At 46.6% G+C, this 72,089-nt stretch overlaps 1 protein-coding gene across 1 annotated transcript; it reads right to left on the bottom strand.

Moving 5' to 3' along the window:
* Window positions 1-24,441: 24,441 nt before the first annotated feature.
* On the bottom strand, window positions 24,442-45,234 carry LOC142568359 (uncharacterized). Its single transcript, XM_075678359.1, has 4 exons — window positions 45,024-45,234; window positions 37,254-37,465; window positions 34,769-34,985; window positions 24,442-24,739 (listed from the first exon to the last, which is right to left on the bottom strand). The coding sequence occupies exons 1-4, from the start codon at window positions 45,232-45,234 to the stop codon at window positions 24,447-24,449; spliced, it is 933 nt and encodes a 310-aa protein (XP_075534474.1). The 3' UTR covers window positions 24,442-24,446.
* Between the last annotated feature and the right edge of the window lie 26,855 nt (window positions 45,235-72,089).

Below are 72,089 nucleotides of genomic sequence, written 5' to 3'. Positions count from 1 at the left end.
AGCAGCATAGCCTCCCACTGGTCAGCAGCGGTAACGGTGAGTGTAGGGTGGGCGCCATGTTTCTGAGTGCGCGTGACCTGTGAGCAAGCCCACAGAACCTTTTAGCGTGTCCGCTATTCCGGCAAACGGGGGTGGTTTGGGCGTATTGCGAGATAGTCGGGGGACGTAAACGTGAGCGGCCGGAGCGGTGTAGCCGCCTGATGGCGTAGATCCCAACCAGACAAACACAGAGCTAAAATTGCAGTAACGTACTATATTCTGCTTCGCTGCTGGTGCACATTTTCGGCAGCGGCGTCATAATGAACGCGATTACGCCGCTGTCGAAAATTTACACCAGCAGCTAAGAAGAATATAGTAATTGGTTCTGTGTTTATGTGGTTGAACTTTGCACCACCAGCTGGCGCCACCAATCTGGACGCTCAAGTTTAGGCCCCTGCTCATCCGGCAAACCGCCCGCGATTGCCAGAATGCCGGACGCACTAATATTTTCTAAGTTGTCTCGTTTTTGTTAATTGGGAAGTTTTCCGGGTGAGGTGCTCCGGCAGCGCCGGTTCGCTTCTCTCTTCGCAGCGGCGATCACGCAGGCGCTTTCCACAAACACTTGCTACAAACGCTATGCTAGAAGGTCAACGAAATTGTTTAAAATATGAAAATATTTGAATAAGCCGCGTTGATTACCTAAAGTATTTTTTTTTACATAGGCGCACAGTACCGTTATTGAATTTCACTAATTTGTTTTCCCTAACGTTTATTTATTTGTTCATTATACGGCCCTCGACACCACCACAAGTCGCCAATCCGGCCGAGAAGTTCCGATACCCCCGGTCTGGACAGAGCGTCTTCATGGAGGATACTGTTGTGCCCGGACGAGCGTCTGCTTTGTTAAGGCACTGTAGCGCCATCGTTGCGTTCTCCTAGACGGGTGATGGAGTTCGCACTAAATCTTCAGTAACTTACGCTGTTTCTGCAGCAAGATTTGGGCTTAGTCAATTTTACACGAAATAGTGCTGACGGAGACAACTCAGTAAAGTATGAGGAAGAGCAGGCTTTGTTTCGCGGTACTCGACTATGATGAGTGGCATCGAGAATTTATTTCGTCATAGAGTATGGGGCACCAGCGCCATGGTCAGGAGATGCAACGACAGTTTTAGTGTGCAATTGACATATGCTGACACCGTCCAGTAGGGAGTCTACGAAGAAGGCACAACATATTTAACGATAACAGACGCGCGCCTGTATATAAACGTTTGCAAAGCCCGATGCGCCCAGCCATGCCATGCGCGTCGCCTTGAGCGCATGCGCGGCTACGTCCTAGCTCGTCGGTTCCCTGACATGGGAGGAGCCGCGAGAAGTGTATCTCGAGATGATCGCCGAATTTGCTGACACGAAATCACAGTATGGGCTACTGAAAATTGTGTCCACCGCTCGCTAGGCTGTGTTACGGCGATACTGATGACAGGTGAAGCTTCAGCGCTGGTTGCCTATAGATGGCGATGCTTTTTGTTTGTGAGATAGCCTGTGCAAAATAAAGCGAGCGTGGATTGTCGTCAAACGCCAGAAAAGTTGCATTCGTCCTAGATCAAGTCGTACCCCTTTAAAAGTCAAACGATATCCACCGAGTTTTGCTCCGTGTCGGAGCCACATACTCTTGCGCATGTCCTTAGGTAACATGAAGATCTTAAGCTTATTTCCCTTACCCCCTTTCCCCAGCACAGGTTGGCCAGGCGGTCAGAGTACTAACCTCCCTGCAGTTTTTCCGTGTATTCCTATTAACTTGGACGAAGTGGTTTTGATACAGCGCTGTTCTTGCTAGCTTCGGTTTATTTCTGTGCACATCTAAGTTCATCCGCTGATCCTCGCTCCCTGCTCGGTCGTGATGGAAGTGGACGACCCCGCACGTCTGCCGGCGACGGCGGCGTCAGCGGCGGCCGCCTCCAGGAAGCGGATCGGTCAGCAGAGCGACAGCGACAGCGAAGACACCCATGTTTACTCTCTCAGCAGTGAGGACACTTCCGATGACGATTTCCAGCTTGTGCAGAGCCGCAGAGCGAAGAGAAGGAACACCAGGACGTCCTCATCGTCACGCACGCAAACAGTAAGACACACGCAGAGGCCGGATGCCAATACCATCATATTTGTGCCCGTGCTTCCCACCGTCAACATGGAGCTACTTAACAGGCAATCTGTGTCGTTGTCACTGGAAGCCCTGGTGCCAAACGAAGTATCGGACATTCGAGTGAACCCCCGAAAAAATCTACTGGCGGTTGATGTCCAGCATGCGGCTGCTATAACCACTCTACGCAGCATAACGGACCTCGATGGCATTCAGGTGCGCTCTTACATACCTCTGGGATCTGACGTAGTCACCGGCGTTATCTGCGACGTAGACGTCGCCATCCTTAATAACGATTGCCACGGCGGCCGCATTTCGATGGGGGCGAAATGCGAAAACACCCGTGTGCTTAGATTTAGGTGCACGTTAAAGAACCCCAGGTGGTCAAAATTTCCGGAGTCCTCCACTACAGCGTGCCTCATAATCAGAAAGTGGTTTTGGCACGTAAAACCCCAAGTATTATTATTATTAATAACGATTTGCCGATTCTTATCAAGCCAGCAAATGATGAGGTCATCGTTGATGTTAAGCGGCTAGGCAAGTGACGCGGCGTAAAAATTGCATTCGAGAGTAAATATATACCCTCGCATGTTAAGGTGGGACACTTCATACATGCAGTGCGGCCTTTCATTGCGAAGCCTCTTCAGTGCCGCAAATGCATGAAACTGGGACACGTGAGCAGCGTCTGCGAAAATCGGGCATCATGCCCCCGCTGCGCCGAGCCCCACGCTGCAGATAAATGTGGCGCGACTGTAATGAAATGTTCAAACTGCGGAGGGTCAGATGAAGCTTCATCGAAGAAATGTCCACATATCAAGAAGGAAATGGCCATCTTGAAAGAGATGGCGAGAAATCATTCATCGCATCGTGAAGCCACCGATAAAATCAGGAAGCGACGTTCCCGTCGCCAGCGCTCCTCAAGGAAGGCTGCTGCCTCTGCGACGCACATGCCACTTCCTACAACACCACCTCCTCCTCTACCACCCAGGCCAGACACTGTGGAAAGGACCGCGAAGAACAAGGTCACTGAGAAGACCACATCTGCAGAATCTTGGCCGGCTCTACCGAAACGCAGCATCCACCGACTGACTCACAGCAAACTTTTGCTGGACAACCCCCGCCGTCTACTGTCGGTGATTTGTGCGACCATGACAGGCAGGTGGCTGATATGCTGCAATCGCTAATTAATACAATGCACATCATACTGAACAAGCTGGAAACACCAGCAGCACGAAGTGCTCTGCAAATACTGGATGCACTAAATCCAGTGCTTGCTAGCATCTTTTAAGCATCATGGTTCGACCAATATATTGGTCTATAGTCCCCTTCCGCACTGAAGTTAAAGGTGCGTCGATCTTTCAGTGGAATGCCAGGGCTCTCCGGACCCGTATAGTAGACTTTCGTCAATTCACTTTTGCAAATCGCTTCCCCATACTGGTCATTTGCGAACCAAATACATCAACTCCACTAAGGCTGTCCGGTTACGAATCTTTCGTCTCGTCCACATGCGGTGCGAGCACGAAAGTAATCATCTACATCCGCAGGGACTTTACATACGTCACTAACGCGGTAGAGCCTCATGACGACAACCAATATGTCTGCCTGAATGTCCAAAAGAAGGATGTGTCATTTACTCTAATTGGAGCATACATATCCCCAGCGGGTCACTTCGACGGCGAACGACTTAAGAAAATATTACTAATGAACAATGGTCCCTGGATTATCACAGGTGACTTCAAAACGCATCACCAGCTATGGGGAAGGACTAAAATTGACCCCAAAGGCAGGAGACTTGCCTCCTTTGCTGCCGACCATGATTTGTGCTGTGTGAATGACGGCAGCCCTACATTTCTGCGAGGCACGACCTACAGTAGCGGCTTGAAGTTAACTGTGGTGTCACGGTGCTTTGCCTCGAGCGTCTAGTGGTTTACGGACATAGAAACACATGGAAGCGACCATATTCCAACATATATAAAGATTAGAGGAGTTGGGCGACGCTGTTCTACTGTCTTGCGTACAGTTGATTGGTCAAAGTTTAGAAAGGATATGGATGACGCTTGTCGGGAAAGCCTCTCACACACTATTGCAGATGCAATCGCAGAAGCATTGAAAACATCCATCTGCTCGCTTACAAAATCAGCAAGGCGAACATACTTGGACATGGAACTGGAGAGGCTGCGTGCGGCACGCCTACAGGCGGAGAGGAGGTATCGGCGCACGAAGTCCGTCTTGGATATGAGGGCTTCACGACGCACACAAAAGAAAGTCCAGCGTCGTATGGACAAATTGGAAGACAAGCGATGGAAAACTTTCTGTCAGTCGCTTTATCCCAGAAAATCGCTCTCGCACATATGGAGAACGGTTAGGGGTCTTCGCTCATTTCCGCATCAAAGGAAGCCCTTTGCTGCTCTGGCCCTCTACCAACTCCGCTCGGAACTTCAAGTGGCTGAAGAGTTCTGTGCACGGGTTGCTGGGTCCGTGGCCGTCACTACCGGCGCAGCACTGAATGACATCCCTGAGGCACGTGTACCAGAAATGAACGTGCTATTCTCACTCGAAGAGCTCGATGCTGCGTTGGTAACCTGCAGGCGTTCTTCGTCACCAGGACCTGATGGCATCACGTATGCTGCCCTATGCCACCTTGAACAAGACGCACGTGAAGAGCTGCTCAACTACTACAAAGAGTCTTGGAAGAACGGCGCCGTTCCTAAACAATAGAAATCGAGTCGCTTGATCCCCATTCTGAAACCTGGAAAATCTCCACTTGAGCTCTCATCACATCGTCCGATTGCGCTTTCGAGCTGCGTCGGCAAAGTGATGGAAAGAATGATTCTTGCCCGCTTGGAATGGTACCTAGAGCAATTCAACATCTACCCGGACGCCATGACGGGCTTTCGTCGAGGTCGCTCGTCTATCGACAACGTCATTGACATCGTAACCTGGTCCAAAAACAAAAAAGCCTCAAGCGCCTATCAGTGGCACTTTTTCTAGATATAAAAGGAGCATACGACAACGTCGCCCATGAGGCCATACTGAACTCACTTGAGACTGTTGGAGTTGGTGGCCGGATGTACCATTGGCTTCGGGACTATTTGACAGAGAGGTGTTTTTTCCTACAGAACGAAGACGGCCCAACTTCAGAACATCACATCTGCGGTGGTGCGCCGCAGGGCGGAGTGTTGATCCCTATTTTGTTCACCCTCGTCCTGGTAGGACTAGCGGAGTACATACCGCAGACAGTTCATGTCTCAATATACGCAGACGATATTTGCATCTGGGCCTCTGCAGTGACTCGCCCTCAGGTACGAGCCAGACTTCAGCGGGCGGCGACCATGACGGCGTCCAATCTCCGAGAACAAGGCCTCAGTTTGTCTCCTGAAAAGTGCGCATTGGTGGGCATTACGCGCATACAAATGTCATTGTATCCTGTTTCAATCAATGGTCAAGCTGTATCCTATGTTAAGACGCATCGCTTTCTTGGTGTAATCATTGACCGCAACCTCTCGTGGAGCCCTCACTGCGTATATCTGAAGAAGTTAGCTGCCATTGCACAGGTCTTCAAATTTCTCTGCGGGAAAAACTGGGGTATACCAGTCCATTCTATGATGCAGCTGTACAGGGTACTGTTTCTCGTTCTCCTACGTTACAGTCTACCAGAGTTGTCAAATACATGCAAGACGAACTTTCGCGCTTTGGAGAGCATACAAGGTCAAGCCCTACGCACGTGTTTAGGGCTGCCTCGGTGCACCTCAACAGCAGCAACAACTGCCATCGCGGGAGACCATATGATCTAGACACATGTAGCTGTCGACTCTCTCAGAGCGCACATTCGCAATCTGTCAAGGATCCCCGACCATCACTTGGCCTCCCTACCAGCCGAGAGACCTCAAGCGACCTTTTCAAGGGTGATTAACGCTCATCAAGAGTGCATACCGTCATCTTTTACACCGGCGGCGAAGCCTTCATCTCCACGGTGGTTCCCGTGACTGCCTCAAGTGAATTTTACTATTCCTGGAATCACAAAAAAGTCCAAACATCCATCGCCGGCTCTGAAGCAACCTACGCTCCTATTACTGCACCAGACGTATCATGACCGCATACATATATATACCGATGGTTCGACCTCACCTACCAGCTCAACTGCCGCATTCGTCGTTCCAGCTAAGCAGCTTACAGTTAGATTCAAATTGTCACACACGACTACATCTACGTCGGCAGAACTTGCAGCTCTCCATGCCACTATGATGTATGTCACCGAAGAGCCAACAGAGAAATGGGTTGTATTTTGTGATTCTAAGGCAGCTCTTCACAGTATAAAGTCTGCATTACACCACAGAACTTACGAGCAGATGATATCTGACATCACGGAAGTGCACCATCATGCTCTGGAAAGAGGGCACTACATCATATTTCAGTGGATTCCTGCTCACTGTGGCATCGTCAGCAACAACCTGGCTGATAAGGCTGCCCGATCTGCCCACGAAGATACCCAGACGCGTCCAACACCTTTGGCGAGGTCGGACCCTGCCAGAAAACTTTGCTTAGTTGCATGCAAAAAATCACAAGATCTCTTGATTTCAAGTGCCTTCAATTTCCGATTACGTAAACTGGACCCCACGCTACGGCTACAACTGCCATCTAGCCTTTCCCGCGGCGAAACAACCTTGCTGTGCCGTTTGTGGCTGGGAGTGGCGTTCACGAACGCTTACTCCTATAGTTTGGGAATGGCCGAGAGCCCGATGTGCGACTCCTGCGGGGGCGAGGAAACCATCGAGCACCTATTGTGCAGCTGCCCTCGCTACGATGTACAACGCCTCTCTCTGCGGGCGACTTTGCACCGACTGGACTCAAGACCGTTCACTGAGTCAAAGATAGTCGGACCGTGGCCACACCCGTCACTGGCACGAAAACCGATTCGTGCACTAGTGCAATACTTGATGTGCATCTGCTTAACAGACCGTTTATAGTGTCCCTCTGTATAGTGTCCCTCCCACACGCATTCAGTGCTTACTCTCTCCCTTTTTCCTCTTTCTATTCCCATTTACCCCACCCCCAGTGTAGGGTAGCAAACCGGGTGCTCTTCTGCTTGACCTCCCTGCCTTTCCTGTCCTTGCTTTCTCTCTCTCTCTATTAACTTATTTCTTACACAAATTAATTCCATATGTTGCAATTTTGTGACCGCGACGTAAATTATATTTAAAATATTATGTGCATTTTGTCGAGTGCCTGAACTAGGTTATTAATTTATCCCATACAAATATTTATAATCATCTTAATATCTTTATTTCCATCGTGATATGATCGGCGAGGCAAGAAGAAAAAGCTAGAGATCAAGCTTGACTAGCCCATGGCTCCTCGAATAGAAAATACATCTTTCTTAGAAATATATATCAGCTTTAATTCATCGATTCATCAAGGTGATGGAGAGAATGTTTTTAAAATTGTGTTAGTTACGACTACTCACTGTTGCAAAATTATATTGCGTGTTCTCTTACAATTTCGTGCCTTTATTTTATATGAATAATGGATATGTAATAGATGGGCAGATGAGCGTTATATGAGGTGTATTACATCACTTTCTACAGGCCAATATGGACAACGAGCGCGAGAAACATTAGTCGAGTATTGACAGAATTTTGTTCTATTAGATAGGTATCCATCCTCATTAGATGGCTATCGACCCCGCAACCACTGTAAGGTGCCAAAATGTCTCGTACAGCAAGAAACCACTAACTGTATCCCCTTTTTATGTGACCTGTTCAAAGCTCGCAATACATTAAGCCTGGCTTCTTGGAATGTACGCTTTGTTCACCAAAGCTCTTTATACGTCACGGAAGTCACAGGTAGTGGTCACGTGGCATCGAAAACCGCTGACGCATACGGGTCGGTCAGACTGCTGTAATGGTTGTAATATACACAATTAGTGTATCGTCCCGCCTTCGGCAAGGCACTCTGCGCTTCTCTCATTCGACATGAGATATTAAGCTTGGTCCTCTGCAGCACTTTATTTTAAAACGCTCAGAGCCGTTCTCTGCTTGCCTTCCCTATTATCACCTCGTCTAAAGCTTTCAGTTCGACTTTGCCCACTCCACCGACGGCTATTGCATCAGTGACACCATGAGTGACCTACCGCCCCCCCCCCCCCTAATTTTCATGACGTGCAGGAAAACCCTTGCCAACAAACCCTAGACCGAGAAGCCGTGCTTCATTTGGCGCACCTTTTAATTTATTACGTTAAATGATGGTATAATTCACGATTGCCTGCATGTTCGAGGAATTGAGGTCCCATGCCTTCATTACAGGGACGGCAGCTATTAACAAAGCATAAAAAGCAGGATAATTGTTTCTGTTAGTACTACTTTAAAGGGAAACCAAAGATAGAGTTTATTTGGGCTGTAATATCACCAGAAACCGGAACAAAGGCAAATGTCTATTTCTTCCCATGCGCTAGCACCGCATACTTTTGGTGCATGAGCTCAATAGATCGGTTTAGAAATCTTTTAGCACTCATTTTATAGTGCCTATTAATGCCAATTTCTGCCTTTTGTGCCTGGATAAGCCTATTATCGCTTTTAGCACATGGATTTACTTTTTGGGTCGCTCTTTCTGTTTCAAAAGCACATTCGGTCATCGTTTTTCTATAAGAGATGGCAGTACTGGCAGACGCTGTTGTGACCCAGCAAATAATCACTGGCGTTGTCAACGTTAGTACAGCTTTTGATGGCTTAGCTCCTATCATTTGCCCGACTTCGGTTAGGAATTCCAGAGGACAAGATAATCGAAACTCCATGTTACACTGGAGGTGGGGATTTCAAGGTAAACTGCAGCGTGTTGCTTACGCTACTAGCTGGGGCATCCCTGCAGTCCTCATCGGAGCCTCAGGGTGGTCCACATCGCAGCCCACCACACCGACTTTTTAATGCACGCGTGATGACGACGTTAACGCATTATAGCGACATCATTTTATTAATATGCAACGGAATGCTTTAGAACAAGACTATCTGCATTAAAGAAATATTTTATGACAAAAATTTTACTACATTGGATCGGGCAAAGCACATTGATTGCGAAGACATTTCTCGTGCGAAATTTCGGTTTGGATCACAACGTTCACTATCTTCTTGAAAAATTTAGCCAGGCAACAGGAGCAGCAAGGGGCAATAGCTATTCTCAGATCTGCAATAATGGTTTCTTACAGTTTGTTGTTTACCTCGAACATTCACGAGGCCAACGCGGTATCTAAGCTACTGCATGCGTTCAGCTGAGAGGCCACAATTTCTTTCGATAGGCTACTTGCCCTTTTCTTGAACTTTTCAAAAAACGCGCAGCTTTTTTTTCTTACTCTTACACATCAGGAAATTGAAAGGACAGCAAAAGAATAAGCGAAACTCATATAATGATGTTGATGATGATGATGTATGTTGGCACACACTTTGAAACGGGGCGGCGACAAATAGTCGCCTATCCTGCTTGACCTAATCAGGCGTTACATCTATCGCAATCAAGCATTTTGCCTATCGCTCCTTGACCACTTCTCTTATATTAACACTTTTATCCGTATATCGTGCAGTTACCTATGCTCGTAACTGCTCTCGTTCTATCAATCTCTTCCCTGGATGGATCGATGGACGCTTGGATGGATCCTATGAGCGTCTCCTTTGGAACGGAGCAGTGGGATGCGCCACGAAGCCCTTGTTATTATATTGCCTAATTTCCTAGCGTTGTTTTAAAAAAAGAAAAGGGGGGAAAAAGCCCCACGAATTCCCGTCACTTAAGCTAGAGGGCGGTTGCACCATCTAGTGGTGGACAACATTGCCCTCGCACCAACAACCTATGGTGTTGGGCTGCTGAGCACGAGGCCGCGGGATCGAATCCCGGCCACGGCCGCCGCATTTCGATGGGGGCGAAATGCGAAAACACCCGTGTGCTTAGATTTAGGTGCATGTTAAAGAACCCCAGGTGGTCAAAATTTACGGAGTCCTCCACTACGACGTGCCTCATAATCAGAAAGTGGTTTTGGCACGTAAAACCCCAAATATTATTATCGCACCAACAATTCAGCCTCCGAGATCCCTAGCGCGACGGAGGTTCTCCATGAAATTTGCATTTCTCAGATGATCTCGAGCATACAAACCGTTTTATTAGAGCGTACTAGAACTATTGAGTGGCGCGGCCGAAGCGGGCGCGCCTTGCATACCAGCAAGGCCTCTTTCAAAGAAACTAGCGGTGGCGCTGGTGTCGCACACTCTTGCGATACTTCCGCTACTTCCGATGCGAGACCGGGCGTCGTCTGCGCGTGCGAGCTCTGCCGCACAGTATAACGCGACAGCGTTAAGGAGCTCGTGTCGCAGAAAAGCCGGTGTCGTCGGCGTCGGTATCGGCGGCGTTGGCCATGAGCGGTAAACCCAGGGAGGCACTTCATAAATAAAAAAAAAAAAAAACGACTTCCAAGATCGGCTGGGTGGGAATCGAACCAGGGTCTCCGGAGTGTGAGGCGGAGACGCTACAACTCAGCCACGAGTTCTCTTTTTTTTTTTGGTCGTTATTACATGGAAAAGAAAACTGAAGGTGTATTAGAAAGTGGACACAACTACACACTTAAAACTCAGGCAAACACACACATGCATCCAACAAGTGCATCCAGTCTGGCGGAGGTTCCTGCGCAACGTAGACACTTCTTACATAAGCAACACTTTCGCGAAAGAAGGACTTTGTAGATCGCGGGCTTTCGGCATGGCGGTCACACAGTCTACTTCTCCACAGGCTATGTAAACCAAGTACTATGAAGTCATAGGGAGGACAACCCGTAACCTTAAACGGTAGAAACCTAATTGTATATGGAGTCATGTCAATGTCCTTTTTAAGCGTCCGTTGGAGAATGTCCCAAAAGAATACAGCGTCCCTACAGTCTATGAAGCAGTGATCTATGGTTTCGGCACGTGGACAGAGCCAACAGTTTGTTTCTTTTTTTTCTTTCTTTCATGGTATTTATTACAGTAACATCAAGCCGACGTTCACCAGTTGTGCATACTCAGCTAATGGAGAGCACAATGAAAGTCACACAGAGAAAAGTCACGGTTCATACTGTCGGTAGAAATGTTGGTTTCACTTTAGAAGGGTGGTAAGGATAGGCACCTCACCAAAATGGGGTACCGGTCCGGCTGTGTATCGAGTCCATCATAAACCTGCTTTAGGTGTAGTGTTATTTGGATGAAATTTGCCCTTGTAGGTACAACCGTTACGGCGTTTCGGTCCATCATTCGCGTTTTCCACAAACTGTGCATTCCAATGAGGTAATGAAGTAAAAGCCTTAGCTTATGCAGATGATTTAGCGTTCTTCTGCACGGATAAGTCCAGTGTTGAAAAGGTAGTATCAACAATAGAGGATTTTGGCAGCGTATCAGGAGTACGAATGAACTCCGCAAAGAGCTTAGACTTGTGGTTTGGCTCATGGTGCTATACACCAGAACAGTTTTCAGGCGTCAAGTGGACCGGTGGGTCGCCAAAGTATCTTGGCGTGCCGCTAGACGCATATAAATTAAGCGCACCCTATCGGAAAGAACGGGTTTCGGCCCTGCAAAGCTACGCCCAGACATTCGTTCCACACCGACTTTCGATTTTTGGGAAAGCTGAGGCCTGCAATAAGTTCTTGGCAACAAAAATTTACTATGTTTTGCAAGTTATTCGTTGTGCCAGGCTCTACATCCAACGCTTTCACCGAATCTTTGCAACCTTCGTATGGTCTTCAACTTTTGAGCCCATGAGGCGAGACAATATTTTCAGGCCCGTTAGTGAAGGTGGGCTGGGTTTAGTACATCTTTATGTGCGGCAACTTGTGTCTCGTTTCTTCTTTTTTCGCCATACATGGCATCCTATAATTCGGTCATTCATGCAAGTCACACTTGTTAATGCGTTACCTGATTTAATTGCTTCTTCCAATTTTTCTTCGCGTTTATGCTTGTGGGCGTTCATGCAAGAAGTTTACTTGGCGGTTCGTTTCCTGACAGTTCGGTTTTCCACTGAATACTTGTACTCTGTGTCGCGTAAAACGTTATACAAAGATTTATTCTCCGTGCTATTTCCGCCTCCATTTACCGATCACTATACATTCAATGGCCCGGTCACGATGTACTAAATCGAGTTCGTAAAATGTATATATCCCCTTGCTGCAAAACATTCTTTTATAAACTTCATAGTGAAACCATGCCGGTAAAAACATGGCTACAGAAAAAGGGTATCTTTGTCCCTTCTGTTAACTGTCGCCTTCGTGACGTGCCAGAGACGATCGAACATTGTTTTATTAGCTGCACCGACGCCATACTATTTTGGGATGTCCTCCAACGGACTTTAAACAAAAGACTTTGAGATTAACGCTCATACTGTGCGATACCTGCTGCCGACATCTGATAACAGTGCACCTTTTGATATGTTTTTTACTCAGCCACGAGTTCGATTGCTCAAAGCGTTACAAAAGCGCCTCTTGTGAATGAGGTGTTCAGTGGCGTAGCTAGGTGGTCTGGCACCCGGGGCCCTTAGCTCTTCTGTCACCCCCCCCCCGGGTGTAGTCGAGGAAGGCGAGGATATCGACAATTTTCGGGTGCCTTCAGACGTATATGACACCCCCCCCCCCCCCTACTGGCACCGTGCACCCGGGGCCCACGGCCCCCCGGCTCCCCCTGTTGCTACGCCACTGGAGGTGTTACTTTAGAAAAGTGCCGTAGAAAGTTATACTGCGGTGTATATGGGTAATTATGAGCATGTAACTTACAGAAGTCGCAGTTACACGAGTAGCGAAGTACGTTCCCGCTACATTTCTTCTGCGCACACGCAGAGCCATCTTGCGGCAAACACAGAAGACCCCCTCCTCGCGACGTGCGGCGCTGCCCCGACACGTGGCGCGCCACTCGCAAGCTTCTCCCCTTCGGGCCGTGCGGGGACCGTTGCGAGGATGCCCCACTACCCTTGCGTTTAATAAGTTTTCTCGCTCTCTCCCCTTCCAACTTCCAGCGTGCGTCACTCGAACACTCGTGTTTAGGCGACGCGGCTCCTCTTTCCACTCACAGCGCGATTCCTAGGTGCAGCGTCCGATGCGGGACGCCTCTGACGTGATCGCTGCGCCGTAGCGCGTCTGGTGGGAAAGCGTCCCCTGCGATGTGTGCCGAGCTGCTTCCGAGGAGTCATGCGTCTGCGCGGTGCTCCCAAGCGAGATAGACGATGATCCCACCGAGGCGTCAGCCCCATGATCGCGTCGGCCTTTATGGCGCGTCGCGGCCCGGCTGTCCCTGCCGATCACGACGTTTGGCTTGCGTAGATCGTTTCTCCCTACGAGACACCAAGTTCTTTGGTTCGTTCCGCTTGCTCAGGCGCACGTTTCATTGCCGCGCCGAACGCTGCGTTGCTCGGCGCTCACCGCATGATTGGTGGGTGCAAAGTCCGATACGGGGCGCCTCATAAGTGATCGCTGCGCCTTTGCGCATTGTGGGGCGTCAGTCCCATCTTATGGGGCTTCAGCCCATCTTATGGGCTTATGGGGCTTCAGTCCCATCCCCCCGAAATTTTTTCGTGATGTCATGCACTGCCGACCGGAAATAATTCGGGATTTTGTCTACAATGTTTTTTTTTTATGCTCGCAACGACATTTCAGCGAGATCCTTGCGAACTCTGGCTGGATTTCGTGGCAACGCCCGTGCATTGGGAGTCACATAGAAGACGGAAGCGTTGGAACAAACAGTTCAAAAAAAGGACGTGTGCAAAGACCATCTAAGACCGGGCCAAAGTCACCGTGCAATCACCGCCAACACAATTGCAAAGGTTGATGAGCTGATTAGACAAGAACAGAGGATAAGCATCGATGAACCATGGCAGAGCGTGTGAATATCAGTCATGGTTCGGTTCACACCATAATTCATGAACATCTCGGTTATCGACTCTTGTACGCGCAATGGCTGCCTAACATTTTGAACCACCGCCAGAAGACGGAGAGGCTCGGCGATGCCTTGACTCATCTGATCCGGTATCACATTGAGGGTGACGACTCCTTGTCTGCAGTTGTGATCGGGGACGAATCATGGTGCCACATCTACGAGCTTTAAACACGATGGCAAAGCTTAGAGTGGAAACATTCCAATTCACAACCCCCAAAGAAAGCAAAGGCCGTCATTTCCACCGGAAAAGTGTTGACTTTTCTTTTCGATCGTCAGGGGCCATTACTGATCGAATTGCTAAACCTGGAGAGACTATCAATTGTTTCCGGTATTGTCAAACGCCAGATCGGCTGCCTGTCGCAATCAAGAACAAAGAACGTGGAAAATTGACGAATGGGGTCATGTTCCTCCACGACAATGCCCGTCCCCACGTCGCTGATGTGGTTAACACAAAACTGGCAAAGTTTAAGTGAGGAACGCTGCAACATCCGCCATACAGCCCAGACCTGTCATCTTGGGACTTCAAAATTTGGGGGCAATTGAAAAAACAGCCCAAGGGAACCTGATTCGTGTCGGACAATGACATGAAAGTGTCAGTTAGAGACTCTTTAAAGCAGCAACCCAAGGAGTTTTCTGAGACGGGAATCACGTGACTCGTTAGTCAGTGGGACAAATGTCTAAATGCTTATGGAGGCTACTTTTAAATAAAGTAAATCGTCTTTGAAATGTTCGCAGTGGCTCACTTTTATTTGCCTCGCCCTCGTATATTTTGCAGAGCTTCTGCTTTTTATATATTCTCTCTGTTGAGACTATAATTTAGGCGCAATGGCTCACAATACACGACCGGTGACAGCTGCTCCTGCGCAATACATTGGAACAAAGGATAGCGTCATTGAGATTCTTCCCTGGCTATTGCATATGTACAAAAATGTAAACAATGTTCTTGAATGACAAAGTTTCATTAAAATATTTGTCCTCGACTTGTTGATTTCATGGCCTTTACATTTTTCATATCAGCAACATGCACTGCTTTGCTGGTTTAGAACTAATATATTTTATATATTCGTCTTATATTTTCTTTAGTTATCAAATCGACAAAAAAATGGAAGCATCGATATCAGCTATTTCGGGCACAATTTTTGGGACATACGAGTGTACTTTTTTTATAAAAATATACATGTTTTACGTGTCTTGACAGTGCGTAGCGTTCCAGAATTCGTTTGGAGCATCGTTGGCAATGGCAATGCAGTTGTTCATGTATTTGGTCCCTCGGCAAGTCCGTTAAGGGGGAGGCCGAGCTCCAACGTGAGCCCCCCCGAACGAAATTTCTGGCTACGCCACAGCTACCAGGTGCTCGCCCGCCGCAGATTAGTCGTAGCCGGACTGGTAGTATATAGCTCAGTTGCGATGATCGAAACATCAATTTTTAGGTTTATTTTGTGAAAACTCGCCGTTTCTGCGAACGCACCGGCAAGCAGCCGCCTGCGAGGCCGGGCGAATCTTTCAAGAGTGGCGGACTACAGTGCCGCCGTTACTTTTCTAGACGAAAAGGCCCTCTCAGTCATTAAAGCCCCTCCATAGATGTTTTCGGCGACCAATTAAGCTTAAGTCCCTCCATCCACGCGCCAGCGACGCTTTTATCGGCGAAAACATGTATGGAGGGGCTTTAAAGGGACTGGCAACCGATTTTTAAGGACCTAGGCGCGTATTCACAAAAAGTTCTTACGCTAAAAGCGTTCATGCCAGCCGATAGTGATGTAGGACATATTATTAGCGAAGGCGATCTGCCAATCAAAAACAACGCTAACGAACGAAAAGCTTTATGAATTTGGCCCCTAGTTTTTTATTGGGCAATGCAAAGCTTACCCTCGGTAGTGTTTACGTCTGCAGCGGTTACTTCCAAAAGCGCGTGGATATTTAGTAAGCAGAATTTTTCGATCCGAGCAGCCTCTGAAAAAGTAAGAGTCTCTCCTCCAGCAACGCTGAAAAGGGAGAGCGACGTCGATAGCCCGCCTCGAAAATAGTGATAGCTGCCCACCGTTCTGTTTTCACAGGAGTAAGGTAACTGTGGTTAACCACCTACATTTGGATCTTTCCAACCACTTTTGAAAATAAAAAGCTGGTGGAATGAGTTCGCGTTGTTGTACAGGCATTTCTTATATTAGTGCCGCGTTTCTCTCTAAGTACGCGTCTAGGTCATGGCTGGCTGGCCGCCGTCGTCGTTGTTCTGTCGATAGACGAGCCCAGCCAACTCATCGAAAACGAAGGTGAAGGTAGCGCCACTTTTCTACTTATTACAAACGAAGGCTTATCTGCACAGTGTAAGTCAGGAAAAAACTTATACTCATAAAAAGTACACAGCATTTCAGTACTCGTAGACCAGGAACCGCGTACACTAGTAGAAGGTGACGTGGTGGACCTCTTATGTAGCTTGATGTTTTTGCCGCGTGGGGCGCCAAAGGTAATTTGTTGCGGTATTTAGTAATGAATTAAAAACATAAATCCACGTTGAATGAGCAAAGCGTGGCTCGTTTTAGCCACTACGATAGGGAATCATTCTGTCAGCGGGGAACCATTGTATCAGCGGGGTTATCTCGATTCATGCTCTGAGCGGTTGTCTGTCCCTTTAAGTTAAACCTGCTCTCCTCCTCCGCGCTCCTTCCTCACTCACCACCTCAGTTTCCGGCGTCAGACGGAACTTGCGTAGTCCCAGCTTCTTGTTTTAGGCGGAAGCGAAGCCACTGCTGCATGGACGTGCAAGCGTGCAGCACTCGAAAATTCAGGAACCGGAAATCCCGGAAGCGGAAAGAGCGGAAACGGAGACCCCGGAAGCGGAAATTGCGGAAGCGGAACTGGCATGAGCGACGAATCGGGGAACAGCGGCGCACGTCAAAGCATGGAGCTACTTAGCAAAAGCGGCGCTGGCGCGTGGATGGAGCGCTTTTACTCACCACGGCAGCCGGTCGCACCACTCAGAATTATTCTAGTACACTCTGGTTTTATTGCGGGCGCCGCCGGATGGATGGATGGATGGATGGATGGATGTTATGAGCGTCCCCTTTGGAACGGGGCGGTGGGTTGCGCCACCAAGCTCTTGCTATTATACTGCCCAATGTCCTACTTAGATTTTGCTATAACAGCACCGTCTATCGTCTTGTGCCATGTTGGCACGTGAGGGCGCTGAAGGCTGCTCAGCGAATGTGCTGTTGACGATGAGTGGCAAGTTTTTCTAATTTTACTGACAGGTCTCAACGAGTATCTGCGATTGGGAAATTTAGCGTGTCGTTGCTAAGCTTTGAGATTCGATATAGCCGCAATATCGAACGGCGACGGGCCTAGAGCCGCTGCCACGACTGTGCCCGCTATCGAAATAGGAGGCGAGTTAAGTCTGAAAACTGTCGATAAGTAACATACGTGCAACGTGTTATTATTGTATGTCTAGCCTTGAGCGTTATTAAGGTATCACTGAGGTGACACCATTCGGAGCTTTCTCCAAGTGCCGTGTGGTGCGCCGCACCAGCATATACATTCCGATCCAGGTAACTAGCGAAGCTCCGAGGAAACACGTTTTGCTAGCCTTCACGCTTCTAAAGTTTTCGTGGTATCATTCTCTAAGCATTGTTTACCTAGCACCCGGACATCAAGCTTTCGACAAATAAAGAACTGCAACATAACTCGACCGGAAGGGCCGTTAACCTGATGAAAACGACCTGGTGACAGTGGCGCCGAATATCCCACGATCAACCAGACACACGCGAAGCGTTAAAAGAATATGCGCACTCTTAGGGCTCGAGTTCTGCCTGTGAAAGGGCACCCCGCCTACTCGCGAGAGCTGAAAAACGAAGAACTGTACTATCTGCAACAGCAACCATATTTTCTGAAGCAATAAAGTGCGCAATGCGCGCTTCGGCCAGACAGCCTGCCGGAGCGATTCCGAAGCACGGGAGAGTCCATTTGAACTAGGGGTGGCCGACACACGGTAGGGATGACTTTGGTTACAGAACGAAAAGGAACACACCTTCGTTTTCTTCGTCGGCACATACTGTTTCCATAATACGTCCCCGGTCGACTTCCACCAGAACATTGCTGCCAATCATGATCTTAGAACAAATTTGAACAGAGTAACCTTAATGCACTTGCACGAAGAAATAGTTGACTTGGGCCATTCGCACTAGCTGACCGACACGAATACGCACCTTTCGTTCATGTCCCTGTTTGATCATGGTTGCCGAGTTCGTCTCCGTAGGCTCACTGGAAATAAAATTTCCTGGACATACGCTCGATGAAGCTGATGACATCGAGTGTTTTCTGTTTATGCTGGCAACCCAAAGCCGACGCTCCTCTGCAACGAAGCCACCACGACTGAAGATGCACTTTACTTTAGCTCCCAAAGTTACTTTTGCAGCCGAATACAGTACAGCCGTAGCCCGTCGACCTTGAGTCATCTGACATCACAGACAGAACAGGTTGCAATAGCACTAATTCGCAATGACACCGCTACCGTCCTATGGTACCGCTGGGAGAAACGGCGATCCGCATATACCAGTGCGAGGAGGTTAATGACACGGCACGCTGGTTGGGTAAACACAAATGTCCAGTTACCCAAATGAAAATTTGAGGAGCCAACGGGACACACCAATAGGCTTTGCGAACCTTACTTGACACTTCACTCGTTTCGCGAACCCAATCGGTCACACCACTTAGTTACGCGAACCCAATTGAACTCATCAGTTGGCTTCCACGAATCCAATTAGACAATTCAATTAGTTTACACAAATACAAATGGTCTTCACTTGCACCATATGAAATCCAAATGACCGATTCCAAAAATCTTTCTGCGCATGCGCCAAGCCGGCGCGGCGAGAGTCCCCCTTGCGGTGGTTACCGTAACTAGACTTGGTTGGAAAACAGCGTGGGGCAACGCGACTACTCTGGACGGTGTTGCTACGGAAATACTGGTGGTGGCATTTGTGTTTTTTTTTCGAGTACGCCGGTGAACTGTGTCGCCTTTGGGCGCAAGAACTACTACTATGAAAAGGGAAACGCGAGCTTCCTCCGATTTCCATCTGCAAAAATGTATGCAAAGAGGGCTGTGTGGACATCTGCAGCGAGGCGTGCAAACCCGGACGGCTCATTGTGGCAGCCAGCAGAGCATTCTCGAATCTGCGGGGCGCACTGCATCACCGGCAAGTTTTCTTTAAAGAAAAAAAGCTCCGAGTGACCATCGTGTCTTAACCTCCCTCTGCCAAGCGTAGGCCGGCCGTCGAAGCTGATAAATCATCCGGACTATGTGCCGGCAGTGCTCACGTACAGCAAGACTCCGGACGAGGCTCCTGTACGGCGACACAACCGCTGCTTCAAAAAGCAAAGAGACTGCAAACTTAAGTAGACGAACGTGTTGTCAACAAAATGTGTATTGCTGCTCTGTGGGTCACGATTTTACGCCACCATGAATAGGGACTGCGAAAGGAACGTAGGAACCCGTCAGGGTGATTATTCGAGTTCGCTCAGCTCTGAATCGTTCCGGGGCTGTCACTACAGTTTGGCTGCCTCGTTACCGTAGGCGCTCGTATAAGGTCTACAACACGTCGTCGTGCCGACGTGAAGGTGGTTCGTTGTCACGTCGTCTAGCTTGTTATATATTCTGCGTGGTTTAACGTATGTACCATCGCTGGCCGTGTTTCATACGTTTCCTTTTCTACTAACGTGCGAGGCCATAGGGGACGCAGATACAACTGTAGAGAGAAGAAGAAGGAGAGGGAGGAGAAGAGGCAGTTCCCATGTAAGAGAGGGGGGAGGTGACTTGAGAATGCAAGGAAACCACACTACTATACGACAGCAGTTGCGAGGAAACAGGATAAGCTTAAAGGGCCTCTCACCAGGCCCCATAGCAAATTTTGGTTATACGATGGAAGTTGTTACGTGTCCTCTAGGCAGCGTTCCTCCGCAAAAAAAAAATATTCAAATCGGCTCCCATTAATAGCCGAGATAGAAATATTTCAGTGCCGCGAACCCATGATTTCAGCAGGCGGGCTCCACTGCCAGGCAAGACGCTCTCTCCACTCGCCCCGTCTAACCTACGCAAGCAAAATTCCTTCCTTGCGTTCTCCCATACCGGACCTCAAGGATCACGTGACGCGTGCGTCACAGGCCTCGCCTCGATTTTTTTTCTTCTCTGTTTTTTTTTCCGCGCTACGCACTTCCGCCGACGGCGTCACGCGCGAGCTGATGTCTCGTTCGCGCAGCGCGCGATTTTGCGCGCTGTGCACAAGGAAACATGACTAGCGGTATAATTCAGTGCTACACGAATACTGAGTCAGAACAAGCGGATCACAGAGCATGATCACGCGCTGGAACACGGTAGAAAATGGCATAGTTTCGGTACCTGCGCACGTGACCGCACGACCGTGGGAACAAGCAGACGAAGCGGATGTACATCTCTCTTGCTTCAGTGCGAAGTAAAACAAAAAACACTCAGACATTCCATATGTGTGTTTTATTATTTCTCTAAACTTTAATTGTTCAATTCAAGCAACAGATCGCACAGATAACAGATGTTGTTTTGAATAATTCTCGAAGTCACGTGTCACCACGAGCGACGTCACACTGCGGACACGACTACGTAGGCGCAAGGGCACGACTGCGTCACGTTCGGCTTGGAGCGCGGCGGCTGCGAGGAGAAGAAAAAACGGCGTTCGGTTTGAAATTTCAGAGCTTTCCGTGGAAACGATCGTTATCGTGCAATGTATGCTCTGCGCTTGTCAGCTCAAAATGGCCAGGCCTGGTGAGGGGCCCCTTAAGTTCAAGGTACGGTACATTACGTTGCTGCTATTTGTGAAAAATAAACGCTATACAAATATGTCAAGCGGACAAATTACGCAGGGCGTGCAGAAGCAGAGCCGCATTAATTAAAGCGCACCGCAGTGCCCAGGAAACACTACGGAAGCGGTCGACCGTCAAATCACCGCTTCTCAAGCAAACACCTCTCCCTGTGTGTTTTGTGTACTAAGCAGACAAACAGCAGTGGTGCACGCAAGGTAACGTTCAACATCAACTCACCGGTCCCGTGTTAGCTAGCCTAAACGTTGAAGAAATTAAGCTTTAGCCGTCAGCATTACCTCTAATTATCGTCAATCAAAACATCCAGCACGGAATGCTTCGCTTACATCGATTCCCACAGTAGGGGGGATCTGCATATTGTTCCCCCCTCTTTTTTTTGTGCGCAAAATTTTGCACTGTGCGCTGCTTTGAGTTGGACGCAGCCAGACTGCTATTACTTTCTAATGTAAATGCAGCACACGAGTTATTTTATGAAGCCGACGCACTAAATCGGAGAGTCAACAGTATTTGAGCAGAGTAACTAGTTGGGCTTGTTGGTTGAACATGGTGGAAGGCTACAGCGCGAGAAGCGACGGAGTCAAATGAGGCACACAAAGTAAACAGACATTACTTTCAACAAAAAACGTTATTTTTCTTTTGCCGGTGCGCATCTAGTTTTAAAGCTAACACTTGGCAAAAAACAACAACAAAGAAAGATGATCCCACAAGCGCGCACAGAGCCTGCTCGTACCGCTATCGCACCCTGGCGTTTGAATCAAGGTAGGTCAGCTCATTTCCACACAAGGCTATCGAGGGACGACTGACGCAGTTATTTTCCCCACGTGAAAAAAAAACCACAGCGCTGTGTCTGCGCACTTTGTGTGCCTCTTTTGTCTCCGTCGGTTCTCGCACTGTAACCTTCCACAACTGTATTTGCTTGTAACAGAAACATGTCACTACATTGCTGTGCAACAATGTGGTCCAATAGCATTTCCGCTTACTAAAAGTTATAGTGACCTGAAACTAAAAGCAGCCAAAATGTGTTATTTTAATACAGTTGTTAATGATCGGAGTATAAAGAAATTTTATACATCCATTTTACAGTTTCTAAAAGTATCTAAGCATTGTTGCTTGTCTGCATAAAATATATCGTGTTATGTATAAACTGTGCAGGAGCTACCAACACAGGTACCGGTCGTATACCACGCCGACACGAACGGTCGAAGTGTTCGAGGACAGATACCGACAAACGCCGTCGTTCGTGACGAAGCACTTATAGAGAAGTCCCGTGTGCGCAAACGGGAGGGGTATACTGTCTTCTTCAATCATTACTCACGCGCTGATTGAAACCAATTCAATAAAGCACTGAAACAACGCAGAAAGCAGTTCGCATCGATACGCGGAGCACGGAGTGCACGCTACCGTAGGCCTTATTTTCCAACCAAACGGCGTGGTGCGCGGTTCTTCGTTTTCTCTGCAGGTGGCATTCACAATTTTGGAATCGGGGACGCTCATAACATCCATCCATCCATCCATCCATCCATCCATCCATCCATCCATCCATCCATCCATCCATCCATCCATCCATCGGCCAATTGGAGCCAAATGGCGTCATCTGAGAAACCCAAAGGCGTCCAAAGTTGTTTTTTTAATTTTAAATTTTTTGACTGGGAACCGTCGGTTATTCGTAACGTATAACGGCGATACAGGTTTTGGGGAAACAACAGTTTGTTGGTTTCATTTTTAGAGTTTGGCTCTATGTTTCGAAATCTCCGAGACTAGAGATCGTTTCAATAAGCAAGTTTTGAGCTTTGTTTAGATTGTTTATTTTAGAAGCTCATCAATATTCTCAAAGAGATGGTGTGCGTGTGCATAAAATATCGAAACTGTTTTTTCGATATGTCGTTCTTACTTTTAAGCAAATAAGTTTTTTTTTGTGAGAGAGGCTTTTAGATTATTTGTTAGAAACCTGTAGTGGCGGGCTTGAGTATCAGTTCACTTTTCGGAAATGTTCGCGAGATTTTTTTCTCTAAAAGTAAGACGCATTATTTGGAGGAGCAGTAGTTTAACGGCACAATTTTAGAAAGCGATTGTACCGTTCCTTTAACGTGTGTCTAACTCGGACACAGAGATCAAAGAGTTGGTGCGTGTCTTGCACGTGTATTCATATGACGACAGTGTTTTGAGTATCGCTTAGAGTGTGCGTGGTAGTATTTAGAAATAAGGTCGGATCTTCGTGCAGTTTCGAGCGCGTATTTTACGCAACATGCTTTTATTATTTCTTTAGTTCGGGTCCTTTGTGGACAAGAGAATGAAAATGTTAGTGCCTGAGTCGCCCGAAAGTGGGAAGACTTGAGGAGCTTATTCGGAATACGTTTATCGTTTTGAGAGGAAAGCCTTGTTTTCACGGCCTGTGCTTGTGTCGCCAGACTTTTGCAGAGAATTAATTCTCTAGTGTGACACCAACAACGTTTGTCTAGGTGTCGTCCTTACCCAACTTAACGAACGCGGTGAAGAGCACCCCGTGCTGTACCTCATTCGAAAACTGACACCGCGAGAAGAGGCGTTTAGCACCTCCGTGTTTGTGCATACTATGGGCCATTCAAAAGCTAGGGTGCTATGTTCAAGGCACGAAATTCAAGGTCGAGAGCGACCATTGCCTTCTTGCATGGCTGAAGCAAATGTCGGAAAAGAACAGGACACTGCTGACATGGAGTGTCAATTTGCAGGAATACAACTTCGAGGTCAGGTATAGGAAAGGGAGACAGAATAAAAATGCATACGATCTGAGCCGGGGATTTTAAGCAACGAACTCAAGTTTTTTTTAACGTGTTCTGTACGTATCGCTATCGATGTTAGTGAGATAGGCATCTTATTTCTGTCTTGCCAAGGGCTGACCATGACAAAACGAAAAGAGAGACAGAGAGAGGGGCAGAACTTTGTAAAGCGGTGACGGGATCATAGCGTCCCGTAGGCGTGTCGCTCGGGCACGCCGACCAGAGTCTGTGTGTGCTTGTGTTTTCTTAGGAAGAACGCCGCAATGACGCGAGTACTGGAAACCCTAACTGCAGTGGGTCCTCAGCCATAACTTCGGAAGGGAACCTTGACGCTTCGGGCAACCTGACAGCTGGTCACCCTCAGGTTGAATCTCCTGTAGGAGTCTGTAACGTCTCAACAAGGCCAAGGACATTAATTAGACGTTTACCACGAGGCATCCTCTATCGAGCGAGATTTCATAACGAAACAGTTGCAAGTCTAGTGTACTGGCGTTTGTTTACAAAAGTAGCATTTATTTCTTCATAAAGTGAACTAAGAAATTCATTTTCTCATCTCTATTTTGTGTCTTAGTCACACTCATAACACTTCTGAATCTTTACTATATTCTTTACGCAGGCGCGAACTGATACGCGTAGTGAAACACGTGACAGGCAGGACGAGCGCCAGTTCTTATTGATGTGTGTTCGCGCCTGTAGACCAGGCAGCATTGTATCTCCAATTAGCCCATCCAGAAATGTGTGAAGCACTCCAGTGCTTCTTTTACTTCTTTTCCATACTTTCTTTTTGGGCTTGCTTACGAACAGCTGCAGCACTCACGCAGCAAGTCTCCTATTAGAAAGGCGAAATAGCGTTTTGTCCAAGGCTCCAACCTTGGCCATTCTTTTCGGTATTTCCGAGCGATACGTCACGTTCAAAGTCCTGACGATGATAGGCAAGATATGAGTGTACATTTTCACGTTAAAGTCTGTCCAGACTTCTTGGGCCAAAGTCTGGTTCTTCTTAAAGTTTTGGAACTTTGGATTTGATGTCAAGTCACGGAATCTTGGAGACGTTGTCGTGTTGAGTTCAAATGCTGTGATGTAAAGGTTGTAGCCATGAAGTTGACCTGTAAAAAAAAGAATGTTTAAAAGAAGTGATATGTACCGACGCGGGACGTCCCATTTAGCTATAATCTGCATTCTCAGAAAGGGCAGTGCCCCAGATTTCTTTGCATTTCAACGACGTTTGTTGAAACGAAAACGTCTTTCTTTTTCGTTTCTGGTTATTAGCGTGACTGCCCTGCTACTAAGATCCTACCTGTTCAATTCTCAAGGAATACTTCTATTTCTCCAGCGCTCCTTCCACTTTAGCAGCTGTCTTTTTGTTTTCCTTTGCGTTGCATTTTGAAGTATAGTCGTGCTTGAGCTTGATTATTTCATCAAGTAAAACTTCATCATGCGTAAAAAGGCACCTGTTGCGACAACAGCAGTTAAAGTTATGGTGGCCGCTGGCATATTGCGCGGTAGAGTTGGCTTAGACCTGCCACCGTCAATTCAATGAGAGGCACCTCGAAACACACGTGCATGCAGGTAACAGGTCTTCGTTTAGGACGGGAAATTTGTCGAAAGGGCAACACTTTTTAAACATGAAAAATAAAGCTGTTTAGTCGGAAAACAATGTTGATAGGCTCATACGAGCCAAATATAGGCGCTTCAGGCCACTATTGCCAGCTTATTCACAAAACCATGCGTATGCTGCGTTAACAAAACTACCTCGGAAACGTCCACTGTCCTCTTGAGCAACACAAAATATTTTTATGCAACGAGGCTAAGTTGTTAATTCGTAAAAAATAATTACCGGAGTATTGATTTGAATGCCAAAGCTTCAATAGTGAAGTTGTACATCGAGCACATTAAGAAACACCCAATCGATTTCATTCCACGCAGGTAGCTGTCGCGGTGTTAACTTTTCCGGGCTCCAAAGAAAGCGCCCGAAATCTGGAAAAGTATCACGTTACCACAAGCACTTGCGCGCAGTGACATCGGCACCTTCATACAAGTTTTGCATTAACAATCTGTGTTGCACGCATGCTGAACGTATGAATAGGCGATAAGAGCAAATAATGGTTCCTAGACGACAGCTACGCCTCGTCGATTTAGTTGAATCACCATCCACAGGCGCAATTGTTTTTCACGAATTGCGCAGTGCGCAAATAGCGAAAACGCTGACAGAACGTCAAAATTATCACGGGCTTTTTATCCCTATCATGGCCCCAATTGAGCGAAAAATTTGTCAAGGTCAAAATTGGAACACATTATCTTCATCCCCATTGCTTACGGCTGGCTTATACATCCTGTATACGTGCAGCATCGATCATTCACTTAAAATGTGTTTCAGTGCACTATTATCGCAGCGCGCAAGCGCCCAATCACGTGGGCCTTCTTTTTCTTTTTTTAATCTCACATGCTTTCTTTGCACTTCAGAAAAAATAAACCCACAATACATGTGTTCATGGAAATAAATCGTTTGAGTGTTTCTCAATACGTTCGCGAACTTGTGCATTGAATGCTCTGCCTACGAGTCGATAGCCATAGAAAGATAGCTAATGTAGATAGAAACAGATTAAGTTTCCCAATAAAAATCAACAGTACCGCCCTGGTTGCATTGGCCTAGCGTATGCAACCAGTACAGTATTGATCATTATTCGAAATTTTTTTTCGCCTTACCGCTTACCGAGGCTTCAACAGCTGCAATCACCTACGATCGTCGAGGAAGCTAGGCGCCGCAAGATTGGAGAACGAGAGCGAAGATAACACGCAGCAACACCAAGGTAAATGCAATTGACAGCGAAGCTTCCATAGCAGTGAGAATGTGCTGGTGGGCGAGTTGGTTATACATAATTACATCGAAGACACCAAATAAAACAACGGACGAAGGAAGGCGACACGGCACAAGCACGTAGGCATCGAATGCACCTACGTGGTTGTCCCGTGTCGCCTTCCTTTGTGTCGCATTCCTTCGGTAGGTTGCGCCACCAAACTCTTGCTATTATACTGCCTAATGTCCTACCTGGGTTAAAAAAGAAAAAGAGATAAAAACCAATATGAACTCCTACAACCAAATTTTCTGACCACCTATTGAGAACATTGCTCTTGTACGTCTCCATTTTCAGTCGTTTCCCTACTTTTCTTCCACCAATCTTACAGTCGCCTCTTACTAATTTCTATTGCGGACATGTTTACTTTTCCCTTGCTCTCGCTGAACCCAAGGGCTTCAAGGAGGCCAGTGGTGCTTAAATCGATCGCTGGGCAGATGTCTTCACATTTTAATAAAACATGCACCATCGTTTCACTAGATTTACCGCAGCAAGCACATGCTTCCTCTTCCTTCTTATATCTCGTTTATAGGTGCGTATTCTAAGGCATCCCGATCTCGCTTCGAAAAGTAATGAGCTTCCCTTTGAATTATCATAAATTGTTTCTTTCCTGATTTCGTTTTTTCCTCTTAAGTAGTTACTCATGGCAGGTTTCTTTTGCATTGCCGCCACCCATGAGATTATTTCCGCTTGACGTTCCTTGCTGCTGTGTTGCAAACCCTAAAAGCAGCCTACTTGCTGATAAGCTTCCTCGTTCTTTTCCTACACTGTGAATCAAAGTTTTTCCTGTACAGATACCTCAGCACTCTCCCAGCCCATTTACTTTCTTCCCTATTCCTCAGTCGTTCTTCATAATCAATTTTACTGTGAGCTTCCCTCACTTCAAAACTAGTCCAGCCCATATCACCCTGCACAGCTTCATTTGTAGTCTTCCCGTGAGCGCCCAATGCGAGGCGACCCACTGACCTTTGGTTCCCGTCGAGTCCTGATTGTACCCCTAATTTCAAGCACACAACTGCATTTCCAAAAGTAAGTCCTGGAACCATTACACCTTTCCACATACCCCGAAGCACCTCGTACCTATTGTATCCCCATAGCGCTCTGTGCTTCCCTATGGCTGCATTTCTCTTCCTTTTTAGTGTTTGTGTTTCCATATATCTATTGCCTTCGTTTATCTATATACCAAGGGATTTATATTCTCTTACCCGAGATATTTCCTAGCCCTGTATTGCCACTGTCTGTTCACTGTTTCCACTGAATATCATAAAACCTGATTTTCTAACACTAAATTTCAAACCTAAATTCTTGCCTTCCTGTTCACAGATATTAGCCAGACGTTGCAAATCACTTTGCTTGTTACCTAGCAACACAATGTCGTCCGCAAAAAATAAACCTGGAAGCTGCTGCTCTACTACTGTACCCGCCTGTTTGTATGAGAGATTAAACCCGATATTACTTCCTTCTAGCGCCCTCTCCATCCTCACCATGTACATCATAAACAGCAGTGGGGATAAAGGGGACCTCTGCCTCAGTCCCTTGTTGATATCAACTTTCTCCTCGCTCACCATCCCTTCCCATTCAACGCAAACAGTATTTTCTAGGTAAATCTCTCTCAAAAGGTGTAGACAATCGCCACCTAAGCCTTCCGCTTCCAAGATATCCGACAAAATGTTGCGGTCTACGTTGTCATACGCTCCCGTAAAGTCTAAAAAGGCCACATATAACGGTCTGTTTTCTTCTCTTGTTATTTCAATACACTAAGTAAGAACAAATAAGTTATCATCCATACGCCTACCTATTCTGAAGCCATTCTGAAGTTCTCACAAAATCATATTATTATTCGCCCATGCTTGCAGCTTTAATTTGATTGCCTGCATTGCTAGCCTGTATATTACAGATGTAATCGTCGACGGTCTACACGAGTGAATTCTATCTTTCTCCCCCTTACCTTTATAAATTAAATTAATTCTACTTTGTCGCCAACTGTCTGGTATTCGTCTAAGTTTTTTCCACTCTTTTCACAGAGCTTCCTTACTTTTTGGTCCATGTTAATTATTCAGCCTAACGGGAACTTCGTCTAGCCCTGTGGCTGTGCGCTTAGGAATTTTCACTTCGGCTTTCTTCCAGTTCAAATTTGTCAGAAACAGCTCCTTTTCCATCTGGTTCTCTTTCATGCTCTTTTTTTCTTCGAATACAACCTCGTCATTGCCTTGGAAAGATTCAGCTGTTATTTTTCGGATGTAATTTAAAGCCGCTTCCCCTTCCAGTTTGTTTCCATCTTCGTCTAGGATATGTTGTTGTTGCAGACTTCCTGCCTAATAATTTTATGTGATGCCAAAATATTCTAGGTGCGGCCTTCTCTTTCTCGCGCATTTATAACCCAACCAACGTTCACTTTCAGCTTTATCTTGGCTTGCACTAATACTTGAACCAGATACTTTATCTCCGGGTATATTTCCCATTTACCGGCTACTTCATACTGCGGCAACTGCGTCTTCTTTACCTGCCTGTGTTCTCGGGATGCTCTCTGTCGTTCGGCGATCGCTTCTGGTATCTCCCTGTTTCACCAGCTTTTTGGAATCTTATTTCCTTTCCAACGAACATGTTGTTTCTCTTTCCCTATTTCTGTTGTTATTACACTGAGAAGCTCACCGTATTCCCACTCTTTACTTGGCCATTTGCCAAGTTCTTCCTCGATTCTAGTGACTATGTTTGTTATTTGTTCAGCGTTCAAATTTGGACTGGCCATTTTGCACTCCTTGCTCTCTTTCCCAACTACGTATCCCATTTTCAGAATGATGCCTTTCTGGTCACTCCCCATGCTGATATACACTTCCTCATCAATGACCATTTCTCTCAACTTATCATGAATTCCTTCTGTCATCAGACAGTAATCAATGGTTCATTGACGGTTTCCCACTTCCCACGTGATCTGCCCTTAACACTTAGGCCCTGTATTCACGATAACGAGGTTATGTTGCTCACAAAAGTCTAGCATTGACTTCCCGTTGTTGTCGGTATAGCCATCTAAATCCTGTATGTGGGCATTCATGTCACCTAGTAGGATAATTTCAGCATCATTCCCGAAATCCTTAATATCAGCACTTATGCATTCCACTAACTCTTTATTCTTCCCTGTGCAATTATTTCCGATCCACAAATACGTAACACCCAGCCAAGTTTTTTCCCATTTCAAAGATGCTCTTGACATTTTGAATTTACTCTTTTCAATTTGGCTCCCTGATGGATGAGCATTCCGACTCGCCCTCCCTTTTTTCCGACTTTGTTCTGTTGCACCCTTCCCAAATATAATTCTCAATCACTGGCGGCTCTTCCGAGTCTCTAAGGTGCGTTTCAGTAACCGCATACACCCCTATTTGTTCTCTATTTAACGGCTTCTCAATCTCTGCCCCCTTTTCCTTTCTTTTGCCACCCTGCATGTTTATGTAGCGTATTGCATGGCGAGCTCTCTTTCTTGCTTTCCTCCTTTTTCTGTTATTGACGGCGATGCTATTCTGAGGTTCCCATAGAGGACCTTCCTCATTACTACGTAGTCTGGCCTCCTGAGCGCCCCTGGGCCCCCTAAAAAGCAATAGCGCAACCACCAAGTCGCCAGCCCACTTCTCGTGCCAGCCTGCAATTAAAGTGGATCCCGTACGTCTCGTTTAAAACCACCACACCTTCTCACTTCTCTGTTTACTTCGATAACCTCGAAGCCCTTCTCTCGGCTCATTTTCCATATCGCCTCATTAAAGCCACTACGTACAGGCACCTCCAGCCCCGTGCACACCACCTGAGGGGATAGCTCGCGCAAGTCGTCCACCCCCTTCGCCAAGCGCTGGGCTAGTCCTGTCCCTTTCCTGTTTAGGACGTCATTTAGCCCACCTGCTACTATGACAAGGTTGCGCACGTGGGCATTTTCCGTGAGCATTTATTTTGCTCGCTCCATGACAGTACGCAGTGTCCGGCCTGGAAATGTCCCTACCGCCACTCTTTCATCGCCTTTCACCCTCTCCACAATTGCTTCTGAGCACCTAGCCATGTTTGAGTCGCCGGCGGTAGTCACCGTTTCACTCTCTCCCACCTCTCCCTGCTTCCCTTTGTCCGTTACCGCGTGATTCGAACTTGACAAGGGGCTTCTTCCGCGAGGCGGCCTCAAGGTAGGTGCCGTTCTTTCCAGATAACCCTTCAGCACGTTGCACGCATTCCACGTTCTTTGCTGGTACTCCCTCTCCTGTCACGTCGGGGGACTGCGTTCCATTGTCCCGACCATTCTCATTCACAATGGCGGTACTGTTCAGGTTTTCCTCGGTTGCTTGAAATCTTTTTTCAACTACTTCTCGTGCATCACGCTCGCTCTTTAGCTCATTTTTGAGCGCTTCCACCTGTTTGACCAGCTCTTCCTAGAAAGCCTCCATTTTCTGCAGCCTAGTATTGACATCACAGTGTGTGCCGGTTGACTCGGTTCCCTCTCCATTCTCATCCGTCCCCTCACCTGCCTTGAGTGACCCCCCGCGCACTGCCTGCTTTCCCGGCTTTCTTGCCATGTTTTGCCCGGATTTTTTCTTATGCAAATACTATAATACTATAATAATGCACAGCGCGTGCCTTTTAGCAAAAACCGATAAGCACATTATCCAAATCCTCAATATGTCGCAAAGCAACTCTCACCACTGTTTCAAAAGCAATCAATGCCGCGGAGACCCAAAGTATGGCACGCTCTCGCACCTGCTCAACCACGCGGCCACGCTCTCCCTTTCCTACTAAAACACACACCGTAAAACCACTAATAGCTGTTAGTCTTGCCACCTCCAAGCTACCATTTAAAGGCTACAAAAATGTCCCACCCGGCTGCACGTGTAGAAGCACGTGGCGCGAAAGGACGCTCTAACCGTCCTGCAAAGCGAAATGTACACGAAACCCACCCGGCGCACACGAAATAAGATAGAGACAAAAAAGAGCAGCCAATTATTATTTAAAGGCTAAAAAATCAGCAAATCAAAAACAGAAGCAAGCTCAAAGCATGCACAAAAACTTATGATTTCGTCGCCGCCACGGAGGTTCATGGGGCTCAGCACCATCTGTGTGACAAGGAAGCACTTCCAGCAGAAAAAAAAAAAAACAGTCGAGACGCCGTATTCTTTAAGAATCATCATCATCATTAGCCTATTTTATATCCACTGCAGGACGAAGGCTTCTCCCTGCGATCTGCAATTACCCCTGTCCTACGTCAATGGATTCCAGCTAGCGCATGCTAATTTCCTAATTTCATCACCCCACCTATGGTCTTCTGCCGTCCTCGACTGCACTTCCCTTATTTTGGCAACATTTGTGTGACCCAAATTGTCTACCAGTTATTTAACCTACGCATTACATGACCCGCCCAGCTCCATTTCTTCCTTTTAATATCAATTAGAATATCGGCTAACCATGTTCGCTCTCTGGTCCACACCGCTCTCTTCCTGTCTCTTAACGTTACGCCTAACATTCTTCGTTCCATCGCTCTTTGCGCAGTACTTAACTTGTGTTCGAGCTTCTTTATCAGTATCCAAGTTTCTGTCCCATATGTTAGCACCAGTAGAATGCATTGATTGTACACCCTTCTTTTTAATGATAATGGTGAGCTTCCATTCAGGATCTGACAATGTCTGCTGTATGCGCTCCAACCCATTTTTTTTTCTTCTGTAAATTTCCTTTTCATGATCAGTGTCCCCTGTGAGTAATTCACTTAGGTAAACGTACTCGTTGAGAGACTCTACAGGCTGACTGGCGAACCTGAACTCTTGTTCCCTTGCCGGGCTATTGATCATTATCTTTGCTTTCTGCATATTAATCTTCAAACCCACTCTCACATTATCTCTGTTAAGGTCCTCAATCATTTGTTGTAACTCATCCCCAGAGTTGCTGAACAGGACAATGTCATCTGTAAGCCGAAGGTTGTTGAGATATTCGCCATTGATCTTTACTCCTAAGCCTTCCCAGATTAATAGCTTGAATACTTCTTCCAAGCATGCAGTGAATGGCACTGGAGAGATTGTGTTTCCTCATCTGACCCCTCTTTTCATAAGTATCGTTCTACTTGTGGAGAATTAAGGTGCCTGTAGAATCTCTGTAGATATTTTCCATGATACTTACGTAAGCCCCCTGTAATACTTGATTACGTAATGCCTCTATGAGTGCTGGTATCTCTACTGAATCAAATGCCTTTGTCACAGGCGCGAATTTGTTTTCTTGGCCGGCTATTAGAGCTGTATACGTTCTGTGGCTGTGTTTTCGACTGCCCCGCAATTCAACTCGATGGGCGTTTCGGTTGCTTAGCGCGCAAAGCGATACAGCCTTACTTCACACACACGAATGTCGAGATTGCACCCGTTCACAGAACATGGTTTCTTTGCTGGCCAAAGAGAGCTTTCGGTATTGAATGCTGGCCGATCGTCAGACGCCAAGCAGCCACACGAAAGCAGATAAACTAAACTTATCTGCTAGTCGTAACTCCCTACTTTTGACTGAACACGCAGAACAACGATGAAACTCAGCTCGAAAACAACTCCCCACAAGAATTCAGAAAAACGTCGACAAGCAAAACAACGCATCGTGTGAGGGGGGCGTATAGCAATAGGTGAACTTTACGAGCACGCCCTGCTGCACACGTCAAGAGCTGCTCTGCATTGCAATTGATAGCGGCCTCTCTAAAAAAATGTGTTTATTATTAAAGATGAAGTAAAAGACAGTTGTCTTTTTCTTATTCGCCACACATAGGTAACATTGATTACGAACTTTATTTTCGTTGAATGAAATAAATCTGTGTCTTCTAACTAAAAAACACAGTTTTTGTTTCTCAATGTGTGAACAGAAGTTCAGGATCGCCAGTCGGCCTCTAGAGTCTGTGGAGGAGTACGTTTACCTAGGTCAATTAATCACAAGGAACCCTGATCATGAGAAGGAAATTCACAGAAGAATAAAAATGGGTTGGATCGCATACGGCAGACATTGCCAGCTCCTGACTGGAAGCTTACCATTATCATTGAAAAGGAAGGTGTACAATCAGTGCATTTTAACAGTGCTGACATATGGGGCAGAAACTTGGAGACTGACAAAGAAGCTTGAGAACAAGTTAAGGACCACGCAAAGAGCGACGGAACGAAGATTTCTAGGCATGACGTTAAGAGACAGAAAGAGAGCGGTTTGGATCAGAGAGCAAACGGGTATAGACGATAATCTAATTGACATCAAGAGGAAAGAAATGGAGCTTGGCAGGTCATGTAATGCGCCGGTTAGATAACCGTTGGGCCATTAGGGTTACAGAATGGGTACCAAGAGAAGGAATACGCAATCGAGGACGACAAAAGACTAGACGGAGCGATGAAATTAGGAAATTCGCGGGTGCTAGTTGGAATCGGTTGACGCAAGACAGGGGTAATTGGAGATCGCAGGGAGAGACCTCCGTCCTGCAGTGGACATGAAACAGGCTGATGATGATGATCGTGATGATTATCGTGATGATGATGATGTACGTGAGCGTGCGTGCGTGCGCGTGTGTGTGCTTTTGGGCCGTTATTCGCCCGAAGCTTCGTGACTCATTTGGATCCACCTTGGCAAAGCATTCAGGGGAGTGCATTCCGAGATGTGTTATGTTATGTTAGATCGCAGCTGTTGAAGCCTCAGTAACCGGCAAGAAGAACAACCTTAGGGTTGTTCCATTAGCTTGGCAGCGCATGCACATCTGAAAGCTATCTAGACCTAAGGGTCATCGGTAAACGATGTTACTGCAGCCCAAAGCACGCGTTCTAGTGCTCTAGGCAAGTGTGCTGACGACTGTACAACACTGTTTTTCCTACACTAGTACATACCCAAAATTCAATAACGGGCTGCGTACACAGATTTCGAAAATATTCAGCTTTGTCTCATATCCCGCGGTCCATAAACTTTTGATGCCAACTGTACGTTTAACAAGCACATAATTAAACAGCTAGTCAGTTGCAGACGCGTGCTTAAAAACAGCCACTGAAGTGGACCTTTTGCTCTCGTTGTGCGTTTTTTATTCTAACTGCGGAAGAGTGACACATTATGTTGTCTATAGGTATGTGCTATCCTATATCCGCTCTGAGACAATTAAGTTTGATGAATAGTTTGTAGATGAGAAGTAATCCGTGAAACATGCAGTGGCCTGCTGCAGCCTATATCTCGCGCCCAACCTCGTCGGCACGGCCATGCGCTCGGGCCAGAACGCGCTAACTCATACTTGATCAGAAGGAAGAAAAGTGACAAAGTTCCACGTACACTTATTAGTCTTGCACGTATTACCGTAGGTGTACACCGACAGCAAGGGAGGATTGATTCCAGAGTGCTTGATAATGACGGCATTGACACTGAAATTGTGCACGACGCTTGCGCCGTAGGAGAGCGACGCATCGTAGGTGGCGAGCGTGCCCTCCAGGTCCAAGACACAGTTCGCCCCCAGGCTGTTGAAGAACGGGTCCAGGCGGGCTTTGCAGTACTGCGCCACAAAAGACAGCTTGCTCAATTCACAGTTATTTTCTCGGATCCGCTAGCAACAGGAACTAACGAGAATGGAGCTCCCTCTCCAAAACGCGCTGACGCGAGGAATCCTCTGTGCTTCTATCGTATAGTTTGGCTTCCACACAGTGTGCGGGAGGTGAAAACACACTCTCACGCGCACACGCACGCGCGCGCACACACACACACACAAACACACAAACACACACACACACACACACACAAGAGGCACCGCTTCCACAGTAACGGTTCATATAGTGTGGCACCCGAAATTCACCTGACAGTGTGCCCACCGTTGGGGATAGGATAGACGGCCCCTTCTTACTACACGAAGTGGAACGTGGACGGTGAGCCGTCATCATGGTTTGGAAAACGCGCAACACAGTGGGCTCCAAGTCAACTCGTGTCATAAGCTGGACTGCGAAGCGTTTCAGACCATATCGAGGTTGATGGGAGGCGTTCAGTCGGAGCAGTTGCCGGCAGCTTTTGCAAAGTTAGGCCCGCCTGCATCAAGCAACACCCATCCTATTCCTCCTCCTCCTTGTCCCTTACAAGCATCAGGACGGACATGTTTACGCACTAGGAAAGATGATGATGATGTTGTTGTTAATGATGATGATGATGATGATGATGATTGTAGTGCTATGTATGATCCAAGAGCGCCAGGCCAGCGTTAATGAGTTCGAAGTGAAGCGCTGAATTACGCGCAGTGAATGTGACGTGGAAATATCGGTGGGATCTTGTGGCTAAAAGGATTATAATGCAGCACCTGCCGCATAAGGTGTATGCGTTACGGGACGAGCGATTAGATCAAATTAGGCTTGTGGCTTGTTTCCCTCTTTACCACATAATGCATTTTTTTTCTTTTATTGATGCCAAACATCTTACTATTTCGCAATGAGCAACTAAGCACATATTTCAAGTGTCCTTATGTTACATTGAAGCTTTACATTGTCATCATTTCGCATTCAGCCTATTAAAAATTTGCTTTTTACCATTTTTGAGGAACCGAGCATGTTCCGATCATTCTCTGTGCCCGAGTATCTCTGCATCAAACAGCTACAGTCATTGTAGCAGGACACGTGCGTTAAAGCCCATTTTGGGTGACTCATCTGTAAGTTGGGAGCTCGTGAATTGCGATGTCTCATAGGCATGACAGAGTCGAACAGTTTAGACTGACTTGGTGTTAGTTTTTAAACCCTATCTTCACTAATTTCGCCTTAATAAGTTGTTTATTAGACCAGAAAATGAACTTCAAAGTATGATGATTCTCACCGAAATCGCCAGTACGTCAGTGCGACATCACAGGTTTCAAGGCTTCTTTTTTTTTAATTGACCAGTTGCGGCTCACTAAACGTCCTTTACTTTTGCAAAGTTTAATCTTTAGCTCCTCTAACAATATAATGTAGTCCATCCTTGCCAAAGAAAGAAAAAGAAAATACTAATCGCGCATTCCACTGGGCAAACAGAAGCACTCAAAAGCGTCCCCAAAATGCTCTCTCAAGAGCAGCCGCGTTCCGACAGGCGAACAGGAGCAGGAGCGCTGAGATCCAATGGCAGAACAGGGGCGATTTGGCGACACCGACAGCAGTCAGGAGCAGTTTGAGCTGCTCTCGCACTAAAGCTAAGCACGAAGAAGTCGCGCGACGTAAATGCATCATACCCGTTTATTTTGGTTATGTTTCCGTCGTTTTGCTTCAGTGTGCGGCAGCAATGACCGATGAGAAGCCAAGTTCGCGTAGTAACACACGCGGGAACGTAAACAATATGGCCACGAGATGCAGCTGCGCCCTCTTATTTGCCCTCGGAGCGCATGGAATACCCGAATGGGGGAGCACGCAGTCGCATCCTTGTTGCGCTAGTGCTCTGCTCCTCTCTGCTCTTTGCCTCCGCTCCTGTTCTGCCAATGGAATGCGCCATGAGTAGGCCCGAGTAGACGCCTTAAAAATCAGTGACGTCAGGGCGAGCTAGTGTGGTAACTTAAAGGCAGCGTCGATCACCACCCGTGTTTCGTCTTCGCGGCAATTTTATGGTTTACTAAGCCAACTCTCACGGTATTGTACCAAGGTGACTTCCTCATACAGCGCAAATATTTTGCTTTCTGTTTTGAATCCCTTTAATAAAGGTGCTAATTAAAGACGCGTTTCAACCGGACGATCGAATGCGCACGCTGCTTTTTTGTTTTTTCCGCAAACCTGCCCGCGGTCGTTGCCTTGCGCGCGCAATTGTAACTCTGCTAATCACCAACCTCTTCATGGAATTTGGGCGCGAGTTTCCGGTGCAGGTCTCTCAGGAAGCCATTGGTCATATTGAAGCGGTATAGCGTGCTGTTCTTCGGTGCGCCGTCCTCCCGGATGGTGAAGTACGAGTCTTCCAGTGGGAGGTCATTGGGTCCGATGTTGACGAACAAGTCGTGCAACACCTTGTTTTGGTCGGACAGGTTGCCTGCCGTCACGCAGCCTTATGCAACGGAAAATAAGGCGAAAAAAATTGTTGAGTCACACTTACTTTGATACTTACCGCATTTGATGTTCGAGTAGCGAAAATTGCGAATCAGATCGAACATGAACACTCGAAAAATGCGATCCTCGAACACCGAATCGAATGCCGAATATTGATCAAACTTATTACACCGATATGTAATCAAATAATGAAAGTGGAAACGAAAACAGGAAGAGAATGTAGAAAAAAAAAGATTTATTTCATACAACATATACGCCATGATAGTCGGAAGTCCGTTCAATTGAACCATTTCTTAGCTAGGAGAAAGTGAAAATTTCCACTAGTTCCCGGTTGACTTACAATGGGGACTTAATTCTAGAAACCGGTGGGCCATATACACCCGTCTTTTTTCATCGTAGACAGTCCCCGACAGATGTAGTTGCACGGTACATTCTCGGCCCAAAGTGAGTATTGGAAATGAAATATCCTATTCTGGAAACAACTATTTACAGTCGAAATAGTCGTATTTGTTGCGTGTTCACAACATCGAACACAGCCGTATACTGACGTCCAATGTCGCCGCAGTCATAGCGCTCAAATTAAAAGAGGTTAAAAAAAGAAGGAAGAAAGTACTGTCAAAGGGCTTTTCCTATTGTAACTGCAATAGATTTTATACAAACATGTACACCAACGAGGAAAACTTTAGAGACCACGAGTGCCGCCTATGTTTTAAGTATGGAGCCTGAAATGAAGGTGTACCGCCCACATGCGCCCGTTCGATCAATGTAATGCACACTGCAGACAGTTCCCCGTCGCACGAAGAAATAAAACGTTTCTTTTTTTTTTTCTGATTCCGTGGTCTCTAAACTTTTGCTCGCAAGTGTACATATTGACACGTGTACAACTTTACTTCGTATTTAAAAGTGTCTTATTCTTCACCTTCACGACAGCGTGACAACCATGGCGGGCATGCATTCTCGAAAACGAGAAAACATCCATGTTAGAACTGAGCAGTCCGAATTTAATTTTCTGCTAAAAAGTGATGAAGTATTCCGTTTCCTCTGTTAAGTTGCTAGTGGGCGTATATATAAAACAGTGCTAGTCTCTCTGATATGGTATTCTTTTGACTCAGAGAGAAGTAAAGAAAACAGGGCAACACGGCATTTTACTTCGGAAATTTTTACTATTTGTTCAGATCCACAAGAAGTAAGTGTGTCACATGAAAGTATGAAGTTCGACGCCCCCTCACCAAACGTAGTGCAAACATCCTATAGGTATATAATAATGCTGCCAGAAGCTCAAAGCTAAATGATCCTAGATTTGTACACTCCTCTAGTGGTTACTACTAGGAGGACGCACCAGTACGCTTGACATCCGTATTGTTACAGTAAATAATGGTAATAGTGTTGCGGTTTTTATGCTTTGATTAATTTTTCATTCTATGTAGAAGCAACGTCGGTGGAGCAAAATTCAGGGCAGCAGCTTATAGCTAACCACGATATGAGGAGTCCAATTGAACGAAGCCGAATGGCGTAGTTTAGTAAGCTTGTAAACTTTGGAGACAGCAAGGTAAGTATAAAATTTTTGTACTCCAATGAGACAAAGATTGTCATTCCTAGTGGCCGAAATGGTCATCATACGCTCTCTTGTTAACGGACGCCGGTATAATCAAAGACCCTTCTCGACTACGATCATGATAATGACTACGACGACGACGTGAGCATGCCCACTGAAATCTGGCTGTAGCACATGCCGCAAGGCTCGTTCTTTATGCACCATAATATTGCTGTATCTTATTCATTAAATGCTTTTGCACTCCGAGCTAAATTATCGGAATGGAAAGTTCGCTTTCTCGCGTGTTCTTCTTGCCTTACGCCAACTCTCCCAATGGTCTCTTGCTATGACACCGCGTCCATTTATAAAAACATCTTGTCGGTGATCGGTTCCACTGGCTTGTCGCTGTTGTCCAGACATCGCTAGGTTCCAGGCAACAGTAGTGGCACCGTGGGCATATTTTGATTAGAGACGTCCCTCGTGCGGTAAAAATTACGCCCACGATACCAATACTGTCGTCATGTATCTTGTGCAGTAACTCCCAATAGGAATGGCCAACAGTGCGGCGTGCAATTTGTGCGGGTGCCATGATACTCTAGAGCACCTGTGCCAGTGCCCATCCTTTGACGCTCAACGATGTGCCCTACAAGTTAGACTAAGCCTTTTCGATAACATAGCGCTCACGGTGGGAAAGATCCTGGGGCCATATGGGCTCTGCATTCTTGCATGCAAAATGCCACAAAAGCCCTTCTACAGTCCTTGAAAACGACTAGACTGTACGAACGCTTGTGATAGCGGACATTCCTCTGTGAATATGTTCACAATGACTGACTCTTTATTATTTCCTTTTCTTTTTTTTTCTTATCTATTATTCCCCCTTTCCCCCTCCCCAAGTGTACGGTAGCCAAGCGGGCCCGTCCTTGTTTATCCTCCCCACTTTTAACCCCTTCGTTTCTTTCTCTCTCTTGTACGGTACAGCAGTGGCAACGTTAAATAAATGTCGTGTGCAGTATAGCTCTTGTGCCGAGTGCCCGTCGCGCTCGTCGTGATTTCAGTGTTATTTGTCTTTCTGGACACACGTTCGCCCAATAAAAAGTTAGCTCACACTCTCGTTCTTAGCTCACATGCTTCAAAGCATTTCTCGTTTTTCACCGTCACCACCTCCACCGCCGTAGCGGAGTAGAAGCAACACGCATCACTGATGTAGTCATGAACTGCTCGTCGGTGATTCCAGCTCTAGCCAGTTGCTCAAAAAACACGTCTTCACTTAGAGTTTATCGAGTAGACGCTGGAAGTGTCTGTCTGATAACGAAATTATAGCTTAGGAATCGCTCCGAGCAGCGTTAGTGCAGTGTTGAAAAAAGACGGCGCGTTTCCCTCCACTGAACGAATTGAGTAAGAGCTCCGAACTGCGCGACGCTGTTAGCGATTTATGTGTGCGTGGATATGTACCTTAAAACCGGCTGGTCCATCAGAACGACGGTAATGCGAGTGCAGAAAAGTACGCAGAAGTGTTGTCTACAGAGCAACAATGAGACTCGAGGTGCCTACTAGGGTCATGACCCTAGTATATAGGTACGACGAGTCTCATGCACTGCTTCACTCACTGCACTACTAGCCACCATGCACGATAAATGACTGCTGCTTGCGAAGCGAGGCAGCTGCGTCACATCGCTCCGTGCTCGCGTGCCCATGCGCGTTAATCTTTCGATAAAAAAACTTGGCTGAATTCCGATTATTCAATGGTGACAAAGAGGTTCCGACGCCGCTTATTATTGTTTAATGCGTTGTCCATATCACGTGCCTAAAATACATTTGAGAAATTGAGGGCACAATAGAGAAAAACTAGACGTGCCTGTAAATATTATGCGTACTTAAATACACCTGGAACACCGAGAATGTCTATGATAAACAGCAGTTGCATATATGGATAAGAAACGCAACACCAAGGACGTGGCATGGAAGGCTTCCATGGGATCACGTGTTAGCGGTATCTTAGCGATAACATTCTGTGGCTCGTTGCCCAACCTCCAAGAGCAGCAATGTAGAGATTCACACAAAGAGCAAGCTCTCTCGCTTTCTCTCTCTCTCTCTCTCTCCATCTAAATCAAAGTAGAAAAATAATTTGCGAGAACAAAAAGAAAGGAAAGAAGTTTAAAAGCTGTACGTGTTATAAATATATTATTATAGCGAAGCTGTTAGCCTCCTGGTGGTCAGCATTTTTCCTGTCCGCGTCCGTTAGCAAAAAACGTGGGCCGATCCCTGCAGCAGTGCCGGCCAGGAGCAGTGGCTCGGCCCCCCGTAAGGCTGAGGCTTCAAGCACTCAGCAAAATGAGGCGAAGAGTGCATACATTGTTTGGAATCACGCATACCCATATACAACAGCGTACGTTTCAATAAAGAACGAGCACAATGTAAGCACCCGATCCACATAACTGATGATAAGGCGCTCCTGATAACAGCTCGAAGCATGCAGCGCTCCTCGCATACGTTGCGCGGTAAAGATTGCTGTTGCGCAAGCTGCCACGGCGACGGCAGCTTGCGAGTGGGGAGTGACGTCCCTAGCCTTTCGCATGTAAAATAACGAGCGTAGCAACTACCTTTAATGCTGTTGCAGCACTGCTATGGGCGGCGGTATACTGTCAAAATTACCACTACTCCAGTTACTACTACTACTCTAAATTACCATGACTCTCAAGCGATACAGCATCGCATACCCCCCTCAGCAGTCGTAGTGGTGGTTTTCAACAGCTTCGCTGGACATCCCCTTTTGCAGTGCCGGGATGGCGAGTCAGTGTTTTTCTGTAGCCTTTCTTTTGTTTTCTTCCAGCACTACGATGTGTTAACTATACATGTTTTCACTCGGAATACGAAATGAATTTGACAACTTTTCTGAGTTGACGTATCATTTCTTGGTGATTTTTAGAGACAATGTGTATTGAGACCTACTTGATAAGATGGTGCCCAACACGGTGCTCCACACCTTCATGCTTCTGAACACAAGATGCATGGGACGCTGATGATGGAAGAATAAACAACAACATCGGAACGAATGTGAGGCGTTGCTTTTAGAAAAAAGATAAATCTGAATGCCACTAAATTCTTCATTGGCTACAGGTTTCAAATCGTTGTAACGAGCCTAAATTTGTGTTTAGAAGCTAACCCTGCGATTCCGCTTAACCATTACACACCTGGTTACGCCTATGCGATTTTATAACGTGAGTCACAGTCGCTATGGAACGATGTCGTCGAAAATTCTAACTTATTAGTAAGATCTTCATGAGGGCTAGTTGTTTCATATTTAGAACTGAGGTTGAACAGCACGAATAAAACAAGGGCACGAGGAAACAAATACTACAAACAAGCGCTTGTCTGTAGTATTTGTTTCTTCCTGTCCTTGTTTTATTCGCGCAGTTCGACCTCAGTTCTAAAAATACTAACGAATGTGAAAAAAAAATCTGTAGTTTTACGCGCCAAAACCACCCTTGATTGAGACAGGCCGTACAGTGGGAGACTCCGAATTAATTTTGACCACCTGGGGTTCTTTAACGCGCACCTATCACGCACGGTACACGAGCGTTTTTGCTCCCGTAGAAATGCGGCTGCCGCGGCCGGGGATAAAATTCGCAACTTCGAGCTTGGCAGGGCAACGCCATAGAGGCTAAGTTACCGCGGCGGGTAACTTCTAACGAATGTACGTCACGTGCTCTATTACTAGACCCCCGCTTTGAAAACTTACCCCAAACAGTCTGTACCCTCCTGCCACCCTCCCAGGAAAAAAAAAGAAAGAAAATGCAGACCATTCAGTGAAGCAGCTAACTATATATGCGGCCACCGTGTTATAGTCAACCACACCTGTGATTACTGCAACGAGAGCGTCCACTGTGGTGCCGCGGCTTACCTAGTGATACCAAATAAGTAACGGCCAACTAGCGAAAATGTTACTCGTGGCCTCATTGGCGGGATCGCGTGAACGCTTCAAGTACTTACCTGCTTCCGGAGTTCTCAATGAACCGGTGCTGTCGAGCTCGGAGCTGCACGCCAATCGCTTAAATACATTCGCCACTCTGTGCATTGCAGCTGTCACCTTATCATCGTTACGTTCTCTCTGTTTGACCACTAGCCGATACTAAGCTTATCTGTTTTATTTTGTTATACTTTTTTTTCTAGCGCTCACGGAAAGATATGCGTTAACAACCGCATGTACCCATGACTAGCAGTAATGCCAAGGGTTCAGGCAAAAAGTCGACTCTATACTGTATATATCTTTAAATTGAATGAAACCTTCATTCATCCATATCAAATAAAATTATTGGACTTGTTTTGCTTGGGAGGCTTCGCACTCTTTCTATTTCGCCTTCAAAACGTGATCATGTGTTATCGTGCATCCGCTTCCACGAAAAACGTCGCTTTCGATATCTGGACCGCTATTGTGCAAGGCTGCAATTATTTTACTATTCTTTTCTTATCACGTGGCACGGCGAGGGGCCGATCTCAGCGATAACGGTGGTGCAGCAGCGCGCGAGTCATGTCCGAGCCAATAACGAAGGTCGAAAAGCATGGAAACTGAAATCGAAACGTAATATTATCTGGCTCCAGATTGTTCTCAAGTTGCGATTGTTTTAGCAACTTCCAGGGTCTCAAACACTCTACCTCTTCGGAACATGTCATGGTCATTCCACGAAAAAAGAAAAGAAAACAGGGATGATGATGATGATGATGATGGTGATAATAATAATAATAATAATAATAATAATAATAATAATAATAATAATAATAATAATAATAATAATAATAATTACAAATAACCGATTTGTACACATAATTTTGCTAGGTCTGTCGAAGCTTCTGTGCGCTTGTATAAGGCAGAAACCTGGCAGTCAGGGCAATGTATTATGTAACCTTATTACAGACAAACTAAATGTCAAACGAAAAAAAAAATAAAAGAACGTATCAGAGGTTTTTCAGGTAAAAATGTCCAGTAAACAACACTTAATGTCCAAATGAAAACACGTAACTCACAACAATAATTAAAACTGAGTTAACATGGCACAATATGTAAACAAAGTTACAACCTATCCAGAACAAAAAAAAATCAAACAAGAAATCGTGAATACAGCCGTAACGAGGCTGGCTTCAGAGGAAACAACTGAAGTGGGAGGCAAGGCACCAAGGCAACCAGTAGGCAAGCTCTCCCATGTAACAAAGGACCTAATAACGAAACGACAAAGAATGAAAGTGTCCAACGCGAGAGATAAGAGAATTCGCGGAACTGTCAAAACTGATCAACAAGGCGAAAATAGGTGATATTCGAAATTATAACGTGACAAAGACTGAAGAAGCCATAAAAAAGAGGCACAGCCTGAAATCAATGAGAAGGAAACTAGGCATAGGAAAAATCAAGATGTATGCACTGAAAGATAAGCAGGGTAATGTAGTGCGTCAAATTAGCCAATTTCTTGCGTAGCGCGCAGCAAATCCATTGCCAGGTTTCAAAGTGTCCGGTCTTTGTGTTATTTGCCATCCCATCCATGGATGGTACTCTCACTATGGGCATGCTCTATAGCTTTCGGTGTTCGGATAGAAGCTCCTGGACTCTGGCTGACCTTCTTTCAGGGGGCGGCTGCGGCTTTTGTTTACGCATCCTCTATCGTTCGTTTGAGTTTGTGTATCTCTGCGAAGATATTAGCTGCATGTTTTGTGCTCACTGTTCCAGCGTAACCTATTGAGCGATGGAGGTGGTACATTGTTGCAGTGGTGTCTGCGGTGGTGCTTTGGGAATGTGGTGCTCAATTTGTTTGGGTTGCTCTGATGTGCCGTTATTTACCAAGCGCTTAAAAGCTTCAAACTCGGCTCGTAGCTCGGCTAAAGTTTTACAAGGGATTTTATTTTCCTCGACTATTCTCTTGTACTCGGGGATTTTTGTGATTGCTCTTTGTGTACTCTTATATTTGGCAGTAGGAGATGGGACTTGTACCCAGCTCACCTGATTATATTGAGAGGTGCTCCATGGCAGTGCAACCTCTGGCGACTTGCTTCTTGGGGCCTCCTTTCTTGTTGACTGTTGTTGCTGCCGGGGCACATTGGATCGGGATGCCGACCGTCTTCCCTGGCCCGACTTCAAGGACCAAGTTCGGCTCCTCGACAGCGAGCGGGTCCAGGAGCGGCTGCGACGACCCATCCTCAGATGGAACTCCAGCTCGGAGTCCGCGTCTTCGGTGGCGAACCACCATAGCTGGCTCTGTGGTTTTATAGTGGCGTCCCCGGCTTTAGTCTTTTGGGACATGTGCAGTCATCCGTTGGAAGATCACCCCCACAAATAGCGCATTTGGGGGCGCACGCGTGCTCATCGGCAGGTTCCCGCACCCCGCACGATCGGCATATCTGTACGTTACGCTGTGGACACACGTCGGTGCGGTGTCCCACGATGTCACAGATACGGCAGAATTAGACCGCATTTCGGTAAGGGTGCCAAGTCCCCCCTCACCTCGAAGTAATAAACACACCTTGGCACTTGGCTGCCGTAGAAGGTTAGCAAAGCACTTTGCGAGTCGCCCAGCATTCTTGCGTCAGTGAACTCTAGACCCTGGGTTCTAATACGTAGATTCGATCGCAGCAAGTCAGAAGGATTACGGGGTTCTATCCCGTGAATTACTCCCCGCGTCGTGTCTTTTCCTGCCGTAACGTACGCATTGACCGGATGCGGTCGTCCTCTCATATTCAAGGATTCAATGACCTGCATGACCTTGGCCGTATCCTAATTCGGGGTGGAGACCACTGCGGTGTTGGAACCCGGCTTGATTCATAGAATGAAATTGCGGTCAGTGGTTCGTTACTTGCATGCTTACATGACGGCTCTTGCCAGGGTCTGACCGTTCACGTTCTCGAGTGGTAGCCCTTGGTGTGGCCCAATTACCACCTTCAGGTTATTGTTCGGTAGCGGCGGTAGACGCTTGCATCGTGGTCCTCTGCGGATTTCTTTGGGTATGGATTAGTTGATGTTCGGTCCTGATGGCAGTGCGTTACCTTATGCGGAGTGTCGCTCCTGCGCGAGATTTTTTTTCTTCCTTCAGCGAAAGAATGCGCTCCCTTCCGGCTTCTGCTTTTGTTTTGTCGACCACGGTAGCGGTGTGCATACCGTTGTTGATCGTAGCTGCCGTATTGCAATCGCGATGGTGTGTTGCATCACCCACCTGAGATGCAGCGAAGTCCATCCCTTCTTCCATTCGCTACGCTGTAACTGTTCACAGGTTAGATGCAGAATCTTCCCGGAATATTGTTCCGGCCATCGATGTCGCAGCCGGAGCCCTTACGGCCGCCATCCTTGAGTGCCCGCACGCCGGCATAGGTGCCGCTGCCGCTCCCCTACTCGAAGTTAAGGTTAGCATCCCGCCACGTTGTGAAGGTGGAAAATCGGCTGTAAAACGCCGATATATGGTCCGACTGACCTGCAGTTGGTCTCCACAGGTGCCGGTTCACTTCCAGGAGATGGTGGTGACCACTTGGGCAAGTCTCAGAAGGTGGTCCGCCCAAAAAGCAAAACATGTGGAGCCCGATGTTGTTGTTGTTGATGATGATGATGATGATGATTATGATGATGATGGTGATGGACCTCTGTCATGGCTCGCACCCACTAAGGGGGACAGGCCAAGAATCGGGCGGCAGGAGGTAACTACAGGAAATCATTATTTGAAAACGAAAAACACAAAAAGAAATAAAAAAACTAAAACTAAACGAGACGCTCCAATAAATAAACTGGTATGCGAGCGAGCAGTCATTCTAACTGAAAGGTGCATGTTAAAAGAGGCTACAATCAAGGAGAGAATTAATGTTAGGGAAGAATTTGGAGCCCGATGTGAGCGAAGCCGTTTCGAACTAGGTCTTCTTCTTCAGCGTGTATTACCAACGGCAGAACAAGGTCCCAGTTAACTAAATTAGGGGGTTTTCCGTGACAAAACCGCGATATCATCATGAGGCACGCTGTAATTGGGCACCGGGGAAATTTAGACTATCTAGGGTTCTTTGACGTGAACGAGTACACAAGTACACGAGTGTTTTTTTCATTTCGCCCCCACAAGGAACTCAGTTGGAACGATCCGAAGAGACTTACACGGACAACATGTTGCCGAGAGTACGCTTGAACCGTTCCGTCAGACCAGTTGTCCGGGGATGATAGGCGGTGCTGCGGCGATGATAATGTTGCATTGATGAAGGACAGACTTCACTACTTCAGAAAGAAACACGCGCCCTCGGACACTCAAGAGTTCCCGAGGAGCGCCGTGGCGTAGAACGAGGTGATGCAGGATGAAGGAAGCGACGTCGCGCGCTGTGGCTGCTGGGAGGGCAGCGATTTCCGCATGAACGCGTCAGGTGATCGACTGTGACTATGACCCAACGGTTGCCAGCAGCCTTACATGGGAGAGGACATATAAATGAATCTCCACACGGTCAAAGGGGCTTACTGATGATGATGATTTAGTGGCATCCCCTTTGAAACGGGGCGGTGACAAATAGTCACCTAGCCTGCTTGATTTAATCAGGCATACCATACACGCTTTTTATCTATCATTTTTGTATACATATCCTTAATCTTTTTTGTTCCTTCCAAATCTACCTTGTGCCGCTAGCTATGACTGTAAGGGGTCTGGTCGCATCAGTCTCTTCTCTGATTTATTTTCCACCAATATAACAAACATCTTTTGCTTATCTCGACTGCTGACTTGTTGACGCTTCCGTCCACTTTAAACCCAAGCGCATCTGGAAGGTGTACGTTACCTATGGTTCTCACTGAGTGAATCCCTCCGCATTACATTAGGATGTGCTGAGTGGTCTCCAGATTTTTTCTGCAGCATACACACGCCTCATCTAGTTCTGAATATTTGCTCCGGTATGTTTTTGTCCTTATGTTTTTGTCCTTTGTCCTTAACCAGCTTGAGCCTCAAATAGCAAGGCACTGCCTTTTATGATATCGTTCTAATTATGTCACCCTTCATTACCTTATCGTTCTAATTTACGTTACTCTTCTAATTTCTTTCTTCTCATTTTAAATCTCCATTGTCCTTTTTGTTTCCATTCTTTGCTTCCAATTAACTGTCTCTGTCTCTCACACTTTGTTTCTGATGACTACAGGTTGTCTATTTGGAGTTTCAATTACCCTCTGCTTGGTTGCCAACTTTCTTGACCTCTTCTTTCATTCAGTGTCCACTTTTTTCAAGTACAGATACTTGTGCACTTTATGTGCTCATTTATTTTCACCCATGTTCCTGAGTCTTTTTTTCAAAACTAATTTTTCTCTGTGCTTCTCTGACTTCAAGAGAGGCCCAAACCATGTCCCCCTGCACTGTCTCATTTGTGATTTTACCGTGGCCTCCCAAAGCCAACCGGTCTACCGATTTTTGGTCAACTTCCAAACCCGACAAGATATCCGATTTTAAGCATAGAATGGCATTAGCGAACGTCAGTGCTGGCACCATTACTCCTTTCTAGAGTTCACGCACCACCTCATACTTATTGCGGCCCCACAGCCCTCCGTGTTTCGTTATTGCTGCACAACGCTTACCCTTTATTTTCAGATTATCTTGGTGGGTGCTTGAGTAAGTAATCCCTTCGTTTATGTATTCGCCGAGGCATTTATATTGCTTGAATATGGGTATGAGTTGCTGTTGAATTGACACCACGTAATTACTCGTCTCTTCATTAAAGATCATTATTCCCGATTTCTCTGCGCTAAACTTGAGGCCTAGATTTGTCGCTGCGTTGCCACAGATATCCTCAAGTGTCTGTAAAGCTCTTTTATTGGCCGCTAGTAGCACTATGTCTTCCGCATACATCAGTCGAGGGAGCTTCTGTTGCACCATTTGTCCATTACGCATGTAGGATCAAACCCTAATTCGCTGTTTTCCAGTCGTCTTTCTATGCGCTTAACATAGAGCGTGAACAATCAAGACAGCGGGCATAATTGATTCAGTCAATGGTGAATTCCCACCTGCTCCCTTACCATTTTCGACATTCCCATTCAATTTGAACTCGGTTCCCTCTATATATCTCCCTCAGAAGCTCCACATAATTGTCCTCTACGCCTTCATGTTAAAGAATATCCCATAACAATTCCCTGTCTACGTTGTCATAGGCTCCTTTAATATCTAGAAATGCTAGTGACAAAGGTCGATTCTGAGCTACTGAAATCTCTATGTACTGTGCGGTTAGTACAAACATATTATCCTGCAAGCGTCTGTCTGGCCTGAACCCATTCTGTAGTTCCCCCAGTACATCATTTTTCTCCACCCACTTCGATAGTTCTGATTTTACGGCTTGCATTGCCATTCTGTATATCACCGACGTTGCAGTAACTGGCCTGTACGAGCTCGTCGTGTCCTTATCTCCTTTGCCCACGAAGATGAGGCTCATCTTGCCTTCGCGCCATCCGGCCGGAATTTTCTTCGTTCCAATCGCTTGCTCTATGGCCATAGTCCCTAGTGTCTTGCCCTTTGGACCGAGGCTTTTGATTAGCTGTATCGGAGTTTCATCGGGTCCTGTTGCCGTGTTATTGGAGTCATTTTCACTGCTTTTTTTCTCCCGAAAGCTTTCTATGCTAAATTTTGATCTCTCTCAGGCATATCTCTTGTTGCTGGATCTGCTTGAGTCTGAACTGCGCTTTCTTTCGCGCCGAAGTTATCCCTAATAACGTCTGTGACGTACCGCGGCGCATAATCTTTCTTCAAAGATGTTACCATCTTCATCTCTTATAGCGGCCTGCAAATTTTTAGTTGGAGCTCCGAGTGCTCTTCTATGCTTCCAGAATCGTTTTGGGGCGCCTTTGTCTCTTTTGCAAATGTTATGCATCCAACGTTCACTCGCGCATTTAATTTTCTCTTGCACGAACTCACTCGCCATCTTCTTTATTTTTTCGGTATTTGTTCATCTAAGGAGCACCTTTTCGTGTAAACCCAACTTCTTGGTTCTCGATTATCCCTAGACGCCTGCTTACGCTCTTCTATAGCTTGCTTTATTTCCCTGTTCCATCACTTGTGTGGTTTCTCTTTTCCAATCGAACAAATTGTTGCCGTGTCTTTATTTCCTGCTGCATGACGTCTACCAGTTCCTTATAGTCCGAGGCAGCTGTAGGAAACGCCTCCATTTTTTTCTCTATGTTTTTCTTTTGCGATCTCTGTTATTTGCCCTTTATTTATGTTTAGAAATTCTCATGCTATTGGTTCGTGTTTTACGTTGGTATATCTCTGGTACTTTAATATTAACGTCTATGATCACCACCTCGGCTATTTTTTCCATGTTCGTCTATTATTATTTTGTCTATTTGTTAGTTGTTCGTAGACCATTTCTGAAACTAAGGCGTAGTCTATACATGGCAGCCTGTTTCCGCATTGCCACGTTACCTGTCCATGACACTTATTTCCCCTGTTTACTATAAAGTTCTGTTCATGACACAGATTCAGCACTATATACGTCTAAATGATCCATGTGCATGTTCATGTCTCCCACTAATATCAGTTGGCCCAATTTCTTGAACTCATTAATATCTCTTCTAATGCAATGAATCAATTCCTTATATTTTTTCTCTGCTATCACTAGTCCATAAGTAAGCTACTCCTAGTCACGTCTTTTTGCCTTGCCGTGTGCCGCTAATCTATATATGTTCCTTACATGTATCTTTTATCCTCTGCCACTTCAGACCTCGCCTAATTAGCGTGCCTAAGCTTCTGCCTTTTCTTGGCTTAATCATTCTGTTGCACCCTTCCCATAGAAAATTGTCAATAACAGGCGGCTGCTCCAAATCTCGTAGATGCGTTTCGGTCAAGGCATACACGCTAATCGCTTCGTCATTCAGCTGCCTTTGCATTTTCAGCCATTTTTCCTGCTTGCGACCACCCTGCATGTCTATGTAACAAATGTTACCTTCTCCATTCTTACCGTTTGTACGTCTTTTCCTAACTCCTTGTGGTCTAATTCTGCCCTTTACTTGGTGTGACGCTGCAGTCAGTACTTAATCTTCCTACCTGATTGCCTGGAACCCGCCTAAAGAAAGTAGAGCCCGCACCGCGAATCGACGTCCAACCGGTGTTGCTACACTTTCGCTAAAATGTATCCCGCCACGCACAAAAGCGCCTTCGCGGCCTGTTCGGTGTACTTCACGGTTGATGTCAATGACCGTAAAATTCATTGCCTCAGCTAGCATCCAAATGTCTCTGTTTACTGCAAGTACTGCCCTTTCAATTGCATTCCGTTGCCTTTCACCCTGTGGCACCATGCGCACTGCGGTTTGTACTTCTTTTGAAACATTCCGCAGGTTGGTGGCCCCTTTGTATATTTACTTCGCGATCCCTGCCCCTCGTTCTTGCAGTACGACTGGGCATGGAAGAGGCTGCAACGGAGTGGCTGGATGAGGAGCCAATTTGTGACGTTGGCAATCGGGGCACGAGCGGACGTATTTGCGGACGTAATTACGCAGGCCCCTCCCGTAAAATCGAAGTCGAAGTCATGTGTAGGTCATGGAGACGCCGCCATGACCACACTGCGGGTCGGCGTGAAATGAAGCGCAGATATCGCTACGGAGTTGGCGCGAGACCACTAGAAGCCACTTGTGGCCATCGCACTGGTTATTTCGGCGGCAGAAAAGTCCATATCGAATTGTAAAGTGTGATGCTTGACGGCGGAGCGCACGAGACACTGGTAGTCCGACAAAATTCTCTAGAAAGTGCAGAAGAGCGGCTATATATGGGTCATTTTGCTGTTCTGAGCCAAGTAGTTGACAGGCAAAGGTAACAGGGCGCGCCAACAGGGCGAAACGCTGTCGACGTCGGGTGGAATTGGCGGACGTGATAAAGCATCGGCGTCATAGTGTTTGAGCCCAGAGCGATAGGCAACTCTGATGTCGAATTCCTGTACACATAGGGCCAATCACGCCAGGCGGCCAGACGGGTCTTCGGGGGACGACAACCAGCAAAGCGCATGGTGGTCTGTGACGACGTCGAAAGGTCGACTGTAAAGGTAAGGCCGAAATTTTCCAAGAGCCCACACAATGCCTAAGCGTTCCTTTTCAGTCACAGAGTAGCTCGCTTCAGCTTTAGTGAGAGTTCGGCTGTCGTAGGCAAAGAGACTCGCCAAAGCCAGGTTTCCATTGCGCTAGCTTTGCGCCCATGCCGACGCCGATGGCATCAGTGTGAATTTCCGTAGGAGCAGTCGGATCGAAGTGGCGTAAATTTGGTGGCGAATTAAGTAGACGACGTGAGGTGGTAAATGCGACGTCACACTCTTCTGACTAGGTAGAAAGGCCATTGTTGCCGCTAAGAAGCTGTGTCAGGGGTGCAATGATGGTATCGAAACCTTGCACAAAACGACGAAAATATGAGCAGGCTTGTGAAGCTAGACAGTGCCGTAAGTGTCGTTGGCTTAGGAAATTCGGCCACGGCGTGGAGATTAGCGTAATCAGGAAGTGCGCCATGCTTGGAAACAACATGGCCCAATATAGTTGTACAGCGAAAAAAAAAAGACACTTCCTTAAGTTAAGCTGCAGGCAAGCTTGCGTAAGGCAGATCAAAACGTGTTCCATGCGTTGAAGATGTGTCTGAAAGTCCGGCACAAACACCACAACGTCGTCTAAATAAAAGCAGCATATATGCCGCTTCAAGCCCCACAAAAGAGTGGCCATCATCCGTTCAACTGTGGCCGGCGCATTAAAAAGGTCGAACAGCATGACATTAAATTCATACAAGCTGTCGGGTGTGACAAATGCGGTCTTACAGCAACTCCTTCCAGAATATTCCATACGGGCCATGCCACGGTGAAGCAATTGAGTCCTTAATTTGGTCAAAGCTACAGTCGATTACTTGGATTAAAAATTATTCGCAAATAGAGCCTTAATTTATTCAATCGAAAATTTAATCTATGAATCGCCCATTCCAGCAAATGCAATCGAACGCTTTTACAAAGAAGTCCTTGATGCTTATGCAGTCCTTAGATATACAAGTCACTTCGTTGAAAGGAGGCGCACCACACAGCTCACAATAGAACCAGGACAGACTTATTCCTTCGTTATACAGGACATTTTGTTATAGAAGCGTTCATTGTAGAGGCTCTCGGCTATAAAGTAACTGGCACAGGGCTGACAGATGGCACTTGAGTGTGATTATCAGGACGGTCGTTTACCGAATGTGCAAGTTGCATAGTTCTTCTCACCAGTCCGAGAAGGAAGACACACAAATGAAATATAATGCTACAGCCCACAGGTGCACTTCGTAATACATACCACCAGGAATCCACACAACGAAGTTCCAGGAGAAAACAATGCCTCAGAAGGCGTGTCATGCCTGAATTATTGGGTTCCCTGTTCACAAAGCTTCTCGAACGTTGGAACCGCCAGTTGAACCGGCCATTAGTGAATGGCGATAGCCGCGACGATGACCTCATTGTCAAGCCGATAGCTTCGCCAGTGCCGGGGACCTGAACGCCGGTAAATTAAGAAACACTGTAAGATAAGTTTTGTGAATACGGTCCCATACATGCCAAAATCGAATATTACGTTTTAAAGGTAGCCCTCCTGTGAAACCAGAGTATTGCATTTCTCCTTAGTTTTTTGTCTGTTTCCAGCCACTTAACACAATCAGAAGTTCCGGGATTCAATGCAAAGCAGTCTATCTGATTCAAAATTAGCTTCTGGGGTTTTGCGTGCAAAAACCACGATCTGACGAAGAGGCACGCCGTAGTGGAGGACTCCGGATTAATTTGACTACCTCGGGTTCTTCAATGTGCACCTAAATATAAGTGCTCGAGCGGTTTTTGCATTTCGTCCCCATAGAAATGCGGACACGGTGGCCGCGACCGAACCCGCGACCTCGTGCTCAGCAGCGCAAGGCCATGGCCAGCGAACTACCACAGCGGATGAATCTGGCTGTAGTTCAGCTGTAAAAAACGAGAAAAATTGGCACAAGCATCTTTTTCTTTTTTTTTATGGCAGCTGCAAAAGAGAACGAAGGATTTGATCAAGAAAAAAAAATGCGTTTTTCTTCAGACCAGTGCAGTGTCCAAATGACAGTGTCCGCTGCACCACATACGTTCCCTTTTTTTTCCCCCTTTGTTTCTTCTAGCCAAGTTCTACGTCCTCTTCGTCTGGCGGACGTCACAAAGTTCGGCACCTCTCTCTCGTCTCGCAGCGCAATGCCATCAGCCACTCACAGCTTGTCCAGCTCCTTGATGTCCTTGTCCGGTCGCTTGAACACTGAGCTGTTGGACTGCCGCTTACCGAAGACCAACAGCGGGAACGGCAGACGAGCTGAGTTGGCCGAGGCGACGCCGGAGTCATCTTCGTCTGCGACCTGGCCGCCGATGTCATCGATGCTGAAGTTCGCCGCGAAGAGGCGCGCTATTGCCGGGTGGACCATGTCGAGTTCCAACTCGGTCTGCTGCCGCGGCCGGAGCGCCACGCCGATGGCGACGAACACGAGCAGGAGTAGCATGAGGCCGGCGGCCACCACGATGGTCGCCTTGGGTTTTCGCAGCTGATGAACTAAGGACGCCTCGCTCTGGCTCCGCCACAGAAGCTCGGCGCCCGATGAGGTGCTGCGAAACATGCTAGCCGGTGCTCACGGTTCTCTCGAGGTCACTGGGGAGCGAGCTCTGCTTGTGGGCTGGCGACGAAGGCCTCGTGAGCGTGCCAGCACGGATTCGGCGAACGAGGCGGTGCGTGCCGCTAGAGAGCGCTACCTGGCACGGCGATGAAAAATGATTGCGATGGTGATGCCCTCAGGAACAATAGCACATACCCACACCGCAGGATCGGTGGATAATCGGGCGGTCTTTGCGAAAAGGTTTCTTAGTGTCTCTGTCTCTTAGATAAACCTACAGTTAATGTAGATAAACCTACAGACGTCCAACCCGAAACCTCTTTATACCGTGTAACGATTTTAATATTGCCATCGATTCTCGAAAAGGTCGCGGCTCCCGTAGTGATTTGTGAATTTCTCGTAACTGCCTTCGTCACCTCGCGACTTTGAAACTGCACCGCCACATTTTAAAAATGCACGAATTACCACACATCTTCATCCTTATATGCTTAGTATTTCTTTGACCAAGAAAGTGTCGGAGTAAGGTTGAGAATTAATACGCTGCAGACAAAGGCAATGCTGCATAGCCAGAAAAGAGACCAAGAATTCATCATTGGCAGTGAGCCTCTGGATTCGTTGCTGGAGTACGCTTATGTAGGCCAATTACTCACAAGAGACCCTGATCATGAGAAGGAAATTTACAGAAGAATAAAAACGGGTTGGAGCACATACGGCAGACATTACCGAATCATGACCTAGAGCTTACCCCTATCGTTAAACAAAGATATGTACAATCATAACATTCTCCCGTCGCTAACATATCAGGCAGAAACTTGGAGGTTAACAAAAGAGCTCGAGGACAAGTTAAGAATCGCGCAAAGAGCAACAGAACGAAAAATATTAGGCGTAATGTTAAGAGACAGGAAGAGACCAGTGTGTATCAGAGAGCAAACGTGGAAGCCGATATTCTAGATATTAAGACGATATTCCAATACTAAGCGAAAAAAATGTATCTGGGCAGGCCATATATCGAAGCATAGATGACGAGGCCGAGCATCGCTTGTTCAGAAAGATTGTAGGTATAGTATATCCACACGAGAACTCGGTGCAAGCATGTTCTGCTCCAGTGCACAACACATGTGAAATAGAGCAGGTCTTGAAGGATAGGGGAACTAGGATATAGGGGATAGGGGAACTAGGGGATAGGGGAACGACTCTTTATTTATCCCGATCGTAGCGGTCCGAGCCCCGCTGGGTCCCTGGTCGTGCTGCTGGGACTAGTAACGTCTTTAGTAACGTAAAAAAAACTGCTACAACTAGTTAGCTGGATGCGTTAGTGTGTTTTCTATGGGCCACCGGCAGTGGCCATGATGTCGGGCGTAGCACTTGCGTCGGAACCGTCCAGTTCTCCCAAGTGTAGGGAAGCGAGGTGAAATGATCCAACGGGTCAAAATGTATCGTGAATAAGATGGTGTTATATCTCTGCATGAATTTATGCCTTCAAAGGCATATCGTGATCTGCTCTGCCCGAGAATATTCATTTAAAGTGGAGGGAGCAACATGCCACGGAATTTAACAAAGCGTGATCAGGTATAACACAACTAAGGCAGATCATACGGGTCATAATACGTCGAATGTCGAAATGTTACCACTCCACCAAGTTTGCCAAATGTACAAAATGAGCATAGCTACTATACTCCATCTCACAAGTCGTTTGCAGCACTGTGGAAGCTGTAGGACTTCCTAGCTAATATGAATGCCGAATGCCCCTCGAGATATGTTCATCCGCGCCGCGTCGTCTGCCCAGCGGCTCTTGAACTCGCGGTACATGACGGACGTATACAAAGGCCCTAACATGTCACGCATCGCTGTACCAGACCAAACAAAAACAAAACTGTTTAATTCTGCCACTATTCAGACAGTTACACCGATAAATATATTCCGCTGCGCAAGGGCATTGCCGGTGTACGCCTCGTACCTTCGGCAACGCTAAGGTGGCCAGTTGTAGCCCCCCAGCAGCACTGCAAACGACTTGTGAGATGGAGTATAAATCAAGCGATTGATGACGGTTTTGATCAGTTGCTAAACGGGAGTACTCCCTGAATAGATAAGTGTCCTCAAGAAACTTGAGGAGGAGGCAAAATACCGCTCTCCTGAAAAACCAGCGTCCTCGCAGGAAGGCAGTCCTCCACGGTATCACAGAGCCACTCTGTTTTAGTTCATCCTTGAGAGTCTTGCGCTCTTTCACGAATTCGGCGCATTCTAACCTAGCGCGCTGCCTGGAAAAGCAGGCGGAACAGCTCGAGGAAGGTAGCGTACAGTACAGCCAAAGGCTCCATCACTTCCGGTCGGCTGCACTGACAACGGCGCGCAGCGAAGCCTCATCAGTGCTGTTACCCGTGGTTCTCGAAGCCCTGGGCCTGGCGCCGCTTTACGAGGCCTACGCCGACGCCAGGAAAGACATAGCGCCTTACAAGCCGCTCGTTCTGCCGGGACTCGAAGAGCTGTCCGAGGAGCGACTGTTCTTCTACTCGTGGTGCTACTCCCTGTGCGGCGGAGAGCGCGCGCCGAAGGGCCGCGCGGCTCTGCGATGCAACCTGGCCGTGGCGAACCAGGCGCCGTTCATCGACGCTTTCTCCTGCGACCCTGAACTGCCCATGAATCCCGCCGTCAAGTGTCCCCTGTGGTGAACTCAACGGGACTGGACTCGAGCGAGACATCGTCGACGCATGTGCTTATGGCAGCATGATATATATATATGTACATGTCACCGGAACCTATAGTTTATAAAGCTTCGTTTTACTAGTCCACTGACGACCGATTTCAGCGTCTCTGTTTTCTACGTGCATAGCGGTTGGAGAACACGAAGTCGACCCCTTCCCTTTCGCCACGGGATATGCCTGTGCATAATAAAGGCGATTTTGCATATTTCTATAATGACGTAAAGTTATAGTCTGCTGTAAGTCTGCCACTGATGGGCGTCTATCAGCTGGCTAATTAAAGACGGAGGACAAGGCTTGGCAAGGACGCGCGTGCGCCGTCTCGTAATTGCTTGTATATCTGCAACTGCTATACTGGATATATATACTGGATGCTTTTTCTTTTAGTTCAACCAGGCCTTCTTCTTCTTCTATAATCGCATGGTGCGCATAGTGCAATTAGGTCTGTTCAGGTTTATTACTTCAGGACGCGAACAATACTTACGCTACAAATTGCAAAGTCCGGGTAGCTTACGGAAAAATTATGCAGATCCAAAGCGTATTTGGAATCTACGAGAAGCGAAGCTTTCGTGAATAGGCCAATGAAATATTATAAATTTGTCCACTTCATTCCTGCGTATCTAGCGCAAGGGAAACCGACACACACGCACCCCTTTTCCGCAATGTGACAACTCTTATGTCGCCTTGCTTCATTTCTTATTGATTTTAAATGCCGCTTACTTGTTAATGCCCCGTTGTGGGTGTGGCCCATAGCATGTAAATCATCATCATCAGCAGCAGCAGCACGCGGCGATCATTTCAAAGAACTACAGTGGGCGGCGGCACGATAGAGGCATTGGCAGGCCCCGCACACTATCAAGTTCCAGCGAAGGCTCCACAGACGGCGAAATATCAACCGCGGCACTATCCAGCATGAAGCGCGTAAGTGGAACTACTGTAATTTGGTCGGATACTTTATTTCGTACTTCTTCTGCTAGGGACGCTGAACTTGGTTAAATATTTGATCTATAAGTGTACATATACAATAACTGACAAAGATAGTTAACGTGTCATTTGTTACAAAATATGTAGGCAATTGATTTTATTGGATTTCTTTTTATTAAAGTATGCGCTTTATTACTTGAATAAAGGTTTTGAGATCTCGCTGACAAGCGAAAAGCAGCAGCCCATTGGCATCGACTGCAGACCGCGCCGTTTATTAAATCAAATTGTACCGCAGTAATATTTGCGGTCGGGGTGGTCGTTTCCTTTGAGCAGCATCGCGCAGGTTCGTTTTAATGCAGTTTTATTATTGCGACAGTAATTATATGGACACACCAAGCGAATTTTTGCCGTCGCCGTAAGGAAACACATACGGGTTCCTCGAAAGAAAAGCCTCAGAGTTGAAGAGAGAGAGAGAGAAAACATTTATTCGGACCATCGAGGTGGTTGCTCTTGAGCTCGAGTGGGTGGTGTCCTCAATCCAGGACTCCACTGGCCATGGCTGCACGACTTACTTGCTGGACGACAGCTTCTTGTCCCGCCAGGGTACCAGCTGTACCTCCCACCGCTCAAGTGACGTGCTAGGAGTCTTTAAGTGTTGAGGTTTGCCCCCGCACCCCCACGAGACGTGAAAGAGTGTAGGGCGTGTGTCGCCGCACCAGGGGCAGATGCCGCGATATGTATGTGGGAGCATTTTACTGTATCTGTGTAGGTTTGGAAATGAGTTGGTCTGAATAAGTCGGAGAGCTACGGCATCTTCAGTGCTGAGCTTTCTGTGAGGCGGAGGATAAAGTTGATTAAAATTTCGTTTCCTTTGTAGCAATTGCTACGAACGGGTGGATGTCTGATTTTCCCTTTATTCATTACTTCTCTCCACCTTGCGGGTTTCCGCAGAACTACTACGTCAAACTGTTGCCTTTGCTTCGTGTTGTCGACAAATTCGTCTTCGCCCTGCCATCTGCAAGCCGCCTGGTTAGCTCAGATTGTAGAGCGGCTGCCCCGGACAGGCGGTGGTCCCGGCTTCGAGTCCCGGACCAGTACGAATTTTTCTTCAACTACGAGGCTTTTCAAGGAGCCCGTTTCGGTTTCCTTTGTAGCAATTGCTACGAATGGGTGGATGTCTGATTTTTCCTTAATTAATTACTTCTCTCCACCTTGTGAGTTTCCGCAGAACTATTGCGTCAATTTCTACTCGTGGTAAATCAATGGAAAAAGTTTGCCCACAGAACAAAACCGCAAAAAGGTGCTTTTAAAACATTCGCTATTAAAGCGAAGATTCCTGGCCTCCGCCTAGATCTCGATATCAACAGCAAGCGTGCGCGATCATGTGAACACCCCCTGCACATTGCCTGTATCCGTGAGAAAACCTAATAATCGTCGCCCACTCATGCCTGCGTGGAAGCGCTGTTCAAAGCAAATTCCAAAAATCCAAGGTGCCTTAGGTATCGCCCAAGAGACGCGAATTCGAAAGCCTTGTAAAGCCGACTTTAATCCACGCTAATACACCCTATTCAACCTTCATCCACGTTAATCCACACTAATCCTCCTTAATACGCCTTAATGCTTGTTCATGCACCTTAATCCTCCTTTATACACCCTAATACACTTAAATCCCCCTAATCCACCCTAATCATTCTTAGTCCACGCTAATCGGTCTTAATTCTCCTTCATTAACTCTAATTCACTTTAATGCACCTTAATCAACCTTAATCTTCTTTAATTCACCCTCATCCTCCTTAATATACCCTAATCATTGCTCATGCACCTCAATCAACTTTAATACACCCTAATCCACCTTATTACACCCTAATCAACTTTCATCATCATCATCAGCCTGGTTACGCCCACTGCAGGGCAAAGGCATCTCCCATACTTCTCCAACTGCCCCGGTCATTTACTAATTGCGGTCATGTTGTCCCTGCAAACTTCTTAATGTCATCCGCCCACCTAACTTTCTGCCACCCCCTGCTACGCTTCCCTTCCCTTGGAATCCAGTCCGTAACCCTTAATGACCATCGGTTATCTTCTCTCCTCATTACATGTCCTGCCCATGCCCATTTCTTTTTCTTGATTTCGACTAAGATGTCATTAAATCGCGTTTGTTCCCTCACCCAATCTGCTCTTTTCTTATCCCTTAACGTTACACCTATCCTTCTTTCCATGGCTCGTTGCGTCGTCCTCAATATAAGTAGAACCCTTTTCGTAAGCCTCCAGGTTTCTGCCCCGTACGTGAGTACTGGTAAGACACAGCTGTTATACACTTTTCTCTTGAGGGATAATGGCAACCTGCTGTTCATGATCTGAGAATGCCTGCCAAACGCACCCCAGTCCATTCTTATTCTTCTGATTATTTCAGTCTCATGATCCCGATCCGCAGTCACTACCTGTCCTAAGTAGATGTATTCCCTTACCACTTCCAGAGCCTCGCTACCTATCGTAAACTGCTGTTCTCTTCTGAGACTGTTAAACATTACTTTAATTTTCTGCAGATTAATTTTTAGACCCACCCTTATGCTTTGCCTCTCCAGGTCAGTGAGCATGCATTGCAATTCGTCTTCTGAGTTACTAAGCAAGGCAATATCATCAGCGAATCGCAAGTTACTAAGGTATTCTCCATTAACTCTTATTCCCAATTCTTCCCGATCCAGGTCTCTGAATACCTCCTGTAAACATGCTGTGAATAGCATTGGAGAGATCGTATCTCCCTGCCTGACGCCTTTCTTTATTGGGATTTTGTTGCTTTCTTTATGGAGGACTGCGGTGGCTGTGGAGCCGCTATAGATATCTTTCAGTATTTTTACATACGGCTTTACACCCTGATTCCGTAATACCTCCATAACTGCTGAGGTTTCGACTGAATCAAACGCTTTCTCGTAATCAATGAAAGCTATATATAAGGGTTGGTTATATTCCGCACATTTCTCTATCACCTGATTGATAGTGTGAATATGGTCTATTGCTGAGTAGCCTTTACGGAATCCTGCCTGTTCCTTTGGTTGACGGAAGTCTAAGGTGTTCCTGATTGTATTTGCAATTACCTTAGTAAATACTTTGTAGGCAACGGACAGTAAGCTGATCGTTCTATAATTTTTCAAGTCTTTGGCGCCCCCCTTCTTATGGATTAGGATTATGTTAGCGTTCTTCCAAGATTCCGGTACGTTCGAAGTCATGAGGCATTGCGTATATAGACCGTTTCATCGGGCGAGGAGGATAGGGCACGCGGAGAGCCTTTCCTCCTCTCAGGCTTGGGCGATCCGGCGCGGCGCTGCTTGAAAGTATTGCTGTGGCGTGCTGCGGAACGATTTCGAGATGTTTTAGACGGTACTTTGTGAAATTAACGCCATGTCCGTTCATATAAGGTCGTCAGGGAAGCCTTTCGGTGCATCGGTAACTACAGTAGGCGCAAATATCTCGTGGGGGCGCAAAAATGTGACGCGTTTTATCAGCCGCAGTGTACGCACATTATCAGTCGCGGTGTGTGTATGTGTTGTGAACTATTCTGCTTATGTCGGTTTTAATTCAACAAAGAAAACCGGTGTCTCTGCATTATCAGCATGAAATGGTAAATCTGCTCACTATCGAATCGCTTGGCGTAGGGAGTAAAACATAAAGCATAAGAGCGCATGCTCGTGCACGGCCAACCTAAGGCAACCACAAAACATCTAAGCGGCAGGTGCTATCAAATATTTGTGATGTACCGGCATCGTTCTCGCGCATTTCAAGTGTAGTAGGCTTCAAATTACCACATGTCTACGCTAGCCTTCCTGCATGAGGCTGATGGCGCTGCTCAACACAGCGATCACTGCGGTTGGCGAACCAGCACGATACAAATGTAAGCTGTGTGCTTCGGCATTGGATTTTTGGCCTGTATACAGCCATAATATGTGAGAGCGATCGCATAAAAAGAATGCGATGGCTATTTTTGAGGACAAAATTTCCGTAATACGTGTGAGTGCGTCGTAGAGAACGGAACGAACACAACCAAAAAAAAAAATTCAATTATGATCCTCTTTCTCGAAAAAGCAAGAGAAAACGGGCTAACGCCGCAATAAAGCCTCGCATAGTCACGCCGCACAACGTTTATAAATATATAACCGCTGATGTTGTATGCTTGGACCATGCGGTATATAGAACAAAGATATATGTAATCCAGCACGTACCACTGCTTAGGGCGCTCGTGCAGTTCGCAAACAGTCCCTTTGCTGGACAAGCGTAATTCAGATTGTAAGGTATGCTGCTATTACTTGCCAAAACTATTTTATTCAGGGGCGGTAACCTCATCCATCGAACCAAGTAGTCACGCAATGTAAGCTGCAGCGAACAGTTTGAACGCTTGTCAAAGTATAACATCACAGCTCCTATCGTAACGGAACAGTACCCACGCTCACGCTGTTACGATCGTCGCGTATGTTTCATGGCTCCTAAACCGCAGCTTAGAAATATAGAGGATAATACTGCAATAAGGTCACATTAGTGATTGGAACATTCAGAAATACACAAGTGATCTCCGAGGCTGATTGTAGGCTCAAATATGCGCGCACACATCGCGCTGCGTGTTCCGTCCAACTCAACGCCAGCATAAATTCCGGCCATGACGCCTTAAACCACTTCAGCACGTCTCACAGAACCGTTTACCACGTAGAAGACGCACGTCATACTAAATAGACCGCACGACCGCGAAAACAAACGCCAGAACCTACCGCCGAGCGTATACCTGCCATGCAAAAGACCGCTTTCACCCAAGGCAGTATGGCGCTGCTCATAGGCGGCGCCACTGCGCTCACAATATGGCGGCGCCTACGAAAAAACGGTCTATAGGGTGGCCAGTTTTTTTTTAGAAGAATCTGACAAGCATCCTTCAGCAGATATGCTGTTACCTGATCCTCCCCAGCCGCCTTCCCCCTTTGCATATCTTCCAAGGCTTTCTTTACTTCTTCCGGCGTTACATGTGGGATTTCGAATTCCGCAAGACTATTCTCTCTTCCATTATCGTCGTGGGTGCCACTGGTACTGTATAAATATCTATAGAACTCAGCTACTTGAACTATCTCATCCATATTAGTAATGATATTGCCGGCTTTGTCTCTTAACGCATACATCCGATTCTTGCCAATTCCTAGTTTCTTCTTCACTGCTTTTAGGCTTCCTCCGTTCCTGAGTGCATGTTCAATTCTATCCATATTATACTTCCTTATGTCAGCTGTCTTACGCTTGTTGATTAACTTGGAAAGTTTTGCCAGTTCTGTTCTAGCTGTAGGGTTAGAGGCTTTCATACATTGGCGTTTCTTGATCAGATCTTTCGTCTCCTGCGATAGCTTACTGGTATCCTGTCCAACGGAGTTACCAGCAACTTCTATTGCACACTCCTTCATGATGCCCATAAAATTGTCGTTCATTGTTTCAACACGAAGGTCCTCTTCCTGAGTTAAGGCCGAATACCTGTTCTGTAGCTTGATCCGGAATTCCTCTATTTTCCCTCTTACCGCTAACTCATTGATCGGCTTCTTGTGCACCAGTTTCTTCCGTTCCCTCCTCAAGTCTAGGCTTATTCGAGTTCTTACTATCCTATGGTCACTGCAGCGCACCTTGCCGAGCACGTCCACATCTTGTATGATGCCAGGGTTAGCGCAGACTATAAAGTCTATTTCATTTCTAGTCTCGCCATTCGGGCTCCTCCACGTCCACTTTCGGCTATCCCGCTTGCGGAAGAAGGTATTCATTATCCGCATATTATTCTGCTCTGCAAACTCTACTAATAACTCTCCCCTGCTATTCCTAGAGCCTATGCCATATTCCCCCACTGAATTGTCTCCAGTCTGCTTCTTGCCTACCCTGGCATTGAAGTCGCCCATCAGTATAGTGTATTTTGTTTTGACCTTAACCATCGCCGATTCCACGTCTTCATAGAAGCTTTCGACTTCCTGGTCATCATGACTGGATGTAGGGGCGTAGACCTCTGCGACCTTCAATTTGTACCTCTTATTAAGTTTCACAACAAGACCTGCCACCCTCTCGTTAATGCTATATAATTCCTGTATGTTACCAGTTATATTCTTATTAATCAGGAATCCGACTCCTAGTTCTCGTCTCTCCGCTGAGCCCCAGTAGCACAGGACGTGCCCGCTTTTTAGCTCTGTATATGCTTCTTTTGTCCTCCTAACTTCACTGCATGAGCCCTATTAATCCCATTTACTGCCCTCTAATTTCTCCAATAGCACTGCTAGACTCGCCTCACTAGATAACGTTCCAGCGTTAAACGTTGCCAGGTTCAGATTCCAATGGCGGCCTGTCCGCCATTGGAATCAACTTTAATCCTCCCTAATTCACCTGATTTCATTTACTAATGAATCAATAATTAACTTCGGTAATCATTAATCTCTTATAAACGGCTGGGCATGCTTTGGATCGCTTCTGGCCTTCCTGGGTGACGTGATATTTTCTGTTCACAACAAGACCTTGAAACAGAGGTCTAAAGGCTCTCGCTTTAAAACTTAAAAAAAAAAAAGAACGCAATGTGGACTAGCAATACTCCGTTTCATACATCAAGTGCAGCGCTGTGGAAGCTACGCAAGAAGTGTTAACACGCAACAACGTGTTAGCAGCCGTATAAGTACATGGATTGTTTCTATGGGTAAATTCCTTTTTTTTCATTCAGAACTGAGCTTATATAAAGAAAATTTGCAAAATAATCGGGTCAAGAAACACCGAAATATTTCTAAATGCGAACGCATGCAGCCACTGCAAAAAGTATCTCTAGCCTCCACAGCATTGCACCTGATGTATGAAACGGAGTATAGCGCTCATCACCTGCAATACCACGGGTATAGCTGGCACTAATTGTTTCAGGGCCTGCATTCATTGTATTACTGACGCACAGGTCGAACCCCCACCGTAAGCTGCAAACGATATCTCCTCTACAAGCCGCTATTTCAATTTTCGATAGAACAGGCAACGGATCCTAACAATCACGAACGTGCGACCGAGAGGCTGTATCTCCACACGTAAATGTTCACAGCGGAAAGCAGAATCTATAGTGCTGCATTTACGACTGAATAACAACAGTTGGCGACGTGCGAGGTGATGGAGTTCCAGCAGAATATTAAGCATACTAAGGACAACTCCATTTTTATAGCGCATTGTGGTGTCGTCTCCCTTCCGTCCTTGTTTGCTGGCGCTAAATATGCTTCCATTTTTATGCAACGTACAAATTGCCGCAGGCAAAAACGCTGGTGAGCAGGCCGGAAGAATGTAAAAACATGCAGCATTAGGGGATGATTTGATACGAGCAATAAGAAAGACGCCTCACCTCGCAAACAACACTTATTTGTCGGAACAAAAAAATATTTCAGTCAACGTTCTGCAGCCACTGCTTCCTGCGCAAGCCGTCACGCTTTCCTTGTGGCATCATAAAAACTGCATAATCATCTTCAGGCTTCTTGCTGCAGTTATATGCGCAACAGCACGGCATAGCGCTAGCACAGAGAGCAGGGAACAAACACAGCCTACACGTTCGCTACGCCGAGCCAGCCGAGCTGAGGAGAAAAATGGCGCGAACTAAAAAGAAAAACACAAGCAAAGCGCAAGATCCACGCGTTTCCAAGGGCAACGGCAGGAGACCAATCGTCGTGCAGAAAAACGGTCATCGAGTGTGATTTGTTCATAATTGCTTGTGCGCGCTGGCACTATGCGTGTTAATGAAGCTAGTAAGCGAATGTTTCCAAGTTTGTACGGCAGATAGAACTATCTTTGGTTCGTATAGCTGTAATTTGCTATCGCAATCGATGCTTCGCCTTTCCGGCGAAACCGCGACTTCTTTTCGCGCACAATTTTAGCAGTATCCACTTTTGTTTACGAGGCATGCCTTCATGCAACACAGTGCCAAAACACAGGACCGAGTTCTATCCTGAGACGCACGCGCGCATGCATAAACACATGCATGCACAAACACACAAATAACTAATAATATACATATTTTTTCATTCCCTTTAGTACATTTTATTGATGCTTAGGGGAAATAATTCCAGCATTGCCAGCATGGGGAGTCATGGATATTTGTTTCTTACAAGACATTGTGATGCACAGAAAATAGGTAACTTGCTTTTATGGATTAACGTATATGATATATGCTCAAGCAGAACAATTGCCGGCTAAGCATGTCAGGCTATGCATGCCTGCTGCTACAGCACCACCGCCACTACATTGTGCATACTTTTTTCCAAATGTTTAGCGCTTGTAATCCCTATATATGTACGATATACGAATTAGTCTCATATGAAGCTATTTTTATCAGTGATGCGTTCAATTCACGAGAAAGCCTGAGTTTGTGAAAGTCTGTAAGCCAAGTAGACCTGCCCGACTCTGATTCTGGTGAGTTCGAGTGAGCCAGGCTAAGTACAATTTTGGTGAGTTTGAGTCCGAGTCTGAGTGAGCCAGACTGAGTAGAATTTTTGGTCAGTTTGAGCTCGGGTCCGCTCAAAGCAAAAAAATAAAATTTGTGAGCAAGTTTGAGTGAGTTGCGTTTATTTTGCCTACCTATGCTTGAGCATTCTTTGTCCGCCCTTAGCCAGCGCAAGACTACATGCAGATGCGCAAGATCTACGCATCAATCTGCAAAACTGTCCTCATTCATTTAGAAGAATCTACCTCATCTGTTTCTAAAGAAGCAGCAAACTGAACGAAATGTCAAATGGTGGCTTCTTTCTTTGCTACACACTAGAAGTTTTAAAGTTGTAATTTATGTAATACAATGTGAATTTGCGTTGTCTTAGACACCATACATCGCATGCCACAGTTTGTTCACTGCAGTAAAAAAAAACGACCTGACGCAATATGAAAATTTACTGACTCTGCTGTTGTCAAACTAACGAGTGTGCAAGCAATGCAGGCCTTACGCTGATGCACGGATTCTCAATAATTACCCGCCTTTAATATTTACATACCAATTCCTCCGTATTCATGTGATTCACCTGTAAACTTCTGCCTCCTCTTGATGGAACTTGCGCATGTGCCATGCAGACAAGTCGTTAGTACGAGGGCGAATCGGAAAGTCACTGCCCCTATTTTTAATTAGCCAAAATAAGGTATACAGGTAATTACATATACACGTACTATTCTACGTACTTTACACTATTTTTACACGTAATACTCGCACCGGTTCAGACATTTGTCACATCGCAGCACTAAATTTGAGAGGCCCCTGTCGTCGGTCAGCGACGCACGCGGCCTTCCCGAACGCTCATTGTCACGCAAGTCTTCACAGCCTTTTGCGAACCCACACCACCACCAACTCGCACTTCTCAAGGTGAGACACATTTCCCCATTCGTGGGTTGTGTTTCCCTGTGGATTCCGATGGGCGGTCGTCCATTGCTTCTTCCTTCAAATTTTGGCACGTACCCACAAGGGGAGGATTGTCCATGGTTCTCAGTGGAAGCATATGAACTTCTTGCGTCCTGTTAACTTATTGATTTGTACTATTGATATTTCATTATAGTAACTATAACTTATTTTCTGTTTCTTGAATAGTGCTCACGCAAGTTATGACGAAGATGCTATATTGTGAAAATAACGCAATTCAGCGTTAATAATGAGGAAATTGTGCTTAACATGAGAGTCTCCCAGTCGCAATGACGTACTCATGTACTATCTGACACACTTCCTTTCGGGCTCGGCCAAGGGTAAAAAGATAAAATGTTAATCACAGAGAGAGGAAGGCCCAGACGCGATAGAGGCTGCTCTAAGTAGGTATTTCTTTCAGAATTATATTTTTGTACAGATTTAGTTGCGGTATTCGACATCGTATTAGCGTAACGGAAACTTCGCATTGCCGAGAGGGACAGACCGGACATTCCAGGGGAACGCTATATGTTCGTAATCCGGTGCAGCAGTAGGGGCTCTTATTTTCTATCTAGGACTTGTTGTCGCCTTCGAAATCTTGTCACCGCTAGCAGAGTAAGGCTGGGTATAAAGACACTCCCTGGCCCACCATGTGCTGCCTTTACCAAGCGGTTTGCCATCTCATTAAGTGCTAGTCCACAATGTCCAGGTATCAACAAAAACCGAATTTCTTTAACATGATGTAGAATAAAAAAGTGTAGCGATCGGTGCAATAGTGAATTATTTGTGCTTTCCAGCGGCATAAGAACTTATTAGTAATATTATGTGTGACACATTTTTCGGAATTTCTTATACCACCATGCATACGACCATCAATTCGGCCACATAAATTGGAGTGTTATCGGGAAGACGGATAGCCAAGCTCCATGATAGTGTTTGAAATCAAATGCCTATTGTTGATCTCTCATGTTTTAGTGAGGCGTCCGTGGACACAATGTTGTATGAGGGAAAATCTTCCAGATACTCGTTCAAGAGTCCGACTAATAAAGCAATGAACGGGGATAGTTGTTGGACGTTCATGATTGTATTGCGCTTAGTGTTACACATAGAGTTTCTCACTACATTACCTAGAGGGAAATCTGGCGCTGCTGCGCTGTGGTATGCATGGGAATGCCGGTATATTGTGGATTCGGATTGGCATCGTTCTCGTGGAGACAGGACACCTTGAAGACGCGCTTGCCAAGTACGGTTCCGTCTGTCACAATGATTCATTTTCTACTAGAACAGCACGTGAAAAGCTGTTTTAGCTTTATTATTACGCGAAAACATGTTTTGTTTAACTATGAGAACTTGTTATTTTGTGCACGACTACATGTTACGTAAAAAGTATCAGCGGGCCGCTAAAGTTGGAGGATAGACGACAAGGTTCGCGCTCGCTTTGAAACAGTTGGTCGTCTGTTCTTGCTTTTCTTCGCTTGGTCATGCATCGTGGGTGAGTAAAGATGTAATATGCGTGAATGGAAACATTTTATGAAGATTTTACTTTGAGAACGCGTTATTTGCGTAGCCATATCCACGTTTTAGACGAAGCCTCTTACAACGCCAGCCAACACGAGCCTCGCAGACACATATACCGTCATTCCCATGACGGCACGGTGCCCCCTTAAGAAACTCCCATAGACGGTGGCGCCAGATTACCCTCTAGGTGTTATAGTGAGAAACTCTATGGTGTTACACTGACGGAACTAATGGACGAACATAAGGAACAAGACGCGGACGTACGTGGCGCAAACTACCAACTTGTTTAATACTGTTGAAGAACACGCTTATATACAAAGTGAGGTGGCGGGGGGGGGGGGGAGGTATAAAAACATATGACAAGGTGACGACATGTGATGATGCGGTGGGCCGGAAAAACATCGTTCATTTGCACCCGTTCGCGCTGACAAACTCAACCTCAGCTTCGATGAGCATTACGGACGGAGTGCTTACGCATTTCTCTTTTTCTTTTGCTATCGCAAGTGCTTCCCATATTTATCGCTCCGTTCTTATTTTTGATGTTCCAATGAGTGTGGTGCTTTCTAGTAGCGGAGAGCATTTTCACTGCTTTTAGTTTTTGCAGAGCGGAGAACAGTATACTTGAACGTCATGGCGTTGGGCTGTCTTTTTTATTCGGTGTGACAATCCATGCATTAAAGGGAAACTTAGGAGTCTGTCGAATTCAATAAGACGCTCATATATGCATGCGGGAACCTTATACACCATGCAGGTAAAATTTTTTTTTGGGGGGGGGGGGATTTTTCACTTAGGAGCGACGTAATCGTCGGTTAAAATTGCGCTGTTGCTCCGCCCCCCGTCGAGCGCCGCGCGCTGCTGCTGACGCTGACGATGCGAGCGGAGACCGGAAACTGCGGCGTAGTGACGTCAGCACTGGTGTTCCGTTCCTTCGCAGTCTCCGCGGCCGTGCCTGACCGCGCTTGTTTCTGCGTGCGTGCAGTCATAAGCTGCTTCGCTCGACCCTATATTCCTTTGTTTGTCTATGTAGAGTGGTAGTTAACGTGCGCGCCATCAATTGAAATGGTGGGCCGACAATGCCGGCGTTCTGTGCAGCCTACAGTCGCATGAAAACCAGCAGGCGCGACGATGTTGTCTTCCATTACTTCCCGCAAGACAAGAAGCTTTCAGCTAAGTGGGAGGCTGCTGTAAAGCGATAGAATTTTAAGTGCTCAAGAACAACATTGCTGTGCTCTAACCACTTCCGTGACGACGATTACTACCAGAGTTTATCAATAATGCGTGCTTTGGATTCTCCTTCGTGTTAGCACGCTGAACGGAAGGTGCATGTTTATCTCCCACCCTTCACGCAGGTTTCGTCGCCAAGCGCCGCGAATTTTCTATTCGCACGTGTGTTGTGAAACAGTCTGCATGCAGCTACCATAACGCAGTGCAAGTGTAAAGTTTGCATGTGTTGGAAAGCCGGCTCACACCGGGAATGCTGCGATCCCCCTTCTCTCGAGCGCACACAGAAACCGAGCATCTCACGTAGCCGACGGAATTCGCCGGTTACGAGTAGCGTGCGGATGGCGCGCTGATGAAGGTTCTACACTACACGTGTTACAAGAGGCGGTAAACATTTCCCGCGTTTAAACGGTCTATGTAGACTGCCGACAGCTTTGGGGCAGCGCACAAATGCCGAAGATGGCATCACCGCTTACGTTCTACGAGGAGGCATGCAGGAACATAACAGTACAGTTGTTTGCCCGGAAACGAACTCACTGGATCGCTGAGTGCAGCTTACCAAAATCATACTCACCAAAGAACATTTCCAACACGAGGAGATGCTAACACTTCGCCTTCGTTCGCGTCGAAAGCACTGCTTGCACCAGCGTTTTTCGCTTCTTGGAGAGGCCGGCTCTTCGCAATCGGCTCGTACATCTAGGGAGTGAAGTATAAACCCCATACAAGCGATCTTGCATGCGACAGCGGCAAACGAGGAGATGGAGATGGCTTTCGGGTTCACTTGTCACCTACAAGCCGAACTCCATGCGAGTGACGGCTTTGAGCGACGACTTCCAGGTATGAGGGCAGCAATATATGCGCCGAAACTAGCGTGACGCGTGCTTTATTAATTTAAGGTGATGTATTTTACTGTAAAAAGGAGCACAAAATATCTCTGAAGGTCTTGCACTAGGTTCTTATTCTTGCACGTGTAAAATTCTATAGTTTGCTCGTTCCGTGCGACAATCAGTAGTAGTTGAGTTATGTACATCCAGTTCCGGCTTCGCGCTATTGGCTAGTCGCTCATAGCACTTCCGGGAGACGATCGAAGAGTTCTAGATTTCTAGAAACGAACGATCGAGCGACAACACCGAGCGATCTGTTCAAGCGACGGCCCGTTTTGTCGCTCGAAGCCGTCGCCCGTCGCCGTCGCGCGCAAAATCGCTCTCATTGGGTTTGGACTTAACGCCGAACTCCTCAGAGAAACGCAAGCTCCCTAAATTTTCCATTACCGTCTCGGCAAAACAGCACCAAACTACCTCGCACCGTGCTTCCTGTGTAGCGGCAGCGCGGTTGGTCCGAACGAACACCACTGTTGACGTCACCAGGCGCCCGACCAATCACAGGCGGAAACGAGGCGCGCGAGCTGCCCCGAGGCTGCTGCTGCACTTTTCGTCGAAATAAAATGTTTGCGCTTCTTTCGCTCAATTTCGATGCGATATTCGAATTCGGAGGGTTGAAAACCATGACGTACAGCTCTTCACTCACTTTTTCTGGAAAACCTAGCTTCCCTTTAAGGCGATACCACGTGTTTTATTTTTTTTTCAATGTCTTTTTCCGGTGTTCTTTGCCTTTTTGTAAGTGGAATGCTTTTTCTACGTGAAAGTGCGTGGAATGCGCTAGTTCACTGATTTAGCAAATCCCACTAGATAGCGACAAATTTAGTGACCGAAGGTTTCTTGTTGTGCTCTATAAATCTGTGTACAGCTGTCCTGTTT

Source organism: Dermacentor variabilis, unplaced genomic scaffold (assembly GCF_050947875.1).
Source record: "Dermacentor variabilis isolate Ectoservices unplaced genomic scaffold, ASM5094787v1 scaffold_18, whole genome shotgun sequence".
Classification (NCBI taxonomy): domain Eukaryota; kingdom Metazoa; phylum Arthropoda; class Arachnida; order Ixodida; family Ixodidae; genus Dermacentor; species Dermacentor variabilis.
Note: the sequence above shows the minus strand (reverse complement) of the source record. Positions and strands in the feature narration are given on the sequence as shown.

Coding starts and splice junctions, on each gene's coding strand:
- LOC142568359 (XM_075678359.1), bottom strand. CDS start 45,234: ATGGTGGTTCGCCACCGAAGACGCGGACTCCGAGCTGGAGTTCCATCT. Junction 37,466..45,023: donor CAAGAAGCAAGTCGCCAGAG/GTTGCACTGCCA, acceptor CCGTTGCATAAG/GCTGCGTGACGGCAGGCAAC. Junction 24,740..34,768: donor TACGTGCAAGACTAATAAGT/GTACGTGGAACT, acceptor TTTTTTTTACAG/GTCAACTTCATGGCTACAAC.